Source organism: Anastrepha obliqua, chromosome 3, assembly GCF_027943255.1.
Source record: "Anastrepha obliqua isolate idAnaObli1 chromosome 3, idAnaObli1_1.0, whole genome shotgun sequence".
Lineage (NCBI taxonomy): Eukaryota > Metazoa > Arthropoda > Insecta > Diptera > Tephritidae > Anastrepha > Anastrepha obliqua.
In genome coordinates, this window is record NC_072894.1 from 43,801,802 (window position 1) to 43,873,890 (window position 72,089).

Sequence of the window (72,089 nt, forward strand, 5' to 3'; positions counted from 1 at the left end):
GCTGTTGTTGGTGTCTTGTTTTGCTGAACCGAAAACTAATCGCTTCTTACCTAAACTGTCTACAGCATACCTGGTTGATTGTTTGAACGGTATTCCTTTCGACCAAATGCAACAATTGTGGTTTCAGCATGACAGATCTACACCTAATTTTACTATTGCTGAAAGTATTAATGCCAAACATTTCCACCCAGATGGTTAGAAGGAGGCCGACCTGTATCAAGACCTCCAAGATCGGCTGATTCAAACCGTTTAGGTTTTTTTTTTATATTTGAAAGCAATCGTCTATGATAATCCTGTTAATAGCCTTGAAATGCCCTGGGTTAATCAAAAATGTCAAGAAACCCGAGCGCGTGGAGGGGGTTTCAAAGCAATTCGAATATTCTTGGAAATGGAAGGAGAGAAATTTGAATATTTTATGTAACTTTTTTTAGTTTTGCTTTGTTTGCTTGTACAAAATAAATAAGCAAATGATTGAAAACAAATACTTCAGAAAATAATAATTTTCAGTTTGCGGCCCTATATTTATTGTTAACTAACGCCTGTTGGTTTATACTATTAACTGTTTAACTTTGAATGTTTTTCTCACTCTTTTTCTATATTTTTAATGGTTTCTAGCTTTTTATTAATGTGTTTTCAAGTTATCAATCTTTTGAACTTAAATTTTCTCCTTCACACATTTTCGTTTCTGAAAACTCACTGCGTATTTAATGGGGCCGAGACCTCTGCCTCTACCAGCGGTGCAGTGGCAAACAGTCTCACTAACATTTTCAAATATATTCTGAGGTTAACATTTTTATTATATTTACGTGTTGCTATTTTGAAGAAACTGTAGAGTGTTCCATTATGACCACCTATTTTTAAATCTAAACAAATTTTGAGACTCTTTGGAAAGCGCTGGTGTTGTGATTTCAATAAAGAGTACATGTTCGGCGGAACGCTGGCGAATTCAGCGAAAACTAGGAAAGTAATCAATACATTTTGGGAAAAATAAAGCCTCTTTCCTTTGGAAAATTATGTTAAGAAAATCTATCTATTTCAATTCAATCAAAACTATTTAGTCATTTATATTAGTTCGAATACTGAGTTGAAAGGTTCACTTGGAAAGAAACCTCGAAATATTACAAATTTTGACTAAAGTAAAGTCCTCATATTCGACTGCTCTCTTGGCCTAAGCTCCGTTGAAAAATTGCCAATAAGAGACAAATCTCGTTGCTCATTGGTCTCTTGATATATAAGTAATTGTGCAAGAGTTTGACTTAGTCGTGAACTATTGTCATGATCAGGTGATCGAGCACGATAGGAGTAAGAAAAAGTATCCTGGATCAACCTCTTCGGACATTTTTCAGTCCTTTTGGTGGTCACAGGTTACATTTGATTATAACAGATCAAACCAGCACTAAACTCAGTTACTTCAATTATATATCGACAACGTAATTTTCAAGCATATAGAAGAATTAGCACTAGAAGAAGTTTGTCAAACTCCTTGCTAACGTAGAGTTCCTATCCTTGCTACTATTTGCTTTTACTACTTTTGTGCTCCTGACACTACTCTGAATTATAACGAAAAAATAAATATGTGTCAAGAGATTCAGAAACATTCGTGAAGAAAGAATAAAGCCGATATTTGATGTATTCAGTTGAGGAAAAGAGCATTTCTGAGGAAGCATTCTGTCTTGACCGAAACAAGTCTAATGAAAAGGGACCAGGTGTGGTGAATACAGTGAATCGACTAAGTCATCTAATCTACAGTTTTGTATAACTATAATCGAAAATAGATTGCGAATTGGGAGGTATTTCTCCGAGCCATTTGATACAAAACGAGGTTTCAGATAGGCTCTAGACTTTTGACTCTCTGTCGTGTGACTTCTTTAACTTTATGCTGCAAAAGATAGTACGAGCCGCAGAACTTATTCGCTCTGGCACATTTTTTTTTTAAAGTGTACAGTTTTTGTGCTATGTCGATGATATTGATACCATCGGCCCTCACAACCGCACCGTTAGTTCTGTCTTTTTCAAACTGGATAAAGAAGCAAAGCCTCCTGTCGTCAAACAAATAGTCGGCGCACTCGCGTTTCGGCACCCAAGTCAGCTGACGAATTGTTGAGTTGACAGTTGACAGTTATGATTTCGAGGTTGTAAAAGACTTCGTTTATTTAGGAACCAGCATTAACACCGATAACAATGTCAACCGTAAAATCAAAAGGAGAATCTCTATTGCCAACAAGTGCTACTTTGGACTAAGTAGGCAATTGAGCAGTAAAGTCCTCTCTCGACAAACAAAACTAACACTCTACAAGGCTCTCATCATGCCCGTTCTGACGTATGGCACAGAAGCGTGGCAACATCCGATAAGGCGACCTTAGGAGTATTTGAGAGAAGATTCTGCGGAAGATTTTTGGACCTTTGCTTGTTGGTGACGTCGGGTATTGTAGCCGATGAAACAATGAGCTATATGAGTTTACGACTACATAGACATATCGCAGCGAATAAAGATCAACCGGCTACGTTGTCTTGGTCATGTCACTTTTTATTTCCATATGGTGCGCTTTTTTAAATCGGTTAAAGTCGCGTAAGCGGTTACCGCACTAATCAAGAAAAAGAGGAATGTAAAATAAAGTACTCGTTTTAGAAATAACATTTTTGTAGAGTTCGATCAGCATTTCAGACAAACAAAATCACATATCGACTTAACAATACTTTAACTCATGGGGCACTCAGATTCCTCGTTGTTCTATTAATATTGATAATTTTATGCGCTTGTAAATTAAACCATTAAACTTAAAACCATAAAGAGATCGAGATAGATAGAGACATATGTAAACTGATTTTCTCGGAATGATGAGAGGAGTCGATTCCGCCATGCCTACGTATATTTCCGTATTTCAAAATAAATGGTGGTGCCATGCTTTTGGATAAGCGCGTGTTTCTCGATGTGTTTCTCGATAGCGACTCAATAGAACAAGCCTAAATTTGGTAAACGCATGGTTCCCCACCTCATTTAGATTCAACATTATTATTATTGAGATCGGATAACAATCAGAACCTTTTTTATATGTTAAGATTGAATTGCTGTCCGTCCGCAATCTACAAGTGCTCACATCGTAATCTGGAAGTGATATCATCACTGTGGGAATTATTTTGCATTGATTCCTTTTCTGTTTTCAATATCATACACGTATTAAGTTTTTTCTAATTATTATTTATATTACTTCGAGGAAAGCAAGAATTTTGCTTTTCTCGTTTTCTTTGAGCAGAAGAAATTTAAGATATTTGCATTTCGGCAAATTAATCCACACTGACAACTAGACCCATACCTGTACAATGGCGCATTGCCATGCAAGTACCAACAGAATGGCTCTAAACAGCTTGGTGCGCCAACTCTTGCACATCCATAATTTTTAAGATCTATACCCATTTGGCGGCCGCCGTAGCCGAATGGGTTGGTGCGTGATCACCATTCGGAATTCACTGAGAGGTCGTTGGTTCGAATCTCGGTGAAAGCAAAATTAATAAAAACATTTTTCTAATAGCGGTCGCCCCTCGGCAGGCAATGGCAAACCTCCGAGTGTATTTCTGCCATGAAAAAGCTCCTCATAAAAATATCTGCCGTTCGGAGTCGGCTTGAAACTGTAGGTCCCTCCATTTGTGGAACAACATCAAGACGCACACCACAAATAGGAGGAGGAGCTCGGCCAAACACCTAACAGAAGTGTACGCGCCAATTATTTATTTATACCCATAAAAAAACACTCTTAGCTGTTTGATCCAGCGCTTAAATGGGGAATAATATTATTAATAAATTCCATTACGAAATACTAAAGAACTACTAGAAATGTTTCACATCTATTTTCGAAAGCCTGGCTCTTTGCTGACTCAAAAGCAGCACAGCTGTTCTTTGTATTTCAAAAATAAGCCGTAAGTTTAGAAAAACGTGCTTAAACAGTTAAAGGTAACGATTACACTAACAACATTTCCCCTACATGCGATTGTGTAGCAAAGCCAGCTACACTGGCGATTCCGCAAAATTTGTTAACAACAGGGACATGAATTTAACATACACACTTTCCCATGTTTGCTGCCATGCATTATTTTGATACAAATGTAAACTAACACATATATACCATACATATAAACGTGTGTCAGTGATGCCTGTACATACAGTCCAGTTCACTTGATTAGAGGCAATCATTTTTATGGAAGAAAATGGTTTTAAAGCAACCGCATTTTATCTACATAGTAACCCAAGGTTTCCTGATAATTGAATTGAAGACTTTACTTAGTTCTAAAATAAGCATGCATCAAAATATTATTTCATCTAATGGTACATATTTCACAGAGTAAAACTACAGCAGCTGTAATACTGTGCTCGATTTATTGGTTCACTTGAATAGAGGCACCCCGTTTGCCTACATTATTTGTGAAAAGATATCATTTTTTTAAGCATTCATTGTGTTTGGTCGAAAACTTCTTAATTCTAATAAAATGAGAAAGCAAAAAGCTTGAACAAATCGATACCTGAACTCAGAGGCGCTTTTAAATCACTGAATTGCCAAAAAGATTGGTCGACGTCCAAACGTTATGGATCTTTACGTGAAGCAAGGTGCTTCCTATAGTAAGAACTACAAAGGCAGAACAGCGACAGTGATAGCTTCTACTCCAGAGGAAACCTGGTGAGTCCTTGAAACTACATCAAATTCCGCCCTTCCAAGTGCAAAAATTAAAGAAATATCAAATGTTGCAGCCAGCAAATCTACTGTTTGAAGAGCAATTCTAAAAGCGTCACATCTGAAGCATAGAAATTACAAACCCGGCTGGATACAATTACTATTTCCAATACTTAAGAAAGGAAAAAAGGTACTTGACTCAACTTCGCAACCATGAAAGTGGTGTTATGGAAACATTAGATTTGTGAAACATTTGGACCTATTAATTGGATCTTTCAACACGATCATGCACCTGTACGGACTTCAAGTGTGGTCAAAACTTGGATTGCATTCCAAAACGGTATGGATGAATTTTTGGCATGTCCGCCGTTTACTCAGATCCGAACATTATCGAAAACCTATACCGATGGCTTGTGCGTAAGGTTTATAATAATGGGTAATTGAAGTGAAGAATGCTTCAATTCGAATCATTAAAACGGCCTGATCTGAAATTTCATTAGGCTATCTGGCGAATTTGTACAAACCCATCCATCAACGTATTTACGAAGTAACTTATAAGCACATATTATCAAGCTTCAAATAATAAATGTAAAACAAAAAAAAAAAAAAAATTCCAAATTTATAACTACTTTTTTCTTATTTGGCTCGTGCCTTTATTCAAGTGAACCAATAAATCGAGCACAGTATTACAGCTGCTGAAGTTTTACCTGTAGAGAAATACCGTTAGATGAAATCATATTTTGATGCATGCTTATTTTAGAACTAAGTAAAGTCTTCACTTGAATTATCAGAAAACCTTGAATTACTAGATCAATTACAATTGCATTAATTTTTCCCCATTTTATTCAATAAAAGTTATTGCCTCTAATCAAGTGAGCCGGTCTGTACCTACGTATGTACATCTCGTACAACTGCAGTCAACGCGTGCCGGCATGCAATCAGTATGACGCACGTTTCACCACAACTTTACAATTTTCTACCCAGTGACCTGGTTATAAATTATGTTATGAGCCTGGCCACATTATTTTCCTAGACCTGACTGCTTTCGGATTTTCACGCATTTGCCATTGTTGTAGAAATATCCACAAGTGCACACGCACACACGGAAACATACAGGTTTATTGCATAGCTGCGGAATGCCGCAATGCATTGGCCACCATTTGGTTGTATTCCCTCTTTTACATGCCCTCCTTCCTTTCACGTGTACTCACTCTTTCTCATTTGGCTTTTCACAGTTTTTCTTTTATCATCTAGTATTTCACTTTTTATTTTGTCCAAGTCTCTTTTTTACTCATGCAACTAAAAGGCAAAATGAAAATAAAATTAAGAATGTGGCAAAAAGAAACAGGTGCTACCTGCAGCTAGTAAATGGGTATAGCACATAGGCTAGATACATATATGCATACACACATATATGTATGCATACAACCTACATTCATAACAATATGCCGGTGAATCTGCCATAGCGATTACATGACAACGTCAGCGCCTCTTGCAACAGGAGTAGCAGAGGAGTTCCACGTATGTGCGTTTGACTAAAAGCCACAAAGCGGTAAGAATTACGACAATAGCTACATTAACAACACCAAGCACAACAACAATAGTAACAGCATAATGCTGCTGTGAAAAAAATATTATAAGAGACATTTGAAAAGTGGCCATAATAAAGTTTGGGGAAGCAAGCGCATGCAACACAGCTCTCGGGGAATATCTTTTCCTTGATTTTTTTTTTCGCCATGTTCAGAACTGTGCAGCTGTGGAAAATGCAATACTAGTCAAGGCTTACCTGAATGACTTTACGGCTATAAGATACATAATCGTCATCAACATCATGGGCGACACTACCAAAACACCAAGAAGTAAAAAAGCGCTTGTGTGGCATGTTTATACCCATGGCATGTTCACTAAGATGGGTCACATTTTTTCTCTACATATTTTCGCTGACTGGAAAATCTTACTGGTAATTCTGAGTGGAAAAGTTCATGCAAGCATAATTTCCAGCAAACCTATTTTTAATTTTATTAAGTAGATTAGTTATAGAAAGAGTAGTAGATTAGATATAGTTTTTTGGAAATTAAAAAGAAAAAAATGATTTAGAATACCCGTATAACACATTAGTTGCCAAATTGACCCGCCCTAGTTTATACTTTGGTCATATTTAGTAATTTTTAAAGTTAATAGACAGCTTCACTTGCGTGTCGCTTTAATTTCATTTTGAAGTTATTTAGGTTAAGTATTTTGATGATACTACCTGAGAGTTTACTTAGGCTCAAGAGCCATCGCAATACCGCATGAAGAATAAGAATGCATAAATCACTTTGTTTAGCAGAAGTTCTTAAGGACTACTGATTTCTATCATAAATTGTCCAAATGATTAACGAAGTACCTACTTTTATTTGAGCTTTAATTTTTACGCAACAGGATTAAGGACGCACTTAAAAGACGCAGTTGTCCGAATACCTTGCCTTTCAGCAATTCTGTAGCTTGGTTTGAGTGATTCTTCATCTTAGTGTTTTGAGGCTCACTTAGTCTGTTTAGTCCATTGTACATATTATCAGTGAGGAGAGAGCTTTTGATCCCCTTGCCTCTGCTTAAAATATATCCATTGAGTGCGCTTTACGAAGCGCAAAATATTCTAGACACTTACAGTATCTAGTAAGTGAGAACTAAGCGCTCTAAAAGGTACTTCAATCAAAGTACAACATTGTCCATTTTCTTCTCATCTTTGCGGCGCCTTTTTATGCACTATATATAAATGATAAAGGAGAAAACGTGCTATATTGCTATATTAGTGAGCCATCCTATTTGCCAATACTCGTTGCTTTTGGAAGACAGCCTGTTTCAATACGCCCACTTATTGACAGTGGGGGACTCGTCTCATTGTCAGCAGCTCTAAATTTTTTTTAAATATTTATTTATTATCAGTGAAAAAATAAAAAAAAGTGTTCTTCTCAAAGAGCTTTAGCTACTAGGCTTTCACCTTTCATTTTAATTCCATCAGCCACAGCGCAAACTCTTAGATCTTACCATCAGCTTGCTGATTGTTTGGGCCAGCTCACCGCAATTTTACCACGATATTTGTTGGCTCTTATTCTCGTATATAAACCATTTTTGATCGTCACCCACTATCCACTTCAGAAATGAATGGACTTTCATACAGATCAGCAAAGAATAACCTAATTTTAATTTCTATGGATATCTCATTTCATAAAGTAGGTTCATTAAAACAATTTGATCATTTATAAATATTTATAGTCAGCAAAAAAAAATTGATGGTTATATACAAGGTGAAGTCCAAAATAAACAAGACTGTCGTCATAAAAATGTTTTGATGGCGCCTTCTTTTTAATGAGTTAGTGCGTTACATCCCTAGCTGACTTTAAGTGAAAACTTGGTGATTTTTGGTTCAGTGGAAGCGAAGTTATTGCGTCTAAATTGTCAGTATGTCTGTGTCATCGGTACAAAAATGAGTTTCGAGCAAAGCGTTAATATCAAATTTTGTTTTAAAATCGGTAAAACGTTCACCGACAAAGTTTATGGCGATGATTGTCTATCTTGTGCCAGCGCTCATGTGTGACTTACACGTTTCAGAGATGGTTGTGAGGACATAAATGGCAATGAAAATACGGCCCAAAATCAAAAATTACTGAAAACTCCATTGAAGTTGTTCGTAAATTTACCAAAAAAAGAACCGAAATCATCGTTGAAATTCATGGAATCGGAGTTGAATATCTCCAAAACATCGATTTATAGCATTTTAACAGATCATTTGGGTTTATGAGAGGTATTTGCACAGTTTCACTCCGCACAAGTTAACTGAGGACCACAAATTGGTCAGAATTCAACATTCGAAAGTCCTCATTAAAGAGGCGAGAAAATACGAGAACTTCCTTTACAACATTGTATTTGGTTGGTGTTTCCAACATGAACCTGAAACTAAGCGTCAAAGTGCTGAATGGAAGGCCCCAGACGAGCCACCACACAAAAAGTCGCGTTTGGAGAAGTCAAAAATCAAGTCGACGCTCGTTTTGTTTTTACGATTCCAAGGGAATACATTATACATACGTCAATACATTTTTCTATCTTGGCGTTTTGAAGCGTTTGTTGCATCGCATTCGTCAAATTTGCCTTGAATACCGCGAAGGAGGAAGCTGGCGCTTATACCATGACAATGCACTATCTCATCGATCTACTCTTGTGATTGATTTGACTAGAAATCGCATTTTAACCATCAATCACTCACCGTATTTGCCTGATATAGCTCCCTGTGACTTCTACCTATTCGATAAATTGCATTTGGCCATGAAAGGAAAACATTTTGCGTCCGTAGAGGTCATCCAAAGGGCTTGTACCGACATTCTGAAATGCATTCCAGTCACTGAAACACTCTTTTGAAAAGCTTTTAGATCGCGCAGAGTACTATTTTGAATAAACAAACTTCAAGTTACCAGAACAAAGCTTCTGTCGTTTCTATTTTAGCTCAGTGTTATTTATTTTGGACTTCACCTTCTAGATTAAAATTAAGCTTAGATTCTCAAAAAGCTTTGTCGTTTTTGCATTGGGTATAAATAGAAATCAATCGCCATATCTCAACCGTTACAGGATATCAAGGCTTCAAAGCACCCCGGGCGTATTAGCGGGAGCATTCAATATTTATCTGCTACGCCACGTGTGTTACTATGATTATGAGGGCGATAGAAAATGACTTTACAATAGCAAAGCTCCCACATATACATGAGTTTTCTGTGCCACGCGCATTTCCCCTCACTTTTTTATCGTGCTGTTATGGAATTTTCTTTTGAAAGGTATCATCACACAACAAAAGAAACTATTACGGTTGTCGCATCACAAAAGCATTTTTCCTGCATGTCTTTTCATCTCACTTTAAGGAATATTTGCTTTAAATTAAAGATAATTGAACGAAATGCAAACTCAATCAGCATAGGTATGTGGCATTTATTTATGTTTGCAAATGCGTGTATTAGGAGATGGCTTCTGTTTTAAAGAGATAATACAGACACAAATGTAGAAAAGGTTTTCCATTAAACAAATCTTCAGCCTTTGCGAACACGCAAACGAAGCGTCGTTAAATTGTTTTATTTTATTTTTATTTTAAAATTTGAAAAGCGTAACAAAAATTTTGAATGTCTTAAAATTGATATTTGGTGTTTTCGTTAACGCTTTCATCCTCAGAAGTTTTAAATTTTTGATTGGTTAACCTTACTCTGATGTCAGATACACTGGTGGAAAAAATATTAGAAACAATGCAAAATATTAGCATTTTTGTTTTCAATATTTATATTAATGTACGCATTAACGATTCAAAACTTAAGAAACCCAAAAATAACATGAATAATTTGAAGAGGTAGTATTAATTTCTAGCATACTATTTGCACAATATAAAGGGTGATTTTTTAAGAGCTATAGGAAAGTTTTTCAAAAAAAAAACACACGTAAAATTCAGAAATTCAGAAAAATGCATGAAATTTTTATTTAAATCGATAGTACAGTCCATATAATTTAATGTTTGAAGATTATTTCATGCAAATGTTGACCGCGACTGCGCTTCAAATGGTCCATCCGCTTAGTCCAATTTTGGCATACTCTTTCCAATTTTTCGGCCGGTATCTCACATATAAATGCTTTAATGTTGTCTTCCAATACGTTAGTTAAAGCAGGTCTGTCTGAATAGATATGAGCTTTAACATAGCCCCACAAAAAATAATCTAAAGGCGTTATATCGCACGATCTGGGTGGCCAACTGGCAGGTCCCGAACGTGAAATAAAATGTTCACCGAACTCGCCTCTCAACAAGTCCATTGTTACGCATGCTGTGTGGCATGTGGCACCGTCTTGCTGAAACCACATGTCATGCAAGTCAAGTTTTTGCATTTTGAGCAAAAAAAGTTGGATATTATTTCACGGTAGCGCTCACACTTCACAGTTACGTTACGATTCGCAGCATCTTTGAAGAAGTACGGTCCAATGATACCAGCCCATAAACCGCACCAAACTGTGACCTTTTCTGGATACATTGGTAGCTCTTGCAATTCTTCTGACTGATCTTCACTCCAAAATCGACAATTCTGCTTATTTACGTATCCATTGATCCAAAAATGAGCGTCGTCACTGAACACAATTTTCCGATAAAAAAGTGGATCTTCGGCCAACTTTCCAAGAGTCCATTCACCAAAAATTATGCGTTGGGGTAGGTCGTTCGGCTTCAATTCTTGCACCAGCTGTATTTTGAAAGGCTTCACACCTAAATCCTTTCGCAAAATTTTCCACGTTGTTGAGTAACAGAGGCCCAATTGCTGCGAACGGCGACGAATCGATAATTGATGGTCATCATTAACACTGGCCGATACAGCTGCGATATTTTCTTCAGTTCGCACTCTACGTAAGCGTGTTGCTGGTTTCATGTCCAATAATGTAAATTTGGTTCTAAATTTAGTCACAATAGCTCGAATTGCCGCTTCAGTGGGTCGATTAAACTGACCATAAAAGGGAAGAAGCGCGCGATAAACTTTCTTAACAGAACACGCATTTTTATAAAAAAATTCAATGACTTGCAAGCGTTGTTCATTTGTAAAACGATTCATGGTTAAATTATAGACCAAACTGAAGATGTTTGACAGTGAAACAAAACACGAAACGTGCGTTAGCTGTTTAAACCAATTGTTTAAAAAGATAATAGCTAAAAAATCACCTCTTAATAGAAACAAAGAAATAGTGCAGAATAGCCTATACTTCTTGTTACAGGAAAAAACTACCACAAAAATTTATTAACATTTGGTACTTTCATCTTTATATTTTATTACTTTCAAGCAACTTCAATGCATGGAATTGACGAGCTTAGCACAAGTTTCAGGGCTTATAGAATACCATTCTTTCTTAATACTTTCCCAAAAATCTTACTTTTTCGCGCTCTATATCCCCCAAAACTTTTTTTTAGTACAGCGTGCGACATTTTTTATATCGGTATGGAAACATTGAATAACTTTGAAAAAGAATCAACTGATTTTTATAAGTGAGGTATTTTTATTTGGTCTGGGTATTTACAATTTATTAAAACTATTTTTTGAATACCATATCAATCAAGTGGCCACCTTTATTAGCAATCACGAACTGCGATCTTTTTTCTGCGTTTGTCATCACCTTGTCAAGCATTTCGGGTTTTATAGCGTCGATTTCGCGTTGTTTCGGTGTAAAGCGATCCAAAAACATGTATAATACAAGTATGTTGAAGTCGATCGGTTGGTAAATACAAAGTTATTCAGCGTTTACATACCGACATAAAAGATGGCGCACCCTGTATTCACCATAGATGTTCTATAGGGTTAAGATCTGGTGACTGTGGAAGCCACTGCGAAACCTTAGCCCTATTCTGACTCATTAAGAACCAACAACTCCTCTCTTACAAATGGAAGTATGCCTTCAAACAAAAAAATTGGGCCCATGCCGAATGCAGAAAAGCAGCCCCATAACATTATTGATCCACCACTATGTTTCACTATTTTTTTTGGTGAATTTAGAATCGCACGCTGTGTTTTTTGGGATCCGGAAATATTTATCTTGGTTTCATTTGACCATAGGATATTTAACCGGTTAAATTTTTTTATTATTTATTTTTGAGGCAAAGTCCTCCGAATAATAACAAAGAAATTACGAGTCTTATGAAGATTTTTATAGTATTTTTTTGGTGGAATTTAGAATCGTTGTTCTATAATTAGCACTCACACCATTTGCTGGGTGTTTGGCCGAGCTCGTCCTGCTATTTGGGATGTGCGTCTTTATGTTGTTCTCCAAAAGTCAAACCTTACGGAACAGAAATGTCAACACAGTTTGCCATTATCAGCTGTCATGATCGATTTAGACAGTACTTACGCAGTTAAGAAAACACCCGATACGTAGTTTGTAGTACTCATTGTAGCAAGGTGCTGCAACCTATCAGTATGAAAAAAAGTAGAAATTATTAAAAAATAGCAAATATTTGCGATTTGTTATACCAAACATAATTTGATTTTTAGCGTTGCTTCCAGAATTTTATTGCAAATGTCACAATTTATACCGAAATTTCACTTGTATCTATATTCTGGTATGAAATGAAAGGTATTTAAATGAGTTGTAATAAAAAATATGGTGCTGTCATCTCTTTTCAGAAATTAGGAAATTTACTATAAAAATATTGTCGCAATCGCGAGATTCCGCGAGCCGACTAGCAACAATAGCGATAGAGAGGCCAAAACAATAACATAAATTAGCTTTGATGGCGACAGCAGATAGCGAGACAATTTACCGCTAAATGAGTTAGAGGAAGACGACAGCTGAATAGTAAGCTGCTCTATGAAGATACGGCTCCCAGATCTAGAAACTACGATATTTATTAGGCACATATGTATGTATAAGACGAGGTGCATGTGCATGGGGATTCAGTAGTAAGTTAAACGTATAAACGAATAAAGGAAAAGTAATAGAGCGATTCAGCCTCAAGCTGAATGTGTACATTTAGAAGTAAAGTGTTGGAAATAAAGCAAATCAAGTGTATTGCCCTTAATTTGTGTATTTTCTTCGACAATCCAGTGATCGAACTCAGAGAGTTATTGTAAGAGATTTACTTCAGTTTTAACGTTCGAAAATTTGTAACAACATATTTATGGTAAAACAATATAGGATTTTCCAATAACAGGTGTTATTGGTGAATGGATTGCGCCATCGAGAGATGGCGATGGAATTGGATGGTATTGATTTGGACAACGTTTATTTTCAACAAGACCGTGGTACGTGCCACAACGAAATCATTGATCTTTTACGGGAAAAGTTTCCCGATCGTGTTATCTCTCGAAGAGGTGATTACAATTGGTCACCGAGATCTTGTAATTTAATACCTTGTGATTTTTTTCTTTGGAACCGCGTGAAAGAGAAGGTCTACGCCAGCAGCTCAGGGTCGATTCAAGACCTCAAAGATGGAATTCGTGAGGATATCGAGGTCATGGGGCAGCCACTTTGCAATTCGGTTATGGAAAATTTTATGAAAAGGATATTGTCTCGTAAGCGTGGTCGTGGTGGTCATTTGACTGATGTTATTTTCCACTATTAACGGCACACCTTCCTCTTTATAATGAAATAAACATCCGATAATTTATATTAAAAAACAGCATTTTTCTTTGCATATCAAAATAACACCTCTGTTTGGAGGAGCTTTAACCCAATAACAAAGGGTATTTCAAAAGTGACGACCAAATGTGAGTAGATGTTAAAATTTTGCACGATAGGACAACGTGTTAAAATTTTTGAAGAAATAATCGTTGGAATGAATCGACATTTCAAAGATTGATGAACAAATCTTAAGAAACTAGTTCTGTCGAGAGTAGGGAAAGGCAGATAGACTGGCAGATCCAAAACTGGATATTCTGTTGGGAATAGTTGCTGTAGCGTGAAGTACTCAACAATTAGGCATTCATCAATCGATTGTTTCACGAGATTTTCCTGTAGAAGTGCGGGTGGTGGGCATTCAAATTATTTCGTTTTTTACATATAATTATTAAAAAACCGTCTTTTGACTCAAAATAGTGAAAAATGAAAGAATCTTCATTTTTACATGATTTATTTGAAAACAACATATAAGTGCATATTTTGAAAGACCCTTTATTTTTAAATGGCGTTGCCATCTAATTTTAAAGAAACAACTTGCATTAATAACAAAACTTAATGTAAACTGAATACATCTACTTCTTGACTTTTAGTTTTTAATGGTTAAATAAAATTTAGAGGACTTAAATCTAGGACGAACTGTCCTTAATAGTACGATTTGACTTGTACAGGTACTTTGTGAAACCTCTAAATAAATTTTTAACCGTTTGAATATCGCGGCGTGATCTCGATTGGTCAACCGGCCGAGTTTCTGGCAGTGTTTATTACCTCTACTGCAAGGGTAATAGTAACGTCTCGCAGTGATATGATAAAAATTGGTTAGCAAAAATAAAATCATAGAGTATCGAATAAAATTACTTCATACGTTGCATTGCCATTTATGTTGCAACTACTAAATTTGACAATAAATCATTAATGGAAAAATCAACTTACTAAAATGGTGTTAAACAACAAAAATGGATTACATGAAATAGACAAATAAACAATAAAGTGCGGTTATGCAGCACAAATGTCAGGCGAAATATCAACAACAAAATTAGCAGCTAAGTGATATCATATCATCAGTTATACAAACACATGTACAAGCAAATACATACATTCATACAACATATGAAACCGTAGACTGGCAACATAAATGAAAACACGACAGCGACGACCAACATACATGTGTACATACATATGTATGTGCACACGTACAACACAGATGTGGCAATGAAAATGAATGAAAAAAATACGACAAAAACATTATTTGCCACAGCTGTGGTTACAATAAAAACAATACCAAAGATAACAAGAATAATCGCAATATTAACAACAATGTAATTGCAACATGTGTAAGTATGTATATATGTGCATGCCACATTTCACTGATGACTGCATGTTGTAAGCAGCAGCAGAAAGTGGCAAGCAGCAGCAGCAAGTGGTCAACCAGCGAGTGGGTAGAGAGCAGACTAATGCTCAAGTGGATGACTGGGTGAATGGGCGAACAGGCGAACGGGTGAACGAGGTGATGCTTCACTCAAACGCTGACTAATCTGTGCGTATAATTTTAGCGACAACGACGAAAGTATACTATGTATAAATTATACACATTTACATAGATATCCGAATAAGTTTATCTATTGACATACATACACACATACACAAATGCGTGCACATTTATGTAATTGATAGATGCCATGCAGGGAAATCAAGTAGTGTGGAGTTTGTGCACTCTTGGTGGTGACTCGAGAGCCATGACTAACGCATTCGTGATGGCTAACATACAAACTAGTAAATTCGACAGCAGATTATATATATAAATAATTGGCGAGTACACCCTTTTTGGGTATTTGGCCGAGCTCGTCCTCCTATTTGTGGTGTGCGTCTTGATGTTGTTCCACAAATAGAGGGACCTACACTTTCAAGCCGACTCCGTACGGCAGATATTTTTATGAAGACCTTTTCATAGCAGAAATACACTCGGAGGTTTGCCATTGTCTGCCGAGGGGCGATCGCTGTTAGAAAAAACTTTTTCTTAATTTTGGTGTTTTCACCGAGATTCGAACCGACGTTCTTTCTGTGAATTCCGTATGGTAGTCGCGCACCAACCCATTCGGCTACGGCGGCCGCAGATTCCTAAGCCATTTTTTCGATAACTCCGAACCACGATTGAATTCGATAACCTACGATAACCTATCTATGCAAGGTGTTCTAGCTCGTACAGCTGATGTTGTTGCAATCGACTATCTGGTATTATTTAACAGGTACAAAACTCGACTTTTCGGGCAACCAATTTCGAGAGAGAACTCTGGGAACGGAATTCCAGCATAAAAATCCACTGGATTTCCTATATTTGCAAGCTGAAAAGAGGGCTAGAGAAACTACTATTAGTAGATAAACTAACGTGGAAACTTGTATTTTTTCACTTCAATATGACCAACACTTCCTGAGCAAAGTACACACAATTTACAAACTAATATGGTAAGCTGTTCTTCATGCGAATACTAACGCATGACGACTTCTGTATTAGTTATAAAACAATAAATAAATAATTGGCGTGTACACTTCGGTTAAGTATTTGGCCGAGCTCGTCCTCCCAATTGTGAGGCGCGTCCTGATGTTGTTCCACAAATGGACTGACCTACAGTTTTAAGCCGACTTCAAACGGCAAATGGCTTCTATGAGGAACTTTTTCGTGGCAAAAATACTCACGGAGGTTTTTCATTGCCTGCCGAGGGGCGACCACTATTAGAAACAACTTTTTACATCATGTTGCTGGTAGTGACGCACCAACCTATTCAGCTACGGCCAATCTGTAGCCATAGAGATGAGGAAAAGGTAGCATAAATTCAGCCTCATCGGCACTTCAGATTACGGGGGAAAAACTTCGACGAGGCTTTGGGAAGCTTAGGCGCAGATTCGCTGGTTATGCTGATGCGCCGAAAGTTCGGGCTGATTTGAGGATATATTACACAATAGATTTCATGACCAGCGAATGCACTCATTTTAAAAATTATCATGTCGATTCACGACTCTGACTACCATTTGCGAGAAGGGCAATTTTTTGTTTCTAATTTTCTGCTCTGACCGACATGATTCACAATTAGCGGAATCACATTATTGCTGAACTGGAAATATGTGTCATTAGTACAAGTTTTGCCTGCAGAGTGTGTATAAAATTTTTTTAAATGAAAAGCGCATTTTTTAAATTATTTTCTTGCTTGTGACTGCATTGTTGCTATGACAGTTTGTATATTTATTATCAGCCCAAAAATAACGAAATTATATATAGATATAAATCTGAACAACACATATAGCTACTAGCATGTGGATATATACATATGCATATTTCAATATACAAACATACATATTAGGCATCTCGAAAGCATGGCTAATTATTGCTCTTCTCATAGCAATATGTTGCTAAACACCCATACATACACCTAATTTCAATGAAAACAAAAAACAAAAATGCCTTTGTATGCTCTACCTCATTCTAACGAATCAGTTCAATAGGAAAATGGTGAAACAGAGAAAATAAAATTATGAATTTTTGCACATTTCTTTTCCAACTGAGTTGGCGTGAGATATTTAAAAATTGTGTATTTCACCTGTGGAGCAGACTCTTAATCACATAATTAAAACACATACTGATGTGTACATATATACATTTGTAGTGGTACTCATAGGCACAGACCATACACAGAGAGAATAAGTGGATCAAACGAAAGATGGAAGTATTAGGAAGGTCGTCTTATGCAGCGGGTGGTATTTTCTTTTTTCAATACCATTCCTGTCAAAATAAAACACTAGGGCTATAGCTGACACGTACCCACCTGTTCTGATAAGCTGAAAACAAAAATGTAAGCAGTGTTTTGATCGGCAGGGTTGTGGTGAAAACCAGAATTAGAATTCAAATCATCAAAATGAACAAATGCGCAAACTACCACAATCGGAGAAAGTGGGAAAACGAAGATTAAACCAATTAAGTCCAATAGAACTCACAATATAAGAAAAAAAAACGAAACAAAGAAAAAAATAATAATAATTATAACACTTAGAAAGTAACATAATGTAGCACAATCTGAATTCCAAAGAATTTCAATACTACTTTAAAATAATTACTTTTTGTATAAATTTAACAGATTGTAATTTAGAAATGGAAACAATAAAAAAAAAATTCATTAATATTATTGAATTTTTCTGCTATCGACGTTTTGTTAATGAATGTACGATTTCTGTAATTTTTAGTTTATTATTCGGGGAATCCACAAGGTTGATAGGCTTACCAATAACTAATTTGGCCAATAAATATGCTGAAAAAAAAAATGTGGGGGATTATGATTGACACGTCACGCGGTGATTCAGATACTGAAATCTGTATGATAATTTCATACGTATTCATACACTTGTCCAATCAGTCGTTGTTCAGACGGCAAAGGCAGTGTCATTATATTAATTTTTTTCGTATATCATTAGTACATTCTTAGTTTTTCCGTAAACAAACCGATTCATTATCCCGGCTACGTCAGCCCGGGTTTTCAGATTCTGTCAAACTCGCTGAGAGCCGGCTAATGATCTGATACTGTTCACTGATGATCTGTTCACTATGCTGGTGACAGTCTCATTTTCGCTTAGGCACGGTGCAGTGAGCGCTATTGGAAGTGATAAGTTAGATTAGGTGAGATAAATGCGCTTTCCTGAAAAATGAGTTAGGAAATTCTCTTTTAACAACAGTCAGGGTGATGCCGATGACTGGGCAGGAGGGCCCTGAGGCCAATTCAGTCCTCTTCCTGGCAAGTTCATTAGCAATTTCATTTCCCTCTATGTTCCTGTGTTCTGGAGGCCAGATAAGAGAACTGTTAGAAGAGAGTTGTCAAAAATTACATTTGCTTGGAAGTGCTTAATGAGTATTATTAAGACCCAATTCATACAGATCAACATTTGTTGCTTCAACTCACTACTTATGACTCTGTCAACGCCCTAGACTATAAATTAAACAATTGCAAGTAATGGAGTGGCTGTGTGTGCAGACAACGGGCAACATCAAAAGAGAACCGGAAAAGTTGAAACAACAAAACTTACCTAATATCAGAGAAGTGAATTTGACAGCATTGAATATATTGCGCTATACCGGTTTTATGACGTATAACCTTAACCGCTTGTGGAGAATTTTGCTCGATAACTTTGTTGCTGCTGGGGAGCAAAAAAGTGGCAAATCGAAGACGCCTTATAACAAAGTGTTGGCTTGAAGTGGCTCCATATTATCGCTGATTTTGATAATCCTTTTCTATGACGATGTTTTGTATTTTCTCGGCATAAGAATTGTTGTGTATTTGTTATGCGCAACAACGTAAATTTTGAGTTAATATTGTGTTTACCATAGTATAATAAGCTATATACTAAAAACAAAAAATAATTTGAATAGTTCTAAAAGTTAAGAAATAAATAAATAAGTAGTCAAAACTAAGGTTTGCGTAGTATATTCGGATAGTGACAACAATAATGGGTGGAAAACTAATAAGTATAAACCTCTACACGGGTGTCATATCCCATCGCGATAGCTTATCATACATATGACATACGTACTCTTCTACTGTCCAAGGTTCCCAAGAGATGGTGTGGAGTTAGCCGCACTCTTTGGGGGATCAATAATGAAGTTCTGAATTGAACATGAAACAGTGTTCCAGAGGAGGTCGACTCAGACGTACCGACGTCAATGGTAGACGCTTGAGTTAACGACTCAGAACCATATCATACGCAGACAGGACGGTAAAGCACATAACATTATCGCACTCTATCGAAGTTCTATTTGCTTCATAACGAAAGTTATAGAGACTATGAGCAACGTAGAACCTACATACACTATAGGTAGAGAGCCTGAGCGCAGGTTTCTTTTGTGGTTGATAGACACAATCAAGGGTCCTCCCTCAATGTAGTGCAAAAGCGGTCCCAGGGTGGAAGCTAGCGAAAGAGGGGAGGTTTTATTTTAGTGGAACCATGCCCCGCATATCATTGGTGCAACGGCATCAATCAAAATATTTCTAACATTTTTATTCCCCCATTCCCAAAAAAACAAAAGAAATAATAAATGTAATAACTCCTCAGTTGTAGTTTTAGAAAGAATTTTTGCATATTTTATATCTTCAATGGGGTTTCACTTCCAGTACTCGTATACCCAACACAAGCATACATCGCTGCGCCATTTTTGCGGTGTGGAATTTTTTTATTGATTGTGACTTTTACGTGATCCTTGGCGATTCGCACGACGTCACTACATTTATGCATTTTTTTAATATCCATTGCCTTGAAAAAATCCAATGAAAACTAGCAGCACGGCAAATAAAAAATAAATGAATAAATAAAAAATGCAAAAATTTAAGCAGCCATCGGTTTTATTCCTCCGTGTATCTACTCACCTTCGAATTTGTGAGTAGATAAAATGCAGATACATAGTTTTGTAGATATCTACTGTTACAGTACTATAACATACATATACAAATGCTTCGGTAAATGTGTGTATGTATGCATGTGTGCGTTATTTGAAGATTATTTGCTTGAAAGCTTTAATTGCAACTATGAAAAGACGCTGTCGACGCTGTATAATACAGCAGCAACAACAACAAAAATTAAGCCAACAATACCAGCAGTCGCCATGGCAGCAAAAACCAACGCCGTCACTAACAGCAGCAATGTTGACAGGCGGAGCAGCAGCAGTATCAGCATCAGATTTTCAGATGGCACGCTATGTGCTGTATCCAACATTGCCTCAGCCAGCGCTGCGGCTACTCTACGAGCACACACTCGCACACATTTTAGCCACACGTTGCGTTTACAATTTTGCTGCCTTTGCATTGGCAAAACGGTGACAGATTTTTTAGTCTTTTATTGTTTCGGAGTGGAAAACGTTTAACGGTAACAATCAGTGCGCTGAAAGCAAAACCAAACAAATTATTTGCCAACAAAAGATAACCAGCGAACGAGATAATCAACTGCTCTGGCATTCAGTTAGTTGATAACGGCAAGATACTCGTGAAATTAAACGAAAAATAAATTAAACAAAAAAGTAAACTTGTTAACAGTGTTTGTTGAATTCCAAAAAAAGCAAACGCTGGGTTTTGCTCATTTCCAAAATCTAGAAAAGGATTCAAGAAAATTTCAAAGCACTGAAAACGCAAATACTTAAGCTAAAGCCATACGATCCCAAAACTTGACCTACTAGGAGACAAGCAAAAAACTGAAATAACAAACGCAATTAAACGAGCGATCAAATAAATAATCAAATCGGGAACAAAGTTTTACTTAAACTCGTGCTTGAACTTGAGCTCAATATTTTCCAACGCAAACAATACGCGAAAAGAAATTATTGGCATACACAGCGACAACAATCACCTGCTGCTAGCTGCTGCCCTTGAAATTGCGAGCAACGAGAAAATGTACGTACACTAAAATATTTATACATACGCACAAACATATATGTATGCATGAAGCACATGTTGCTAGCAATAAAAATTATTAATAAAATAATTGAATTTTTTTTTTTGGATAGTTTCATTGAAAGTATGCCAACTGGCGCATTTTAGCAAAATAATAAATTTTATTAAATTATAAATTCAATAATTTTTGTTTTGTAGTTGCATCTTAAATTTATTATTCTGAATTGCAAATATATGATTTTTGGCAAAGTTTTTTAAGAGCTAAGTTAAAAATAAAGTCAATATAATCCCGTAGCCACCCTGAGCTTTGACAGAGATTTTCAGATGTTGAAAAGTGCCCTGCAACAAAGTACCTCTAAACGAATAGCTGAAATATTGACTAAGGAAAGAAATACAATATAAAATATTAGGTGAAGTAAAAAGACCTAAAGTATTTTTCGTTTATTTCGACAACGAAATTAAAACAGTTATAACTACTCTTATGCAAATGGTTCATATTCAATTCCTGATTAAAGGAATAAATGATCTCATGTTGGACTTTTTCCATACTTTATTAAAGGATATACTTTTGCCATTGAGTCTTTAAACAGTACAAATGTTGATAGTTGTTTGCTCTGACTTTCCATCTTGGTCGTAGTTATATTGGAGAATACATCGAATTTTCCCTTCTTCATCTTTATTTATGAACGTTGTAACACTCAACTTTTTTAACGCGTGATATCACCGTCAAACGCCTTATACAGGTCCGCCATATAACTTTTCGGAATTAAAAATGCTATAAAAAAGAAACTACTCAATATTTTTCCAAACTGTTTTTTTTATTTTAAAGTACAATCCTTCCGGTTAATAATGGAACACATCTTCATTCATATGGCTGCCTCGGCTAGCCATGCACCATCCCATACGATCGGTCCAATTTTTCAACACATTTTCGATTGTATGCGGCTGTATTTCAGCTATGACATCGCGTATGTTGGTCTTCAGTGCATCAATTGTTGCTGGTTTGTTGGCATAACACTGGTCTTTGACGGCACCCCAAAGATAATGATCCAACGGCGTCAAATCGCAGCTCCGAGGCGGCCAAACGATATCAGAACTTCGGCTGATAATGCGATCTTCGAAGACAGTGCGCAAAAGATTGATCGTAGCATTCGCTGTGTGGCAAGTAGCGCCATCTTGTATACACAACCATTTTCGTTCAGCTGAGGACTAAAACTAATTTTCTGTCAAATCAGATGACAGCTAAGTGTTACCATTCTTCAAATAATACCTAGTTCAAATCCGTAACGATAGATGGCGGGCCCTATAGTACAGGTATAACCCGATGCGATATGTAATTAGAGGCTGTCCGTTAGCAGAATTAGGAGTTCAAAGCTAAATTAAAAACTTATTACCAATGATAAAACATATATAAAAATTATTTTCCTTAAACTATTTACTGTAAATATTAACCGCTACGTCATATACCCTTATGGAATCTGGCCTCCGTACGCGGTGCCACTCTATGGGGAAGTGATGACGTTCTGCCATTAACCTCGCGAACTATATTTTCTTTTAGTGCTGAAATCGGGGGAAGTGCTGTTAAGGAAGAAATCACGCAACCATGTGTGTGTGCTGAAGGAGGGATGTTCTCTCATTATTGCCAAAAACTAATCGTTCAGCATGGGGAACTATATCTATTGCTTAAAATCAATAAGAAACTACATCCATTGCTTAAAATCAATACTTATTTGAACCATTAATTAATAAATCTAGTTCATTTTGGAATCATAAGTTACCCACTTAAAAGTTCTGCTTCTTCACTTGTATTCGACATTTTAATACCGCAATAAAATGTAAATATTTTATTCATTCGCAAAGGCTTCACAGCAAATATGAAAATAAATGAATTGACGCAAAAAAAAAAACAGTCTGGCCGTGACAGTAAAATTTAGTTTTGATTTTACCCTGACACTTGGAATTGAATACTCACAGTTCCTTACAAAATATGGAATAAGATGTTGGCGTGAATATTTTGTTACTTGTGAAAGAAAATGCATAACACCGTCAACAAAAAATTGTGTAAAATATTAAGGCGTTTTTTGAACCACTCCAAATTTGCACTTTATTATATTAAAATTGCTAGGATTAGAAAACTGCATACCCAGAATTTTTTTTTCATAATAATGACTAAAAAGTTTGAATTTTTGATGAAAATTTGTTGAATTTTTTTAAATGTTGAGCAAATTTTGATACTGTGAATTGTACAGTTTTTGTTGTATGAACTACTTTGTTTTCAATAAAAGAAATTAAATAAAAAATAAATAATTCCTCGAAACTTTGTGTATAGGTGTACAAATAAATATAACTGAAATCACTCATACGTGAATGAGACATGCATCTTTTCATAAGAATATGCGATTAGCTCGAGTACTTGTTTGACCATCAATCACATCAATAAGATTAAAATAATAACAGAAAATACAGCAAATTAAATTAAATCGTAAGAGAAAATTATGTATAAAAACAATGCTAAGAAAATCCTAAAGTTTTCTAAAACGACTAATGCGGCTGTTGAGCGATGTAGCCATTGTTGCTTATTCATCCACTAGCGGTAAATGGGAATTCACTGAAAATCTACACAAATACATGCACGCCTGTGCAGATAAGTTCATGCACACAAAAATCTTAATTTATAAATGTGTAAGTGTGCATATATGAGGGGTATGTTTGCAATTTCTCAAACTCACTTTTCCCTCTGGTCAATTAATTTTATTTACAAGCATACGTGTATACGAGTACCTGTATAAATGTATACGAGTATGTGTGCGTGCGTACCATTAGTATGTATGCATTAAATTGTTTTGCGCCGCTGATTCATTAGCTTTAAAATAGATGTCCGCGCTTTTCATTTGGCAGGTATCTCTATCCAACAAGTCTATTTAATTTTGCTTCTATTTTTTAGACTGCTTTTTATCGTAAGTTTTTCCCCAATTGCAAATGTACGAATGCAATGAATCAATGGACGAGTATGCATGACTATGTGAGATGTCACTTAGAATTGTTGTCAGCTAAGTAATTAGTGTAAAATGGCATTGAGCCATGTACCATAATCGCCAGCAAACATTTCCCTTTGCCTTGACCACTTGCCGGCAATATAATGAAAAATTTGCCGCAAACATATGCACATGTACAAATGTAGATACTTATACAATTACAATGAAATGAAGGATTAAAGGCAATGTTATTTCGACGTACACACATACATATGTAAACACATATGACAACAAATTACGAGGAACGCAGATGAGTTAAACTACCTGTCGATATGTTTTAAGGCGTGTGTCATATAATTGAAGGTTAACTAGCAACTTATTTTTATGCTGTTGGTAAAATTTTTGCATACATTCCTATTTTACAATGACGAGAAATATTACTATAATTTTTATTATTTTATTTAAATACTTTAATTAAAATTATAAATAAAATAAAGTTCTAAAAAATAAAACAAAATTAGATTAATGGGAATAAAATCAAAATTAGTTTAAAGAAAATAAAATCAAATAAATAAGAAATAAGTCAAGTAATCTCGGTCCAGATCGAACACTAAATATCGGCGCAAATTTGAGTGAAATTTAATTTGCGCTGGTTGTTAGTTTTTGGGATCAAAGTAACTTACAGGTAACGAGGGTTACAGCTTGTAACAACAGGTGGACGGTGGTCTTATTATATACTAAATTATAGCAAATGCAGAAACCGTAGGCCTCCAAGTAAACATTGCAAAAACTAAATTAATGCGATGCGAAACTAATAATATCTCTCCCCGGGTTATAAACTGATAGACTGTTGAAGTAGAAAATGTTAGCGAGTTTTGCTATTTGGGGAGCATAATTGCCAAAAATGGGGACACTGAAAGTCATGTCTCCAACCGTATAAGCGAGACCAGAGCAAGTTTTCATAAATTGAGCAAAATTTGGGCTTCACAAAGCATTAGTAGAATTTTTACTATGAGTGTAAGCACGGCTTTCTTATATAGTTGTAAAACCTGGAAAGCCAATAACAGAATCCGCCAGGGTATGCAAAACCTTAGTAAACAAATGATTTCGACGAATTTTTTGGCACAAAGTTATACCGAATGACAACCTACTAGCATTTACAATGTCAGAACCTGTTAATCTCGAGATTAAACGCCGGAGATGGCCTTGAATTGGGCACACTTTGCGAAAGGAAAATGATAACATCGCTAAAATGGCACTCGAACGGAATCTCCAAAATTCACAAAGGAGAGAACGACCCAGAAATACATGGATAAAAACGGTGCGTGCTGAATGTCAACAAACATTATATCCGGGGGATTGCACAAAATCGTAATATATGGAATGAGTTAGTCTCCGCTCTATGTTCCGACTAGAATCGACATTAAATTGTAACGTTACATAATTTTTGTTTTTTTTGTATTCAATTTATTCTCAAGGAAAAAAATTAGAAACTAAAAATACTAAAACTACAAATATTAAAAAAATTCTCAAATTTATTTAGCGTAATTACTCTTTCAATTTTATTTTTTCTCTTAAGTAAAAGAAAAGTAATTAAAAAAAAAAGTATTTTTGAAAATATTAACCAAAAATACTGTCGGCCGCCGTAGCCGAATACAGGGTTTGAATAAAAAGTAATGATCCTTATTTTTTTTTAGCAGTTTTATTAAACCTTTTGGCTTATGCAACTAATACTCTTCAAAATAGGACCCTTGAGCGTCAATACACCGCTGGTAGCAGTACTTCCACTGAAGGAAACATTTTTTAAACTCATCCGCCGGAATCGCGTTCAATTTGGCTGTCACAGTTTTTTGCATCGCCTCGATGGAGTCGAAACGCCTCCCCTCCAGCTTTCTTTTCAGGCGCGGGAAGAAGAAGAAGTCCGGAGGGGACAAGTCTGGGCTGTAGGGAGGGTGGGGAAGCACCGGAATCCCCATCTTGGCCAATGCAGAGGTCTTCGTATGTTTGCGTCTTCGAAGGCCTTCCAGATGGCTGTTCGTCTTCAACGTCCTCCCGGCCTTGCTTGAACGACTTGTGCCACCGTTTTACCTGGGCACTGGACAGAGATTGGACCCCGTAAGCCTCCTTGAGTAGCCCAATGGTTTCGGTACTCGTTTTGTTTAGCTTTACGCAAAATTTGATCGAGTAATGTTGCTCCAACGATCGCTGCATTTTCGCCACTGCAAAATCCTAACACAATTTTAAAACAACTTTCACGCGCGGAGCGATGTTGACTGCGTAGCTGTTGCCAGCGAGCTGGGACCGGTTTCTAGTGGAAGTGGATTCGGTTGATCGCTTTGCAGACACTCCGCGCGGGAAGGCTCAGTTGGTGCGTGACTACCAGTCGAGAGTACGTAAGTTCGAATCTCTGTGGATGAAACACCAAAATGATAGAAAAAGTTTTTTTCTAATAGCGTTCGTCCCTCGGCAGGCAATGGCAAACCTCCGACATTTCTTCAAAGCACCACTGGCGCAATAGCAGTTGATATAGGTATTTCTAAAAACTTCAATACCTTCATAAATTTTGCATTTAAAATATCAAACGACCTCCATGGAGCTATAAATGACCGACATGGCACACGCCACAAAAGGAAGAAGCAGCTTGTTATTATTCATATTTTCGAAACAAACACAGGTAATGTGGCAAAACCGGATTTTTAGAGAACCAGCTATGTTGAAATATAACCAACTGCAGAATCATACCGAATTACGCAAACAAGCCATGTATGAATTTACAAATTGTCAAGGGCAGGGTGAAGATTTTAAGTGCGTACGTGACAGTTACTAGAAAATTAAAAAATATATTAAAAAAGTGCTTGTCTCAAGCTAAAAGGTAGTGGCTTAGAAAGAAGTGTGCAAAATATGCAAAACCAGAAATGTAAATATGGTCGAAGAACCCCAAAAATACATGCATACATACATACCATATGTCGGAAATGTGGCACAGTCGCTTAGAATAAAGCCTGCAGGAATTGTGAACAATTAAGCAAGGGCTATGCAAAACGTATTTGTACGTGAACTGTAAAGACATTCAAAGGACCAAAAATCTCAACATTCCTATTTCTTCACTAGTACTTCCTAGATGCAAACGATAATGTCATTACGTTGTAACCAAGGCCACTAGAAGAAATGATAGAAAGACAAAAACACATAACGATCAAGAATGCAGTATATGTACACTCTATATTAAAAAAAACACTTTTGGAAAATTTTTGTAACTGATATGCTAGAAATAAGTAATGCAGTTATTGTGCAAACTTTCTTACACTCTTTGTGGCGTCGAGATCCTCTTCCAACTTGAGGTGTGTGATTTAAAGTTTTTCCACAGTTTTAAGGCAACTCCGAACGCCAGATGGTTCTTTTTAAGATTTTTCAAGGCAAAAATTCAATTGAAGGTTTGCATTACCGGTCGAGCGGCAAGCGCTATTAAAAAAAACGTTCTCTATCATTTGATGTTTCATGCCCGGAGTTTCGAACCTACGCCCATCCATATGATAGTAACGCATCAACCCATTCGACTACGATGTCCTCATCCGATAATTTAGATTTTGAAAACCTGAATTTCAATAATTTGGCAGCTTCTCACTTTTACACGATTATTAAACGTCCCATCGTTCAAGAGCTGTGCGGGGATTTGTGACAAAAACGCTAATTATTTCGTTGCACCATTCAATTCATTTATCTGATTTGACACTCTGCGGCTATTGCCTAAGTATCACTGAAACCACAGCGACAAATAGGGAAATTGTTTGGCCCGTTCTAAATTATACAGCATCAAATTAGTCGCCTGAATAAAATAGAGATACGCAGTGGACTAAGCTCCAGAATCGCCAAAATACTGGAATCAGAATGAGTATGGGATGTCTTCTAATGACTGCATTCAACATCCACACAGTAAGGCATCTCTGATCCCAGTTAAGGAGCATAATACTATGGTCAGCAAACAGTTCCTGCTGGACTGCTACCGTCAGGAGTCATCTCTATGACTTGATTGATGTTATCCGTGACTACAGCTGATAGGCACTGGGTCTTCCAGTAAGCAGACAGGCCATAAACGACATATTGCGGAGTCCCTCACCATTTTTACTAACTCCCCCTCTCTGAATATCCTTATCGGAGTCCACTTAACGCATATTGTAGGCGAAGAGCCTCTTGATACCCGCGTTACTTTGGCACAATTACGTTGCCAATACAGAGTAAATTTTTATCTATCCATAGTCGACCAAGGCATACTCAAAGTATTTGTATCGGACTTATGAAATATGTGATATCGCATGCACGATACTAACCACCTATTCACGCACCCCCTTAAATCTACTCATACAACACCTCTTTCTCTCTGGACCCACACGGTCGAAACAACATGTTTCTTGGGCTTACCCTTAGGTGAGTTTAACGACAACAACTGCCTTAACAGGGATTTATAAACTGCCACAACACCCTTGTTCACAAATTTGTGCGATTCTAAAAGTATTTACTATAAGATTTACACTGGTTGTTTCCATTTGCTGAAAAGTTTGGTTTTTTTTAATAGAGAATGATAAAAGCACGATTTAGTGAAAAATTGAAGTATACACTTTGTCAGTAGGTAAACGAAGTGGACGACTAGCGAAATAACAATACTCGAATGTTGAGTACGTTGTTACATATATACGGCAACATCCTCAAATCCGCGCGTAATGGCGAGAACAGATGACAACAACGAACAAGAGCATGCTGAGGTTCCACATAACGCATTTAGGACGATGTGAATTACGTTCGTATAATGGCGAATCGCTGCTAAGCTGCTAGCTAGAACACCTTTAGTGCTGCAATTCGCGCGCTGATGTCGCACGTGCTACGCATACACAACTAAGTACGTCTACAAAGCAGGAGACTGAAAGAGTTGTTACGTGTGCTTCAGATTGCTGTGATGACTGGCACACAATTCCAAATGCCTTGGAACTTATAAAGCACATACGTATGTACATTAGGGTGTCCCGTCAATGTATGAAATTTTTTATTTTTCAAGATATCCAAACGCAAGAGTTGTCAAAATTTGCGTAATTTTACACAGATTACGAATATCATAAGAAAATTTGAATTACATATTATCTTGAGGGCTCTACAGAACGTTAAAGTTTATTAAATCTTACATTTTTACAAGAATGAACCATATGCCGAAAATAAAACAAAAGTTAAATTCATAAGCTGGTTTATTATGCAAAGTAGTGAACTACAGAACAATAAAATAAAATAAACGAAGTAAAGCGGTCAATTAATAAAAGCATCTTAATATTTAAAAAGATTTTTGTGCCCAAAATTTGGCATTTCCGCTCGAGATTGTAGCCTGGTTCTAATGAAACCTTCTCTAGAGCTTGCGGCAGTTACACGTTGTGAGGCCTCTGTTACCAGTTTTACACACCTTTCCACTGATTGTGTATGACAAGGAAAGTCATCGATTTCCAAGATCTTATCTTTTGCCATGTTTTTTAGCTCCTCGTCTGAAATGTGACGAAGAACAGGGGGTGTTGTAGTTAGGCATTCGTCCCATAGAATCATTTCAGTGTAATCTCGGGCCGAGAAGTTAAGTTTTGGTGGCCTGAATATTCTGAGTTTTGTTGAAGATTCATTTTCTCTAGCTGTTTTATTTTCTGTAATGCCAGCTCCCGAATGTGATCCCTCTCATCAAATAATATACTGACAAGTAGGTTTTCTGGGTGCGCATAAAAGGCGTTTCTTTCGATAACAGGATCCACAACAGATTTCAAATTTTCTGGCAGAAATCGAGAGTACTGAGTCAATTGGTAAGTATGCTTCGCGCCATCCTTAAAAGAACTTTGTTGCTTGATAAGGAACCACATCGGGGCGTATGCTTTAACAACATAATTGTCAAGCAGTTTCAAATTTTCTGTTGGATGAAGAGTATTTATATAAAGTCTGAGTATACGATTAGCAGTAGTAAGCCATCTCGAGTGCGCCATTTTTCCAGGTTGACGGTTTGCCAGCTCAGGAGCACAGAAACCAGTTGATACAGCATTACTCATCTGATAAAGGTATTTTTGATCTGTACTAAGATCATCGATCACATTTCTTGGCAAGTCAGGCAAATTACCAGCCACCGCACAGAAAGACACGGGGGTTTTAGTTTCACAGCCAACTAATTGTTTTCCGATAGGTCCAGAATATTCTTTAGGCCCAGAAGTGGGACCATCTAAAGTAGAAAATAGATGACGAAGCGGTAATTCGTTAGCATGAAGTAAACAAACACACCATTGGAGTGGCCGTTTTAAATATTGCTCTAAATTTTGAATCACGCCACCCTTCCAACCGGTATTAGTTGCAGTTCCGTCACATCCCACGCAAATCAGGTCATCTAACTTCCAACGTTGTCCTTCTAATAAAGTTGTGATCGAAATCTGAATTTCCTTCCCAGTCCCACGATTCGGCGTTGTGTGACCTAAATAAATTGATCCAGGTTCAGCCAAAACTGAGACGTGTTCTTCTAAAACTTCTTTGCGACGGTAGCGATTCCCTATTTTCTCATTTATCAGAGTCTTGTCCTTACGTCCATCAAAGTAAATGCTTTTTATAACGGTGCTTCCAATATCTTTTGAGGCTTCGGTCCGGGCTTTAGATACCGCTCTGTGGATCTTGTTTTTATCAATAACCAGAGTTAACTCTTTGGTAGAAACCAAGCCAACGTCTGCCAAAACCGCCGAAGTTACAGCCGCAGCAGATCGCAACGATAAGCCGTATCTGTCACAGACCTTAGCCACGGTAGGCAACGGCAGTGTGTTTCGATTTGCCGTTGAAGTTGATGGCGCCTCTACTGAGGGCATGCTGGTCGATGATCCCTCTAATATCGGATTTATTTCCAGACAAGATTCACTCATCGCATCTTCATAACAGGCTGAGTCCGAATAGGTTTCTTGAGTAGAACAGAACTTTTTTGTTGCCCTTGTTGATTCTTCTATTTGTCTCTGCTGTCGTTTCATTAATCTAGTCGTTTCCTTCTTATCAATTCCGCCAATAGCCATTTTCCTGTCATTTCTCTGATCCAACATAAAATTTCTTTCATTGATGGGAACTTTTTTAGGTTTTAAACATGAACAAAATTTGAAAGAAGTGCATTTACAAGCAGCAACGTCGAAGAGTTTTTCTGATAACACTGAGAAACATTTCAGTTTATTTTCATAGCTATCACTTCTTTTGTTTTTGGGGTATCTTTTTAAATGGAGATATTTTTCGAAATGTTGTTTTTGTAATTGAATAATTCGTTCTTTTGTTACGATTGGAATCGAAGCTTTGGTCCAAATATCGCATATTTTTTCAGAAACAATCGCAAATGTATCTGAATTTGATGGATCTTTTCCATTGTACTTCAATTTTAGATCGTGTTTTACGAATAAAATATATTTAATGACGTCCTTTATGGTTGGTAGCTGTCGATCGCCAAGTTCTTCGTAAGGTCCCAATATAGCACAAGTAGTTTCACTACGCCTCAAACTCATTATTTAATCCACTTTTAAAAATAAAAGAATCGCAACTGCACTTTAACGACACAAGAAACTGAGTGGCTTTGAAGAAAACACTCCCTAGTTAAGGTAAGAAACACTTCGAATTATGTTGAAAATTCAGGGTATTTGCAGGTTGAAACCTAGCAAAGATTTAGTGATTGGGAACTTGTCAATGCATGCGAATTAAAATATTATGTTTACATTATACTTGAATGTAATAAAAAAGTTAATATTTTTGTATATTATATTCAATTCAGTTCAGCGAAATTAATATAAAAAATGCGAAAAATTACAAAAAAAGGTAAAATATTCTAAAGTTTGAAGATCGGTAGAGACCTGAAGATATAATTTCATTTTTATTTAAAAATTATTTTTGGAATCTACAATTAATTACACAAATTTTAAGAGGTCTTGCGTTTAGAAAAACTAAAAAAAAAATATTTCGGGACATCCTAATGTACATATTGTGCAGCGATTTGGTGTCATTTAAGTCAAGTGAAGCAATCAAAGTTTGTACAAATAGACATATACGCGTTTTGCGATGCATACATAGTCTAGCTTAATTTTACACGTTATTCTGTGTTTTTGCACGTAGGTATTTATATATTATTTGTATATATTTTCTCTTTTCGATATACGTTGTTAGTGATTTTGATATTACTTTAAAGACACTCGAATTGTTCATTCCTTTACACATATCTTTGTATTTAGGCTAAATAATTTAGCCACGTTTTTAAGGTCTGGCGATTTCGAAATAACTGCTTAACTTAGTCTCTTCGCAATCTTTGGTTCTTGTCACGTTTGGGTTAGTTTTTAAATCCTTCGAAAAATGAATTACCCTCAATAGTAAGTGAAAAGAAAAAACAAAATAAGCAGGAACAAAAGGAAAATTCACAGATGGGATGAGGATTCACTACTCCTCAGCAAACTTCTCAAATTTTTTAAAGAATCTTAGCAGTTTGCCGTGGAAAAGAGAATGTAGCTCATCTATTTTCAGTGAAACTCGATTCTCTGTTTTCGATTTCTTGCTCGTGACGTTATTTCGTTAAGCGTATGCATGGCTTTCTTGCCTAATCTCACTCTCATGCCTAAAGTTCATAAGGAATATTATTCCATTGATACCTAAAAAGTTCGTTAGCATTACAATTTTAAAGAAACAAAACTTTCATTTTTAAAGAAGCAAAACTGCAATGTTCGTATTTCGAAGTGAATCAATGCTGATGGAGTAATGCGTGCGTACTTTGTAAGTATGGTAGGTATCATACGAGCGTGCATGGAATTAATATTGAGGTTTAATAGCTTTTTTTATGAACTTTCAATATTCGTTGCACATAAAGAGATGTTATTAACTTTAAACTTTTTATACCCTTGCGCACAAGCACAAGAGAGTATTACAATTTTGTTCATACATTTTGTTGTATTTAAAAGTAGAACCATATACTAAGTTGTTCAAAAAGTTTTGCGGTTCGATAATAAAACACAATTTTATGGCTTAAAATACACTTTGTTATTCAATATAGCTTCTACGAACATCAATACACGCAAGTGAGAATCTGAAAGGACTGCAAAATATGTTTCCACAGCTGTTATAACCTCATAATTTAATGAAAATCGCTTTTCACACATGAATTTTAATAGATCTGAAAAGAAATGGAAGTCAATAAGGACCAAATCTAGTCAATACGGTGGATGCTACATGGATTCATGGATTTTAAACAGTATCAGTGTTTTTCTAATGAAAAAGATTTTTTTTTCTTTTGTACACTGGGTCCTTTTTCACGAGCTTTGTTCTTCAGTTGGTCTAAAAGGCTACAATAATATTAAGAAGATATTCCTTTACTAATTTTCAAGTAATTCACAAACAAAATTCCTTTCGCATCCCAAAAAACTGATTCTAACACGCACTCTCTTGGGCGACTTCTAGACACGAACTCCTTTCGGAGCCGAGGAACCAGGTTCACAGCTCAATTTAGCCTCTTGTTTTAATTTAGAATCATGGTGATAGGCCAAAGTCTCATCCATAGTGATGAATCGATGCACAAAATCCACTTTAACTTTTCAAAAATACTCTAAATGTTGCTGAGAAAGTCGCATTTGAAAGTAATTTAGTTCCATTAATACCAAATGCGGCACCCATTGTGCATACAGCTTTCTGCTTTCTGAAACCCAATACTTCAGTCACTACTAAATCTGTTTCAATCACTCGTCAATCTTCCAATACGATATCCTCTATTTTTCTACGATATCTTATGTTGTTGCTGGTTTTGGACATATTTGACGTGGATCGCCTTCAAGGCTTATACGACCACGTTTAAATTCAGCAACCCACCTGTCTACTGTACTAATTTACATTTTCAACATTCGTTCATAATTATCCCTTACTTTTAAGCCTTCCAAAAATAAAAATTCTATCAGTGCACGATACTTGATTTTTTCCACTGTAGAAAACACTGTGACACGTCGATACTAAATAGCACGTAAGCAAAAAATTAGATGGCAAATTAAAATTAAGCTTTCCTTACGTTCATTGAAGAGTGTATCAATTTGACAAAAACAAAAATAGGCCAGTAGCAATGATTTCTCGTATCGAATCGCAAAACTTATTGAACATCCTAGTATATGTATGGTTCAGAAATGAATATTCAGAATGAAGTTGCCCGACCATTTCATGCGTAAAATAATTCGTGCCAAAATTTTTATATTTCAATGAAAATGTATATATTTGTTTATTTAATTATTTGGCATTAATTGAAATTAATAATGTGCGAAATTAGTCAATAACCAAGGCCAAAAGGCGTGGTGATGCGCCCACTTTTGGGTAAATGCGTGTATCTTGATAACGATTGAATAAGACTTACCCAAACCTCGTGCTCGTATTTTCCCCCCTTCACTTAAATTTGACTTAAATAATATTGAGATCGGATAAAAACCAAGCCTCCCTTAAATATTTATTTAGACTAAATTTCCGTTCAGCCATCTTCTGCTACAAGTTACACGTTTCATTGTCATGAGTTTGTTTGATTTCAAAAATGAACACCCAGCCCAAATAAAATTTTACTGCAATAAGCGCGGCTATATAAATTTCGTTCCGAACCGAATTTACTTACTTACTTTAATTTAAAAGCTCTAAACGCTGAATGAAAAGTTACTAATGATTTACAATAAAAAGTTATCATAAAATTGATTGTTTATATAAAAGTGCAATGACTGTTGGAGTGCGCAAGCATTTTATAACTTTCGAGTCTTCACTGGAATGCTTGCCTCTAAATACGGCATCAAAAAGTCGTTCAACATGGCGCAAAAGCGTTCGGGATTCACTGTTACATTGGCGCCAGTGTCGTCTTTGAAGACGATGGATGGATGTAATGATGAGATGAACGTCAATGAATACTGAAAAAATTATGTATTTAGTTTATTTTATACACAAAGTGTTTTATCCAGCTTTGAAGCGCAATTCAATAGAAGTAACTATATAGCGCGATTGTGATTATTGAAAATATTCTGTACTTATATAATATTTGTGAATAGCATATTTGCGTTTTCGTTCTTTATGACCTCAAGATTTATATGCTTGATGTGCTGTCTTTTTTATGCCACTATACTTGCAACATTATAGATGCACATTAGGCCGGGTCGATTTGTGGGGAAGCAAAAAAATCGCCCATTGCTCTGTGAAAATCATATTCTAGGGATCAAAATGAGAACTTTACCTCTAAAACGAATTCTGATGTCCCCCAATTTGGATCGAACTTTTTAGTTTCTTTTCTATAACTCACTTAAATTAATTTTTTCATTTACATATGTTCTGACTAAATAAATTTTTTAAGAGAAAAAATAAATATTATTATAAATAAATAATAAATATTATTATAAATAAATAAAAATAAAGAAAAAACATAGCCATTTAGCTGATTTTTTCATGTATAGGCCAAAAATGGTGATATTTTTAAATTGGGGGACATCAGAATTCGTTTTAGAGATATGGTTCCTTCGGCAAAGTTTCTTATTTTGATCCCTAGAATACGATTTTCACAGAGCAATAAGCGATTTTTAAATCAACCCGCCCTAATGCACATACTCAGTCAAAAAAGTATCGAGACTTAGTCAGTAAAGAAAATGATGAATTAAAATTCAGTATGTCACTTCATACCGAAATGCCAGCAACTAATACAGTAAACAAAACATTTTTCAAGCGTATCTACGAAATCAGCTTCAGGTTTCGCCTTGAATTCTCTTTAATGTCTTCTATCAACTGAAAAGTAATGCCTCAAATTGGTAATTTGTATTTTGGGATGAACAAACAGCAGGCAGAAGGTGAATTTGGTAGTTGTGAATCGAAATTTTAGAGAATTGTACAAGAACAATGAATACAGTTTTAAGAAAGCGCATGATGGTGGTGCAAATCGCAAGAGGTTTTTTCCAAAAATCCATTCTTTTTCTAAAAATTTGCTTTCCCAAACGACGCTATACGGACAGATTAGATTTGTAATTTCATATTTGTATTCTTTATTTGCTGGCTATTCTTTGTTTTGTATTTTAGAAATCCCTTTGAACGAGCTGTTTAAATGATCAATTTCTGGTATTCACCTAGTGCATATTAATATTTTTGAAATTTTCATTTTAATATTTTTTTAATATTAAAAATGTTTACAAGTTTTTAAAAAATCTAATTATATGTATCATCCCCTGTTATACCTGTGCAATGTTTGAGCTCATTGCCTGAGAATTAACACTCGTGTGTCTTTTTCGAACTAAAATAACTTTCAATTAAAAAAAAATCATTTTATAGCTAACGAATATAAAATCGTTTTACAAATTATAATGTAATATTTCTTTTTATGACGTTTAGAGTTGACACCTCTAAGAAATCGCCATAGCCATAAGAGCACTTTATCATTTAGATCCTCAAAAAATTCTGAATGGGTGTGGAACTCTCAGTCTTTCCGCATATAGCCCGATAATGAAGTGGCATGCTAGCAACCTCATGGCTATAGTAAATTTTTCTGCTCACGTGAAGGTACCAAAAACTATTAAAATTGCTGAAAAAGAGGAGCCTTAGTATATACGCCCAAAAAAATTAACCCTCAAATGACCATTCATCCGACTTTATTTGCTACATGGATGTGATTGGTCCAATTTTGTATTTAATATACAAATCAAGGAAGCTATCTAGCGTGAACATTTGCTCCCACATATTGCAAGAAACCCACTTACTGCTTACCGCTTAGTACTTAGAGCGTCCACACCACAGACATGCTCAGATTGAGATTCGAGTATTCATTTTTAATACATTACCTTCCGTTTGCCTCTTTATCTTTGGCTTAGTGGCATTTTCGATGCCGCTGGCGCCCTGTGTCATTTAACATGCGGCAGCAAAGTAATAAATTTATAAGGCATGCCAGCGTAACAGTTTAAAGGAAAAGGGGTTAGAGGTTAACACAAGCAAACAATATTAAAAAATTGTTAGGCTCAAGCACCAACAAAATTTGCAGAAAAATAAAGAACAAAAGCCGGAACGAAAGCAGGCCTGACAAAAACTCAACCTTTATACTCTATATATTCGCATCGCTTCAGTTGCGCCGCAGGGACAATACACCATATGGATTTAGCCTGTTGTATCTACAAAGAACAATAGCAGCAGTTGTCAGCAGCAATAGCAACAACACATTGTGCAAATTTATTGCTGGCGTGGTATTATTTTTTCGCCTTTATCCACTTCACAAAAATTCCTTTTGCCAATGTTTCTTTTTTATTTGCATATTTCTCAGCTTGATTTTTTTTTTAGTTTTTGTTTTGTAAAACCTTTGTCTCTTGCCACATGTCACATGCAAACGGAGTCCTGCATCTATACATATATATTTACATATGCGCATATGTGTGTATAAACATTATCCATCATGCCATCTGTCAGTACACGTTATGCAACATTAGCTGAGCAATCACTTTGTTGTTTCTCTGTGTATTTAATTTATTTATTTGAGCACTCATTTTTTCGGTTTTTTTTTCATTTTCGAAAATATACCAGTATGTGGTTACCTCTTTTCATACTACATAATATTTATGGCATTTATTTTCATTACATTTCTTCTATTTGCCATTAAGTTATTTGCTTCGCGGCTTTGCTCAAATCCAGTCTGCTGCTGCTATGTCAAATAGGTCGTGTGCTCACTCATCAAATCCATAAAATAAATAGTATATGAATATGTGTATAAGCGTGTGTGCGCTATATACAATAGTAAAAAACCTAACAAAAAATATTTTTAAACTACTGCACAGTGGATTTGAAATCGCATAGCTTTGCTGCGCATAACAATTCCAAATTGATCCTTTGACATCTGCAAAGTATGTGCATGTGTACTTGCTCAACGAACCGAACTGGGTTTGTGAGCCATTTGGAATATTTTAATGCCTGCCAAGCTATGGTATTTAAGCTTTTGAGTGGCCACAATCCATGAATATTGATTAGTTTTTAATGAATTCAGCTTCTCTAAAAAGAAGCCACTATAATGAGCCACATATTTTGCATTCGTTGCTAAGAGCACTTGGGGCACGGATCGCTCCCCAACTCATTTAGCAATACACTCTCATAAATTGTTTCATTCCTAAAATGAACAGCCAGCAAAATTGAATTTTACTAAAATGTAAAAATGAATTTTACCCACATGTACGGTGCGGACCGAATTTAGCGCTTCCTTACGTGTTCAAATTAGTTATGAAATCAACAATTTGATTAAATTCACTTTGTATAAGGAGCATTGAACTAGAACCTTAGAGAACTTTTTGCTATAATTTATTGTTATCTGATTCGTCTAGCATCCATGTAACTTTGATCTATTCGATCCTTCGACATGAACGATGAACAGAAGTTTAGATATGCATGTAAGTATTTTCATTTGTATTTGTATTAAGGGGGAAGTCTACTGTGACAAGGGAAAAAACAGGCTTATTTTCCGGATTTTATTTCTAACAAAATATTGCTCGTACATAAAATCTATTTAAACTCTTATCTTTATTATATATTTAAGTTTTTGAAAAAAAAATTTTAAGTCAAAATATTCAAAATGGCCGCTGTGGCACTTCTGCAAGCGCAGGTCCGCTTTTCTTAGGTGCCTAAACGGTGTACATGAAATCTTACGTTTCGGTGATCTAAAACAAAAACACAAAATATTGTTATCATATAAATAGTATTGAATCTCGTCTGACGTAGGATTATGTCGATAAAAAATTTTGGCGTTGAAAAAAAAATTCTTGAAATTTTTTTCTTTTTTTTTGCCTAAAATTGATGTTACTATTGTTTATAACAATTTAACAAATAACGATATCAAAAAAATCCTATGTCAGACGAGAGACACTATTACAGAGAATATATAATTAAATTTTTAAGCTGATTCATTTATCAGAACTCGAGATATCGTGTACACCGTATAGAAAAGCGGACCTGCGCTTGCAGAAGTGCCATAGCGGCCATTTTGAATATTTTGACTTAAAATTTTTTTTTCAAAAACTTAAATATATAATAAAGATAAGAGTTTAAATAGATTTTATGTACGAGCAATATTTTGTTAGAAATAAAATCCGGAAAATAAGCCTGTTTTTCCCCTTGTCACAGTAGACTTCCCCCTTAAGTAGATATAATAAAAATATGCAGCCGTATGGGTTGGTGCATGGCTACCATTCGGAAGTGTACAGGCTCGAATCTCTGAAATAGCAAATGATCGGAAAAGGTTTTTTTTATAACGGTTACTTCTAGGCACACAATGGCAAAACTTCGAGTGTATTTCTGCTATTAAAACGCTCCTAATAAAAAATATCTGCCTTTCGGAGTCGGCTTAAAACTGTAACTTTTTCCTGAGAGAATATTAAGACGCACACAACAAATGGGAGGAGAAGCTCGGCTAAACACCTAATAAAGGGTGTAAGCCCCAATTAATAATAAATACTCATACACCATATTTGAAAAAAAATCCTACGAGTATATAAAAAAACAAATTTTGGCACTTTTGTTGTTTTTAAAATTTTAGGATTTTTTTTAAATACTTTTGCAAGGATATTTTTTGGGATGAAAATTAAAAAAAATAAATAAACACATAATATCGTTTTAGCCCTTTACTGCATCAGTATATAAAGCGTTGAAAAAATGATTCATGTTGGAAATACCTGTATTTAATTATCAATAAGACATATAGGTACATATTAAACGAAAAATAATTAGAAAGTTTTATATTTTCGTTTTTTTTACGGAACCATATATAAAATCTAGTTGTAAAGTATAGAAAACAGTCGAAAAGTGGCAAAATTAGTATCCGACGAGAAGGATGAGTATATCGACTATGTGCATCAAAATATATAAAGGGTTTTCCAATAACAGGTATTCTTTAGATTAGATTAGAGATGATTAACGATTTTTTATGGCCGGAATTGGATGGTATTGATCTGGACAATGTTTATTTTCAACAAGACGGCGCTACGTGTCACACAAGTAACGAAACCATTTATCTTTTACGGGAAAACTTTCCGGACCGTGTTATCTCTCGAAGAGGTAATCACAATTGGCCACCGAGAACTTGTGATTTAACACCTTGTGACTTTTTTCTTTGAGCCCACGTGAAAGAGAAGTTCTACGCCAACAGCTCAGGGTCGACTCAAGGCCTCAAAGATGGAATTTATGAGGCTACCGAGGACATAAATCAGCCACTTTGCAATTCGGTTATGGAAAATTTCATGAAAGGATATTGTCCTCTAAGCGTGGTCGTGGTGGTCATTTGCCTGATGTTATTTTCCACTATTAATGGCATACCTTCCTGTTTATAATGAAAGAAACATCCGATCATTTATATTAAAAAATAGTATTTTTCTTTGAATATCAAAATAACACCTCTTTATTTAGCCAAGCCGTTTGATTCCCAACAAGGTTTCAGACAAGGTGACTCGCTGTCATGTGACTTCTTTAACCTGATGTTAGTGAGGATCGTACGAGCCTTAATCGCTCAGGCACAATACTTTATAAGGGCCTAGAAATGTTGGCGTATGCCGATTATGTTGATATCATCGGTCTTAATGACCGCGCTTTTGGTTCTGCCTTTTTCGAAGTGGATAAAGAAACAAAGCGAATGAGTCTGGTTGTGAATGAGGATAAAACGAAGTACCACCTGCCATCAAACAAATAGTCAACCCAAAATTGCGTGAGCGTTTATCACGCCAATCAAGAAGAAGAAGAAATATATATTTGATTATTATTTTATATTAATTAATTTTGAAATCAAATTTAATGAAAACCGCAGTACCGTATAAAGACTCATGTTTGGTAAAGGGATACGAGCAATTGCAGTATGCAACATGTACTTTTATTGCACTTCGCACATGCAGACTTGGTCACTCCACGCCTTACTTTTATGAAATCGTCCGTTAAACTCATTTTGCTATACTGAAAAAGCAAAAGCGCAAAAACACAAAACTCTTTATCACTAATTCGAGAAGAAAATGTTGATCAAAAGTAGGCTTAAAGTTATGTAAATGTTCATTATTAGCCGACTCGACTAACACGAGCTTCATAACTGCATAGTAAAAATAGTATTATATCTGCAATTTTATTTTTCATACAATAAAACAACATCGGCAACTGAGATTAGACGATATTTGAAAGCGAGCGGCAAAGTGAGAGAAAAACTGTGCCAACTATGTCAACTATGCTAGTCAAATCGGCGCAAAATTAATCACACTATCAGAAGGTTCATAATTTATGCAAACTGCGTCGTACATCAATGTGAACTAGAGAGCTGCAGTATACAAAACAAAAAGTAATGGAGCGCGGAAAGATTAAAAAGAGATATCCATCACTTAAAATCATTTATTTGTATTTAAGAAAGTGCATTATTAAATTTGCGCCCCCTGTTAGTTATATTCTATAAATGCCATGGTATCGACGAAGAGCCAGCTCAAGAGATAACGTGACTGATATATCTCGAATATCTTTCGGGTAAGCAAGATTAGAGTTTCATCATCCTGATTTCTTAGGATAAATGTTGAAAGTCATTTGGGATAGTATACCTTCACTAGCACGCACTGTCATAATTATGGTAAAGAGTAAAATTAAAAAAAGAAGCATAATAATTCATGATTGCCTAGTGAAACGCTCCGTAATGAATATGAAGTTCCACAAGCCGAGAATTTTTCCACTACAATACCCTCCATCGAATTAATCAAGTGGGAACGAGTACGACTTGCGAAACTATAGCAACTGGGAAAATGACGATGCGCTAATCCCACTTCAACATACTCTCCGGCTGGTGCACACACAGCCTTTGCTAGTAAGTTTATTGAATTATTCGCAAAGGTCCTCCATATATAAGTACTTTTGTACTTTTACTTTGAACTTCTTTGCTATGTAAAACAAGTATTCCTTGAAATTTAGCTTAGAGTCTTACATTATTCTCAAGTATTTCTGAAGTGGTTGAGTAATGTTCTGACAATCCTCGACATTGCCGCATATACCTTCTCTGATTTTCGCTGTTATTACGAATAAGCCTTATGCCTTGCACCCAGCTGGTTTTAAAGCCATAGTGGTTTAAAGCCAATGGCGTACCCGGCTGATAGACTCACAAGGTACATATTTAATAATCTTCTTCTTAATTAGAATGACAGTTCTGGGTGGACCACTGCTTCCGTTTTAATAGTACTTAGTGCTTTAATAGTTAGTACGCAGTTTATATATCACATTTGCTACATTGTCGCCGTTTATTTTTAAAATTCGTTAAAGGGGTTAATTAGTGCTATGGGCGGCTGAACATTTTTGCATAAAAAGCTGCATTACCCTTTAAGTATTTAAACTGTAAACATCACCATGTTTGAGTCATTGCTAACGAAATTAAAGCACTGCAACATCGTACAGTTGTTTGTGAAAAATCTGAACCTTCGACTGCTATGAGTAAGAAGGTTGAGAGTCGTTGAAAAGAAGAGTATGTGCAATGGGCAGGATATAGCAGAAATGCCGGTCCGGTTAACTGTCACTTTTTTAAAAATGCAAAACAAATTTACTTATTGAATGTTTTCGAAAAAATAATACAATGGACGCTGAATACTATACTATGGAAAGAAGTATGCAAATTGGTTGTAGAAGAAAAGGAGGCAAGCTCGGCAAAGAGATTTCTGATTAGAGAGACGTGCGGGGGCAAAAATTTGAGTACTCAGAACACCTTCTGTGCGTTTATCCGGCATATTAAAAACGCGTTTAAAATGCCTGAGAACCCCATTGTTTGAGAGTTTGGAGGACGTCTCAAAAGTGGATCTCGCAGCTCTGCTTAGATTCGCCAAAAGCGAATCCTACATGATGTCTACTTTCAGAATTCATAGAGGTCGGTCTTCGTCTGGTATTGCTAGGGACCAAAAGGTCTATGCGTGGTTTAATGCCAACCAGACTAGCCTAACGTAAGGAAGCAGTCATTACCCGGCATTTTGCAGTCAAAACTGAAATTACTTGATAACTGGACTAAAAGTTCTGTTTAAATATTGAAATTATGTTTATGTTGCACTTGAAAACGACTATATTTAAAAGCCAATTTTTTCGCAATTAAAACTTTCAATTTCAAACATTTCATTTTCGATGCTAAATTATTTTTTTAATTTTAACTTGTAAATTTTAGACGTTCCGCATATTTTGAATTTACCGATCTCATGTTAGCAAAAATTAATATATATATGTAAATTAAATTAATTAAGTTTTCTATTCAAAGTAGTTGTTGTTTAATAAAGCTTGCCAAATATTCAGGAGCACAAAAACACTAAGCTTAGCTATACTAACTTTTTTCACAAACAAAACAAGAAAGAAAGAATGAAAAAAATACCAGTCTAACGGTTAGACGCGATAGAAGTGAAACCTTCCGTAAAACAAACTGAGAGAGAATGAGACGAAAGCAGCATTAGGGGCGGGATAATTATAGGTTCATTATAATATTGCTATAAAGTGCATTTTATTTTCTTCATTTTATTATTATTCATCCTCAATGTTTTCAATTTCAACAAATGATACGAGTGGCTTATGATAGCTAAAATATGATACAAATGCTTTGGTTTCGATGTTGTCAACATATCTTTGAAATACCGCGTCAAATGTTGTTTTTGATCGTGTTGTCGATTCAGTGCGATTGTTACACATTTTTAAATTGAATGTTGTATTGAAAAAGTCAATTGAAGGAACCGCTGTGTCCAATGCAAAATTTACGTTAAAATCGCCACTTAAAATCATTGGAACTTTATCGTAATCTTTTCTAAGTATCCGCGATACTTCTGGTGTATACTTTATTAAATTTTCGTGAATGAATTCCTTGATGCTATTTATTGATTTTTTTTTCTGTCGATATTCACGACACTTCTCTGCATTATTTTTCGGCATAATTGCGGTAAATATTTAAAAATGAAAATATTTACGAATATAAAAATACACACGCGGTTGCTATTATGAGCGTCCCCAGCAAAACCTGCGTGACCGAAACTCTAACACAATTACATTTTTTTGAATGTTACAAACACATATGCACGCATGACCGAAACTCTAACACAATTACACATATGCACTCGTATTTGTTTGAAAATCGACTTTTTTTTTGTTCTCCGCCACCTTTGGAAAATGTGTAAACAGTAAGCAAACTTTATTCAAATATTTTCCCTCATTTTTGCATCAGTAAAATTAAACAAACGCCGTAGCCGAATGGGTTGGTGCGTGACTACTATTCAGAATTCACAGAGAGAACGTCAGTTCGAATCTCGGTGAAAACACCAAAATTAAGGAAAACTATTTTTCTAATAGCGCTCACCCCTCAGCAGGCAATGGCAAAACACCGAGTGTATTTCTGCCATGAAAAAAAGCTCCTCATAAACATATCATAAAATAAAATAAAATAACTGTATAAAAAAAATTTTTTTCTTGTGATTCGAACCAAGGATTTTGGATCGGAAGCTCACATTGCTAGTCGCTCGGCTACCGCGCCATGCTGTCGGCGCTGGCCTAAAAGTTATTTAGTTCGTCGCTACGTTTATATCAACATATAATATAACGCTTCGTAGCCAAGAGGGTGGCTTTTTTCGTTTCACTTTTTCTCAAATCACTCCCAACGATTCTAAAGAAGTTTTCACTTCAAAAAACAAGTGCGGAAGTTCGTACCGAAATATATACCCGCGTACATTTTAGTGAAATTTAATTTTGGGTGGCTGTTAATTTCAAGAATCAAACCAACTCATCGCACAGAAAATGAGATTGTTGCTTTAAGGCCAGAGGGATAAACGAAGACTTAGCCTTAACACATAAAAAATGGGCATGTTTTCTGACCGATCTAAATATTACACAACCACGAAGTTTGAGCGAATCTTTAACAAAACTCAGTAGTTTGCCACCATTTATATGTAACATAAATATGAAAGTATTTGCTTTAAATCACCAGAATGAGAAGAGTAAATGTAGTTACTGATCGACTTTGCCCATTTTCAATACCAAACTACATGGCAAAAAGTGTGATGGGTGTATAAAAATGCGTCCATGTCGAAGATACAATTTTTACATGCTCGCCGTGATAATACCACACATACATGCATACATAAACTCATCAAAGGCTATAAAAGCACCAATGGGGAACATGAGAAATTAATAGATTTAAACGAGTACCTGCGACAACAACGGCGGAATAAGTCGAAAAATAAAAACTACACAAAAAGTTTGAACGGACATCACCATGGTAAAAGAAAAGTACTGCACTATTGCACTCGTACAGTTCCTCAAAGTATTGCTCGCGTGTGTACGGTCACGGTCTTGCAACAAATTTGCCACTATTAGTAAGGAAAAGGTGTTTTTAAGAACCTGAGAACTTAAAATGATAATATCACACAGAAATATTATTCGAATGAATTTCATTTGATTATAATCTGGTAGATAATTTCATTGCACTTATTTTTTGAATATGACATCGTGCATATGTCAGCAGCGGTTACGGGTTACTTGGTCTATTCAATCAGTCCTATTTCTAACTACTTTTTTCCATAAATCTCTCAATATGGCGTCAATTGTGGCTTAAGTAATGGCTTCTAATGCTTTAAGTCTTTTAGCTCCATAAAAACTAATCCGGTGGCTTTAAGTCGCTCGAGCGAAGGGGCCAATGAACAGGAGCAATTCTGGAAAGAAAGTTGTCTCCAAATTGAGTTTGCAATATATCAACTGTAAAGCGCGCTGCATGGCAAGCAGAAGTGTTATATGAACTTCGCGGAACAATCACCGATATATACAATATGGCGAGAAATTAATCACCCTGTCGGAAGATTTATAATTTATCTATATGGTGTCGTACGCAATTGCTATATTTGACACTTGTGTTCTAGACAGCTGCAGTAATCCAAAAGACAAACAATGGAGTGAGTAAAGGTCATCACTCAAAAACATGTTTTTATTTAGGAAAGGTTATTCGAAAACAAGATTGGATGACTAATTTTGCGCCATCTTGTACCAGGTGGCGCAAAAGTAACCTTGCAATGTTTTTTGGCTGTAATTAAAAAAAAAATGAAAAACTTTGATTCTTCTTATGGATTATTTTTATTTGGTCTTTTAGTTTTTTTTTTGCATCAAGTCGAGAATATGATGTCATGTAAATGGCCGCCGCCACAGTTGATTGCCATTTGAGCCCTTTTTATGGCATTTTCCATCACTTTGGCCAAAACTTCCGGCAATAGGTCCTCACATTCTTGACGGATATTGTCTTTAAGAGCTGCAAGAGTCTGAGGCTTGTTGACATAAACCCGCACAAAAAGACCGGTCAAATCCTGCGATCTTGCTGGCCAGTGCAAATCGCCAAAACGGGAGATTAGACGCTCGGGAAATGCATCCTTCAGCATATCGGTTGTGGCACGTGCAGTGTGTGCCGTTGCAGCGTCCTGTTGGAACCACATGTTTTCCAATCCCAATTCATCAAGTTGCGGCAAAAAGAACTCTTTGAGCATTGCTCTGTTTCGCTCACCATTCACAGTAACCGTTTGGCCCGCGACGTCTTCGTAGAAAAAAGGTCCGATGACTCCTCCAGCGAAAACAGCACACCATACATTGACTTTGAGCGGCTGTAATGGCTCTTCTTGGGTTACACGCGGATTTTCAGTGCCCCAGAAGCGTAAATTTTGCTTATTTACGTACCCGCTAAGATGGAAATGGGCCTCATCACTCATGATTATTTTTGATGAAAAATCATCTTCCTCTTGGCGGTGATTAAAGATGGCTTGAGCGTATGTTAGACGCGATTGGCGGTCAGCAGCTAACAGCTGATGCACCGTCTGGACTTTGTACGGAAACATCTTCAAATCTTGTACCAAAATTCGCTGTAAAGACCGTCAATTGATACCCATTTGCGCGCCACGTCGTCTGGTCGATGTCGACGGCGCTTCCATGACATCCTCGGCTACAGCAGCAATATTCTCTGCAGAACGGCTACTCCGGGCGAGCGGCTAAACGTCGCAGTGTTTCACCAGTAGGCGTTGGACGGCGAAGAAATCTTCGACGAAATTCACTTTGTGCCAAAGTCACCGACCGATTATTGATCAAATAAATAGTCAGCAATATTCCGCGTTCTGGAGCAGTGTAGCGTAACATTGTTTATTAACGTGTATTTCGCATGTGTTTACTACACAAATATCAAAACAGAACTGACATTAGGGGCCAATCGCAAAATTTATAGCATTTTTTGATAGGAGGATTACTTTAGCGCCACCTGTATTTTAACTACATATTACGTGACTTCGGTTCACATCCGGGTACAATCAGGCTTACACTTTGGATTCAACAGCGGATTCAACAGCGAAGTGTTATTATTATAATAAGGGGACTTAACACTGCAACGTGAAAGCTAAGAAAGAAAATATTCGATACATTCTTCAGCAACACTGCGACCAAAATGAAAAGTAGGAGCAGGCGTAGCAGAGCCAAAAAAATATTCTTTTTGTGAAATGCAACAGAAAAGCAGTGTTTCTGCCGACGTGCTTCCGGTATTGAGACAAGATGAGGCAAAATCTGTCTGATAGACCAATCTTGAAAAATATCCCGGCGGCCAATTCAGATCACCTCTTCGAGAGATAACACGGTCCGGAAACTTTTCCCGTAAAAGATCAATGGTTTCCTTGCTTGTGTGGCACATAGCGCCATCTTGTTGAAATTAAACGTTGCCCAGATCAATACCAACGAATTCCGGCATTAAAAAAAATCGTTAATCATCTCTCGATAGCGATAGATAACACCTGTTATTGGAAAACGCTTTATTTTATTACTAAATTTTATTTTATTTTACATCATATTTTATGGGGAACTTTGTAAAAATATTGTTTTTTTTTATTCTTAAAAGCTTTAATAGTAAAATTTAAATAGAATTTAGCTACAATTTATGATTCTACACATGCTTACAAATATTTCTGCCTCGATGAATATTTTGAGTAACTGTACATACGTACATGCAAAAAGTGCCTTCAAGCGCCATTGAATGTGTTGAATTTCACTAAAAGCTTAGCGTGGAAATTTTTGCATTTTTTGCTTCAAATACCACGCTTCGGTATATAGACAGTGATTTTTTGCTGGGCTGGATGATGCAGCATTTGTTTGTTTCTTTTGTCGTACACACGCACACCACTGAACCAGTATTCTCACATTTTGTCGACACGAAATCTCATTGATTTTGACGCTTCAGCCCTCGTGCTTGCGGGTACGGGGATAGATGAGCGTCGTGATTTTAATTAATTTTTTCTTTGATGCTTTGCTTTGATTTACTCCTACAATATTTATGTATATGTACACACTTTTTTGTGCTCCGTCAAAGCATATTAATAAGTTTTGTCTTTCGACTACAGCTTTGAAGCTTGCTTGGGAAGACAACAAAAAGATAACGGTTTTTTGTTAGTTACAAAAAACTATTGCAACTTTCTCAGCATCTAATGAAGGCGTTGCATTTTTCGTCAAAACCAAAGTTCGCTATTTCTTCTTTGTGTGCATTGGTCGGTGACATTGGAGCAGCAAAAACGTTGATTGCCTGTTGTTTGGTTTGGAAAAACATTTGAAAGTATAGTGATAGACAAGAGAATAAACGTTAATTTTTTTTTTAGAATATCGTATTGACCAAAGAAATAACTAGTTTAAAAACACATTAAAGCTTTTGTTAGTTTGTATAGTTTATGCGAGTACACTCAACGGTTCTTTTTATATTCGCTTTGAATGTGCTGCTGAACTTCTTCGTATTTCAAAATATATTTTTAAAAAAGGTAAGCTAGTGCTGGATTCGGTACTTTAAACTTTGAACTTTATATGGGTGGAAATGAAGTTTTACCATTTAAAGGGTGAGCTCGATTTTTAACCAATCTCAATAATAAGCATTTCATCAAAAGAAACGCCCAGGTGTCAGTAGTGAATAATTCCTAGACGATACCTTTTTTATGTGATTTGAGATATTTGTCAAATAGGCAGGTATATAATTTTGAATGATGGAACAGCGCGTTAAAATTATTGAGGCTTATTATGAAAATGAACGATCTTGAAGAGAAACATATCGCAAAATTCGTACTTTTTTTGGTTGAAATAATCATCCGAATTATAATTCAAAGCTGGATGAGAAAAGCTTAAGAAACTGGTTTTGTAGAGGATTGAAAAAGTACTGGCAGACCAAAAACTGAACGTTCTGTTGAGAATATTGCTGCTGTATCGCAAAGCGTTGCTGAACAATTCCTCAACATCGATAAATCGATGTTCTCAACAATTTGGCATTCATGACTCGTAAGGAGGGGTGGGTTTTACTTGTAAACTTCGTCATGGCGGATATTTAAATGACGTGATGTTCCAATGTAATTGTTAAGAGCCACATTTTGAACAAAAGTAGTGAACTCATTAAGGAAGGAAGGAATTTATAAGTACTAAATGTTGACAAGTTTCATTTTAAAATAACATCTGGGTACGTCTTTTGAGAAACCCCTTATTTTCAATTTCTAACTACTTGTGCTGAACTAGTTCCATATTATTACACTACAATTCTTGCATGTGACCCATTTTTAATCGCTAGTTAGAATTCACTTCAAACAGCGAAGAATAATAGACATAAATAGCATTCAAAAATTTCCTTTGCGTCAATTTGTGTGGAACTTACATACATCGGGTCACAAGTAAGTTGGTGGTAGTAGAGGGAATTCTAAGACTAACACAGCCGCAGCTCTCGAATTTGGTAGTTATACTTACCGGATCGCTTCAAGTCCTTTGCTCTGATACTGTCTAGACGAAGAGATGGAATCCACTCAGCGCCTTCTCCTCAGCTGTTCTACTCTCATCAGGCAGAGATTTAGACATCTGGACTCTCACTTTTTTGTTACACCTGCCGTTATTGCGGGTTTGAATATCGCACATCTGGTGAAGTTACTGCTAACCTTGAAGCGGCTAATACGAACGTAATAAGCCACTGTTGGTCGCCATCCAAAGTCTAGGGTCTACTACAACGTTTCTTGGAGCATACTTTAATATCATTTTTACTTCGCCCTATATGTAATATAGCGGCCTCGGTAGTCTGGCGTAAGTGCACTAGCCTGTCATCTCAGAGGTTGTAGGTTCGAATCTCACGTAAAGCACGGACCTCGCACTTTTCCAAACTTACCTACTTTCCAGGTTTCAATAAAAAAATAATTTCATTCCTCAACACAACAATCTTATCCTTCCAATCCTTACTCCCGCACAAAATTCAGCGCATTACTTACATTGTGGCTGCTAAACCAAGCAAAAAAACAAAGAAAAATTACACAGTTACACATTGCATCAGTGGCGCCAGGAAGAGGTAATATCGCATGCACACTAAACTTAGCGAAGACCTCAACCATCTGTGTGATCCTTCTGGCAGAAAAATGTGACACACAGATGGCGCTTCAAGCAGTAAGAAAGTGTAGTTACTAAGCAACGACAGGTGGGCATTCCTACTACTTAGGACTGGTAGCGGCAGACTAATCACCTACCCTGTCAGAAAGCAAATAGATTAACGAAATCAACACAAGACTGAGTCTTGCCGAGGCCCTATGCTTTCGAATGGAGGGAACAAGGAAAAAAAGAATATATAATATCATCTGAACATGTCATGCCCTTTAGCCCATTAGCAAAGATAATGGAAAATGCAAAAGGAGCACTTTTATGCCACTAAATTGGCTGACTTTTATACCCGCATTTCTTTATTTCTTTATATTTGCATTCATGCAGGTAAAATCGTATTATTTGGTTTGATATTATCAAGTATTATTTTTTTTTGCATTCCAAATTTTTTTTTATATTGTAATTTTCTGTAGCTCTAGGGCGCAACGAAAATAAATACGTAAATCAATATTTCATACAGACATTTAAAGTTAAATACAAACTATTTGCTTTTCAGTGGAACTTCATTCGCTGCAGAGGAAATTCTGACGAAAATGTTTTTATAGCACTTTAAAAGCAAAAATATGAATGCAATTTACTATACGAGTGTACATATTTATTTATGCACTTATGTACTAAAGAAAATATGTTTGCAAGAAGAAGCATAGCTGCCATCCTTGCGAAGAAACTGAAATTTTAGTAATAAATAATTTCAACTGGCGCATTTCTATGCTATTTCTTCGCTACCCTCAAATCTCCACTCAACGCAGAGTTTTTAAGTTAGCAGCTAATTGGCATCACGGTATATTTTGAACACGGCATCCTTACGAGATGCAATCAATATTAAATACCTTTAGAAAATTATTATCTACACAAAGAAATGTTCACCAAAACAGACATCGAAGAGGTGCTACACAAATACACTGCCAGTCGTAAAAATCGCACTACATAAAAATATTTGTTTTATTTGGCAATACATACGATTATTATTTTTGCAAGCACATTGCAGTTTTATTCGAAAAAATACCTGAGTTAAGGTACATTTTAGTAGTTTTTAACAAGCATTCAAATAAACAAAAAAAAACCTCATACTTAAAACTTTGTTAAAATTAAAATAAAATAACCCTTTTCTGATATATTTCCAGCGCTTAAAGTACGCTTTCGGCCCCCGCAGCCGTGACTACCATTCGGGAATGATTATGCTCAAATATCCGTGTATGTAAGGCCAAAGTGATGGAAAGAGTTTTTTCTCTAGGCAATGGCAAATCTCATAAAAAATATCTGCAGTTCGGAGTCGCCTTAAATTTTTTGGTCCCTCCATTGGTGAAACAACACTAAGGTGCACGCCCCAAATAGAAGAACGAGCTCGGCCAAACACTTAACAGAAGTGTAAGCGCCAGCTATTTATTATTATTTTTTTAAGCACGCTGTCTGGTTAAGCAATTCAATCGCAAAAACCTTGCCTGTATCGCGTGTACTTCTGCTTTTGCTACATCCCCTAAGTTTTAAAACTTCGGAAGGTTATTAATCTACAGGAACTTTGGTAATTAAATTCGATATTTTTTCATATATGACCCTGTTGAGGAAATTTATTACTACTTTCTGGCTTAGTTTTAACCACTCTCGACCTCATTATGTGTCAAAAGTAGCATATTAAATTCAAATCTGCCAAATTACCAAGTCATTCCATCCAACGAAGGCAGTAGAAAAACTGCAATTTCTGCATCTGTAAAAAAGAAATACGCCTATTAAATTTTTAGCAGGTTCTTCAGCACATGCTTAGCGAATCAATCGTTTCCTTCGTTTATAATTTTCTTTATTAATATTTTATCATGTAAAAGAAATTCATTCAGCGTCTTTTTCCAAAAACAAAAAAAATGTACTTTGCTTCTATTTTCAGGTAGAGAAAAAATTTGGTATTAAACCGGTATTGTCGCATAATATAAACGCAGAATATATGTTGTTTTATGATAATGCTTTTGCTTCTAGTCACTACACGGAATAACTTTTTTGTTTTGGAAGCAATCAGTTATTCCCATTCACAATTATTTTGGAGTAAAGTTTCCATAAGTGCATATGCATTCAGCGCTGTAAGCATATTCTATGAAAGGACTAACAACTTTTATTGATCAAAGGAGGCACTTTGTTGTTACAAATGAGTCAGAAGCTGATTTAATTTTGTTTTGTGCTTAAATGGTCCAGACGCCTTTAAAATTGAAAAATTGGAATCTAGAATTCATAAGCGACAATTACATAGGTAGAATGGAATGTGTTTTTTTCTTTTGTTTTGTTTGTTAAGTATTTTATTTTGATTAAATTTTCGTTAAATAAAAATACGCACAACTTATATCAAAAGCAAAACTACATAGTGTTCATTTGGATGCAATTGGTTAAAAAAAGGTTGTTTCACAAATTAATTTCAATTTAATGTGGAATGCAGTCCGGTAATTTTTTTTTGAGAATATATTAAGTGTTTATTTTGTTTTAGAGCAAATATAAAAAACTGCATACATTAGGTACATAACGGGTAAAACATAATACCAAAATTTTTGTCTTAGCTTAGAGAATGTCATAACAGAAATGATATAAATGATCTTTGGCACGTGTATTAAAGTTGAGGAAGATTATAATGAATAAAAAACTAATTTCATTCAAATATTCACGTGTTCTTCTTTCTGCTTTCTTACTTTATAACAAAACTTTATTAATGAGAATCAGCCGCCAGTGTACCTTCTTACATGCTGAATCTTAAACATAATTTACCTACAGAATTTCAACGGATGGCCAATTCAATGAGTTTGTTCTCCACTAAAAAAAAAAAATTTTAATGTTACGTATACGCCATGGCCTGCGACCGCTGTAGCCGAATATGTTGCTGCGAGACTGCCATTCGGTAATGCCCAAGTTCGAAACAAAGGGCATGAAAAATTAACACCGGTTACTACTCGAAAGGCAAGCCCTCAAGGGTATTTCTGCCATAAAACAGATACGCATAAAAAATCTTCTGCCGTTCGGAGTCGGCAAAAAACTGTAGGTCCCTCCATCTGTGAAAAAACATCAAAACGCACACCTCACACAAGAAGGGCACATCGAGAACATGGTTTAATCGCCAAATACATGTATCTATATTTATATATCTACTTTATTCACGCCACGACTTACCACTTTGATGCCAAATTGGCAGCAAAGAAAACTTCTTTCAAAATTCTCTGAAGCATCCAAACTAATGCCGTAGCTATCACGTAGAAATATTTTCTAAAGGGTGAGAGCAAAATAAGAAGTTAATTAAAATGATTGCACTAGAAACGCGATTTTCATAGTTGTAGTTGAACAAGATAAAGAGGCGAACGAAGCCAGCAAATTACCAATTTCATTTGACGACAATGTCGTTGACGACAAGCAAAGCAAAAATTTACAATTACAACACTGCTAAAGACGATGATGAGATTTACTCTACCAACAACAACAACAACTCTAATGTACAAATGTATGAGAACGCCAAATACTTACCCGGCGTATGGCCGTTGCTACGTGTACAATTAACGCCGCATGTTGACAAGATAATTTGGCACACCTCAGCAACAGAAACTCGCGCGCCAAACTATTATTGTTAGTGAGTGTGATTGCATTGGTTGTGGGCAATAACTCACGCTATTGCATTGCGGCAGGAGTGGGCTGCTCAGTGAGCTAACTAGCTGCTGGTTGCCAAGAGGCGGGTACGGTGGCTATTCAGGGAAATATTAAGTTAATAATAATATTTACCACTAATTGCATTTTCGCACAAATGTTTGACGCATTTAAAATGGTTATGCAAATGGAAGCCAAAGTTTCCAAGTAGCTCAACCGGCAACTAACTGTGGTAATTGTAAGTAGTTCCATTGTTATTTTCTTATTTGTGGGCCCATAGCTAATGGCAATAATTATGCAATTAAGTGAAATTATTAGAATTGCCCACAAAGCGACTAAGTGACGTCAATCAAGTACGCGAGCATAGGCTTAAGTTATTAATAAAATGAGTGTGCATGCGCTTGTATGGTTGCGGAAAATGAATTGGGCAAAAAGCAATTGCATTTGGAGGAATATCTCGTAGGTTGTCTGACAATTAAAAGTTGGAAATTTTTGTACAGGAGTTTATTGGCAACTTTTGCAAGCCACGAATTGGCTATTAAAGGCAAGCCAGGCGAATGTTAAAAGTTTTGCCAATTGATTAAACAGTATTTAAATACATAATTGTGCAAGTTGAAATATTGGCATGAGAATTAGCATTAAATACCTTAAAATTTGAATACGGTAGTCCTACTAGGCACAAAACGAGGCGGATTTGACGGTACGGGTTCACGGGTTTGAAAATCGAAGGACGCATTTAAGATACATTTTTTGAACACGTTCAATTCTATTCAGACTCATTAGCCGGTCTCTATACAAAAGCTGTATATTCAAGATATGATCAAATAAATGATGTTAAGGAAGCTTAAAAGTATACGCGTCAGAGAATTAAAGGCATTACACCACACAAGGCCTAGTATGGTGCAGGACTTCGCTGTTACCGAAATTACTCCAAGGTCTTTAATTTTCCTACCTTGCTTAAAGTCATAATTTGGCAAACTGTAACAAAATATTAGAAAACGTCTTCTTCTTTTCCTTCTCGATTGGCACGAAAACCGCTTACGCGATTTTGGCTAAGTTTAACAAAGCGCGCCAATCGTTTCTTTCTCATGTTAACCGGCGCCAATTAGACACACCAAGGAAAGCTAAGTACTTCTCCATCTGATCTTTCCAACGCATCGAATACTTTCAGAGCTGAAGCGTTTGTATCCATTTGGACGATATGACCCAGCCAACGTAACCGTTGGATTTTTATTCGATGTGCTATGTCTATGTCATCGTAAAACTCAAACAGCTCATCGTGCCATCGCACCAATCTTCCACAAAATCTTTCTCACAAACACTCCAAGCAACGCTTCTTCGAATATTGACATCGTCCACGCTTCTGCGCCATACGTTAGGACGGGCATGATGAGAGTCTTGTAGAGTGTTAGTTTTGTTCGTCGAGAGAGCACTTTACTGCTCAGTTGCCTACTTAGTCCAAAGTGGCACTTGTTGGCAAGAGAGATTCTACGTTGGATTTCGAGGCTGACATTGTTATCGGTGTTAATGCTGGTTCCTAAATGAACGAAGTAATTTGCAACCCCGAAATCATAACTGGCAAGAGTGTCGTGGCTGCCGATATGCTTGATTGGGCAATCTTTATTATTTTTTCGTAGTACCATTCATGACATTTATTTTTTAAAGATAATCCCTTTCAACTGTTAATTACAATTGCGACGTAATTCGGTCATCCGTAAACACCAATTTTAAATGACTCGCTTGAGGATTTCGATCGGTCAGTCGGTATCTCGTGAATAACTTTAGTAATGTTGGTTTTCAATGACTCACTGTTTTATCCACAAAACATTCAGACTTTTGATGCTCTCACAAATAAAAGTCCCAAAGTGTGATATCACACAATCTTGGTGGCCAATCCACTAGCTCGAGGCAAGAGATAAATTGTTCAACGAAACGACGATCCAAACCAAATGTTGTAGAGACCACAGCTTAAATTTCCAAATTCCAGTTCAAAAAGCTGTTTATCCCGACGCAATAGCGTTCGCCATTCAGTGTAGTATTGGTACTAGCCTTGTCTTTCAAGAAATATGGGCCGATGATTATTCCAGCTGCATCGGCTTCACCAAATAGGTATTTTCAGTGGATTTAATAGCTGCTCTTGAGTTGTTTCGAGTTGCTCTTCAGCGCAAATACGGCAATCTAGCTTATCGACGTAGCTATTAAGCCAAATATGGGCCTCATCGCTTGGCCTGAGCGCTCGATAAACACTTTTCGCAGAGCCTCAATTTTCGTAATACAATTAAGTGTACGATTTGTGAACGTTGACGAAGCGTAAGTCTTTTCATGATGAAATTCCAATGAATACCAAAAAAAAATGTGTATTTAGTTGACGGTACTCACGCGTCAGCTGTCAAAAAACCTTATTGGAAAAAGTACCTCCAATCTGATCATCCTTTTCTTACTCTCTTTTGAATACGTAAAACGCATATTGTTTATAAAGTGGAATGTTTCATAAACGGTGTTCAAATAAGATGGATCTAAAAGTTGAATAGCAACTGGCAGTATTATTGGCAATACAAGAATTATCCGAATTAATATGAAATAATTGATCATTAAGACTAAGCAAAACTATGTACGCCAAGATTTATTGATATAGGTATACTATGATGCTTGTATTTAGGATTAAAACCTACTACAAAAATGTTCCACTAAATCTTTTGTCAGAGCACATAAGTTTTATTTGAAACCATCTTATACATAACATTTTTGGAAAATTGATTACATTTTGGGCCAAAATATTAAGACTTTAACTCCTCATGAGAAAAAATCCTCCTCTCTATTATAATACTGTCTTCGGCAAAGTTGGTCTGAGATTCCAATTTATTGCATGCATTTATTTATTTATTTTTTTAAATCACATTTAATGATAAATTATTATATTGCACAATTAAGGCAACTAGCAGCAAATGCTATCGGCCTGTCCACTTTCACAATTATTTGGGTTTGTTCGTGTTGAGTGGCATTTTTGTAGAATTCTTGGAATTATTGTATGTACAATTTATTACATCCTAAAATGTGTATGTAAGTTTTTATATAATTGCATAGCATTTCATTTGTTTTCCACTGTAATTTGCAATATTTTATTAATTTTGGCAAACGGAGTTGTTGAGCTTGAAGATGTATTCGTAAGTATATACAAGTATGTATGAATATAAATGCATATTTGCGATATAATCATAGCATCTTCATTTCTCATAGTTGCTCTTTCATTTTATTTTTATTGTCACTTGAATTGATTTGCTGTGGTCCTGCCAGCAATTATATTTCCATCTGTGAATGCAAAATGGAATGCAACTGCAATAAGCAAATGCACAATATTTTACAATAAGAAATGCAGAAAATTTAATTACCACTTTCAACATTTACATTTACAAGTACTGTCCAACTTACGGCTATATATAGTAGACCATGGACAAGCGGTTATTTCGGAATGCTGGTAAGTTGCCAATTAAAATACTCGAATGTCAAAGTGGTTCACATTTCAGTTATTTACTTATTTTTAGTGTTTGTCATTATGTATGAGTTTTTGTTAACTTTTAGAAATATTATTCAAATTCCAAAGTATTCACACTGGACGATTTTAGATATATGTAAGTATTGTCAAAATGTGGCAAATGAAGATGGTTTTAGATAACTGCTTCCCTAGAAAATATTTGGAATGTTTATATGTAATTGCTAATATTTTTAATATGTACTGATGGATACAGGATAACCCAATTGAATGTTTAGCCAAATTTAAATTGTTATGACTCGGCCGCCGTAGCCGAATGCGTTGGTGCGTGACTACCATTCACAATTAAGAGAGAACGTATTTTCGAATCACGGTGAAAGACCAAAATGAAGAAATATTTTTCTAATAGCGGTCACCCTCGGCAGGCAATGGCAGACCTCCAAGTGTATCTCTGCCATGAAAAAGCTCGTCATAAAAAAATATCTGCCTTTCGGATTCGGATTGAAACTGTAGGTCTCTCTGTTTGTGGAACAAAGCTTTTGAAATCTATCATATAGTGGGTCGCTAGGACGTCTTGTGTCTACTACAGTTACTTGCATCTTGCAGATTCCAAGAAAGAACAGCCTTGTAGACATTGTCAGCATCTTAACGCAGTGTGTAACCTATCCAACCAAACCGTCTGCGTGCGATGGTTGGCTTGGATAGAATTCATTCATATAGAAATGATGTATATGCAACTACCAGAGCCTTAAGATTTTTTGCAGGCGAAAACTGACAAAAGTTTGCAGTTTCTGGATGAGCACAAGTGTTGGCGGCCAGAACCCGAAACCATATAGCAGCACAGCTTTTACATTGAAACTGAAAATCCGAAGCTTGGTTTTGACCGATAAGGATTTTGAGGACCATATATAATAGCGCTTCACTATATCTAAACAAAAAGGCAAACAAGAATACGCATTAAAAAAACAAAAAACCACGTAGCTTTAGCGATTTCATAAAAATGTCCAATTGTGCTTATTTTTTGTAGGAAAAAATAACCAGAACAACAAAAAAAACGAAAATAGTTAAAATCAAAATTTCTTCTTATATTCAAAGAAGTCACGTTGCATAATTTCGGCTAAATTTGATAAAAAGAGTTCTCATGCAAAAGTAATGCAGCGTAAACATATTTACGCTCCCATGCAATGGTAACACAACAACACAACGTAAGCGTAATAGCTTCGCATGAAGCTTTTGGTTTGTCCACATGCTTTTGCAAGCGATTGGGAATTGTTTGTGTGTATAGGGTAGGACATGTAATTTTTGCTTTTTGAATCGGCTATAAAAAAAAACCAATTAATATTTTTTCAAATTTTTTTCATTTATGAATGAAAAATAATATCGTTCAAATGACTGCCACGACTGGCTTTACAGTAGGCCATTCGATCAACCCAATTTTTAAGCACATTTTCGATTGTTTGGGCTCCAATTTCATGAATGGAAACTTCAATTTCGTGTTTTCAAGCATCAATCAAAATAGTCCAACGGGCTTAAATCACAGCTCCGAGGCGGCCAATTGATTTCGGAATTCAAAAACGGTAGCCAAAAGTTCGAGTGTAACTTTGGCAGTGTGACAAGTTGCACTGTCCTGTTGAAACCAAATGTCGTCCATGTCATCCTCTTTATTTTTGGAAACAACTCGTTGAGCATGTCACGGTAGCGCTCGCCATTTACTGCAACCGCGGAAAAAGAAGAAGACTTACCACTTTGGAAATAGGTTTCCAATATTTCCCAATTTTGTTCAAGCGTATAGCGTCCCATTTCTTAAATTTCGAACCTTTAAGTAAATTATGAACACATTTGACCTGTCATATGTGTTACCATTCTCAAAAAAATAGATTGTTCAAAAAGCAAACGCTATATGGCCTACCCTGTATGAAATTATGAGCATATATTGTGTTAACTTGTATACTGCTTCGAGGCAAAAAGTGGAAGCTTCTTGGTGTATTTTATTGTATTCTTTTAGCGCCTTTAGTTCACCTGTAGATTGATGCGTATGTCGTCCTTCGGAACAAACCAAGGGGCTTTAACGATATTTCGGAGCACCTTATTTTGAAAGCATTGTATCATCTCAACATTATTTTTCACTCTGCATCACCACATTTGAACGTCATAAGAGAATGCTGGTTTAAGTACCTGATTGTAAATTAAGAGCTTGTTTTTGACACTCCGCTTTAGGGTTTCTGCCGATAAGCCAATTGAGTTCCTTGTATTGGATATTAAGCTCAGCTGTTTTTAATTTGCTCCTTCCATTTCAGCTTGGCGTCCAGCGTCATGCCCAAGTACTTTGCGCTGCAAGCTTGTGGAACGCTAAAAATATATGGACGGGCTGAAAGATACTTTTTTAATACTAAAATTTACGTTTACTGATTTTATTTTATTCATTCATTCATTAATACATTGCCTTACTCTTATTTTTTCAATCGATGTTTGTAGGTTTTCAGTTGATAAACGATTATTTTCACCAACGCAGAGAATGAAAGTGTTATCCGCAAATGATGCAAATTTTACTGAGTTCAGCAACGGGAATATCTGAAGTGTATAACAGGTATATAAAAGGTCCCAGTATGCTGCCTTGAAGACGCCTGCATTCATTTTCTTTATGTTTGACCGTGCCTGTCCATGCTTTATTCAAAAATACCAACCATTTATATAGGCCTCTAGTAGATCTGTAAACTGCATCGGAAGTATTGCTTTAAGTTTTTAGATTAGTCCCTCGTACCAGACTTTTTCGAACGAATGTGCAAGCATATGCACACGCACGTTTTTTCAGAGCTTCTTCTATTATATGGACTAGCATATACACATGGTTTATCGTAGAATGAATTTCTCTAAAAACCCAAATTGGTGAGTAGGTGAGTGGCTTCCTTGAGTACGATAATTTATATTAAGCGGGGGGCAAATAGCTTCTCAAAAAATTTTCCCAATAATGGAAGTTACGAGATTTAGCGATAAGATACTGCATCATTTGCATTTTTTCCTGGTTTGGGAAGCATTATAATTTTCGAGAATTTCCATTGCAACGATACAAATAAGTATTTTAAACGAATTCATGCATATACTGCAAATGCTACTCTTTATTTACTTTTTGGTCGAGTAAAGAGAATTTCGCCTGTACCAAAACACTAGCATTGGATAATAACTGGCATCACTAACAATTAGACTAAAAAAGTAATTCTTTAACGATAACAAGCCATTGTGGCACAAGCTGTTCTTCAGCTCGTCTCATCCCTAAAAAATCGTTCTTAAGAATCTGCTAATAGCCGCACAAGATAGCTGTTGGTTTCCTGATGACATTTTTTTTTTTCTTTTTTTTTGTGATTTGTTGTCAGACAGAAAGGTGGATGGACGATCGGGACGAGGCCTGTAAGTATGCAACAATTTAACATTACCAACGAAATTGCGTTCCATTTGTTCCAAATTGCTTATAACGTAAATTATTATTATATAATAACTAGCAAACCCGGCCCCCTTCGCTGGGCACACTAAAATAGAATAGATATGGTTTAGAACAGAAAATATATGGTTTTCATATTATTTATTTCATCAATAGGTATGAAAATTACCCCGTATTAAAGCACTTATCAACAGCTTTCGTTTGATACCCATATTGTACATACACAACCAAAGGTTATCCGGGTCCACGTTTTGACCTATATCTCGAGACCCCAGTCACGGAGCGGCATGAAAAATACTTTATTCAAGCGCTTTGTTTTTGAGTAAATATAAAATATAAATTGAAAATCAGGAAAAAGGAAGATTGTTTTTAAATTTCAAATCAACGCATATGAATAAACAATCGCCTTTTTTCCTGATCATCCATGCATTTTTCGTTTCAATTTATATGTTTTATTAAGCATTGGAGCTTCTTTAACCATTATCCATTTATATTTTTCAAAAAAAAAAAAAAAAACGAAAAAAAATGTTTTTACCACGAACACATAATTTCATTCGGATTTCACATTAAATTCTCAAATTGCGTAAGAAATTATTCACTGTTCCAAAATCCACTCCAAAAAAATTCACAAACAATTTTTACATGTTGCACTTACGTTTTTTCCTTATGGCATCCAAATCAGAAAGAAATATTGACACATTGTAACTCACACTGTCAATTTGACAGTTCAGTTCCGCCCCAAGCGTTAAAAAAGTAAGCGACATTATGGCTGGCTCAAAAGAACGCTGTACCCGTTGCCACTGCTCCGAATTACAACCTAACTTTACGAAACCCATTTTCAATACTTACTTAACAATGTGTGTAAGTTTGGTTTAATTCGGTGCAAAGACACGGCGGGTCCAGGTTTTGGCATATATTTCGAGACCCAGTCATCAATAGGTATGCAAATTACCCCGTATTAAAGCACTTATCAACAGCTTTCGTTTGATACCCATATTGTACATACACAACCAAAGGTTATCCGGGTCCACGTTTTGACCTATATCTCGAGACCCCAGTCACGGAGCGGCATGAAAAATACTCTGTACTAAAGCATTCACCAACAGCTTCAATTTGATATCCATATTGTACAAACACATTCTAGGGTCCACGTTTTGGTCTCTATCTCGAGACCCTAGTCACGGAGCGGATAGAAATACTCTGAACTAAAGCATTCACCAACAGCTTCCATTTGATACCCATATTGTACATACACATCCGAAGGTTACCCGGGTCCACGTTTTGACCTATATCTCGAGCCCTATCCACCAATAGGTATCCAAACTATACGGAAACCATCTTCAATACCTCCTTAACAATGTGTGTAAGTTTGGTTTAATTCGGTGCAAAGACACGGCGGGTCCACGTTTTGGCATATATTTCCAGACCCTAGTCATCAATAGGTATGAAAATTACCCCGTATTAAAGCACTTATCAACAGCTTTCATTTGATACCCATATTGTACATACACAACCAAAGGTTACCCGGGTCCACGTTTTGACCTATATCTCGAGACCCCAGTCACGGAGCGGCATGAAAAATACTCTGTACTAAAGCATTCACCAACAGCTTCAATTTGGTACCCATATTGTACATACACATCCGAAGGTTACCCGGGTCCACGTTTTGACCTATATCTCGAGCCCTATCCTCCAATATGTATCCAAACTATACGGAAACCATCTTCAATACCTTCTTAACAATGTGTGTAAGTTTGGTTTAATTCGGTGCAGACACGGCCGGTTAGCGAACACGCACAAAAAGTTGACTTTATTTTATATATAAGATTTTTTTCAGTTTGTGTCCTAAAAATCCAAATATCTTACGGAGCCCTATTTTTTTCCAAAATAAAATGTAATCCATGTTACTCGTGGATAATGTAGTTTTCGAATGGTGAAAGAATTTTTAAAATCGGTCCAGTAGTTTTTGAGCCTATTCGTTACAAACAAACAAACAAACAAACAAACAAAGTTTTCCTCTTTATAATATTAGTATAGATTATGAAATATTAAATCAAACGCATGCACTGTGTACTTATTGAAGCTAGGATTTTGAGGAAGCTCTACTCCTCCGAACAAGAGTCATTACAAGAGTGCACTAATAAGGCCCACGAGCTGTAATGTTAGATTTTTCAACGCTCGTTATGTTTTGTCAGAACCACACACATTCAAATATACTCTTTAGTTGGTCAAATTCAACCTAGCAAAATGGTCAGAATAGGATTATACCACAAAATACATAACATATTAGCAAAGCTATTACGCATAGCTTACACAAATAACCGAAAGATGTATCAATGAACCATGATTTGACAAGTTCACAATTCGTTTAAATATGAAATTTCAACAGAAATACCTAAAATAAGAGTTTACAGATTTAAACATCACCATTATTAGTAAGTAGATATTCGCTTTTCGGTAATAGCTCAGGAATTAAAAATACTAGAATGCACAAATTGCTTTGTTCAACAACTTGCTAAAAATTTGGAGCTCTATTGGAGCACCTTATAGAGAATTTGGTTAACTCATTCACCATATGAATGTACTTTCTAGATATATTTTTATATCTTTATATGCAACAAAGCATCCTCTTAAAAACATTTATCTTTCCCAGTTATACCATAAAATAAGTTGGAGAAAATCAGTAATAAGAGAAAAAATAAAACAAATAGAGTCATTAGCTACGAACTCCCTTCACAGCACACAAAAAAGTCTTTTGTCAGCCGAACGAAACAAAAATAGCAAAAAGCTATCTTTCAGTACATGTCAATTATTTTCCAATAAATAACCACCTACATAATTTGGCAGCAATGATGGATAATCTCAACAGCTCACTAAATTAGGCACACCCTGCACTAACTCTAAAAAAACGTAAAAAACCAAAGTAGAAAAGTTAAAAAGGCAGAAGAAAAACGAAACATACAAACTAGGAGGACAATTTGATAGCCAAAGGGGAAAGTCATAAGTATAAGAGAGAAAAAACCATACAAAGAGCGCAAAAAATACGTGAGAAATCAATAAGGCGGAGCTGCTTAGAATTTACTTCACAAGTAGTAAGTCATTAACGAATTTCTTTCAAAGATAAGGAATAAGGCTAATTAAATTGTTTGTAATAAATTGTTAGAAATATACAAAGAAACACAAGTATTGCTTCCAATGAATAATGCTATCTTAAGCTCAGTGATGCTGCCGGTGAAGAACTTTTAGTTTAGATTAGCCGATGCCTTACGATAAACTTTTTTTATTTTTGATTTTCTTTTCGTAGAACAAACCGCTTTATTTGATAGTGTCAAAAAAAGAAAAACAGAAGACAAGAGGAAGAAAGAGTAAGAGAATTTTACAATAATAATAGACCAGTGCTGCCAAATTCTTTAATCTATGTGGAAAATAAAAAGTATTGCCAAATCTGCGGTCGATAGTGCCGCCCTCTGATTGTTAGGCATGTTTGGTTCCTAAAGCGCCACACACTCATCGCCCAAGCAGCTATTAAGTGCAGTCTCGACACTCTAGATGCTGAACGATATTAAACGCAACTAGCATAAATAGTTGGTATTATAAAACTTGGTTTAATGTTTAAGGTGTGATCGGCCCTATTCTTAAATGATTTGTGTGTTAATGCCTGTATTAGTTCTCCGCTGATTCATTAAATCTGAACATCCTTCCGGAGCTGCTTAGCTAGCATTTCATTTCTATAGCGCCTGCTCTATAATACTTATAACTTTTGGAGATATTCAGTATTCGAAGCATCAGCTGAAAAGTGAACAATGAGAAGATCATTAGTTTTGTTAATTGGATGGAAGACCATTTCCTTATTAGTTGCTATTGGATTCGTTACTCGCTAGTTCCTATTGATAGTTTAATTCGTTTCTTGCTATGTTTGTTCTTTCTAGCTGAGACCACAAAAAATATTGAATCAGTTGTCTATAGCGATATCCAGTGACAGTACCAATTCTTTCATTTTCATCTTCCAAGAAAAACGGGCCAATTAGGAGGAGGAACTCGTTCGAACACCAAATAAAGTATAATCGCCAATTATATTAGTTCGGAGAAGGAGAAATCCATTATTTTCTCGGTAGATGGCTGTAGTGATCGATGTCTCTTAAAGTTGACAAAGTGACATACATAAATTCTTTTGCTGTTTTTTTTTCATTTTTGCGAGTTACAAGGTGTTTACAATGGAAGTCAGCAAAGAAAAAATTCGGTACATTTGACAGTCTTTCTTTGATAAAGGCGAAAATGCAAGCCAGCCCACTGAAATTATGAATGGAGATTATGGTGCTGATACTGCAACAGCTAATTACGTGCAATTTCGCTTCCTTCGTCGACTCCGTTCAGGCATTTTTGATCTACAAGAAAATGTCGATAGAATCGAATAGAATTAATTGAAGTTGACCGATATGTTGGTAGTTGTAGCATCGGCCAGGATCTAAAGATCGGTCATAAAAGAGTTGTATTATATTATATATTCGAGTGGTAATTCGCTCCGCCGCTCTATATGAAGTAGGCAGTAGGCCTTTGACCTCAATTAAATTGGATAAGTCTTAGAGAAGATATCAACCCACCTTTTCATTCACCTGGTAAATTTATTCAATTACACGTCTTCACCTTTGGCAAAGTGTCATTTGGTTCGCGTTCTTAAAGGCGCACTGATCTTGTTGCTTCCTACACTTAGTTATACGCTCCGTAGTTGCCAAAAAGTAGTGCACCCAAAGAACAACCCTGTAACAACTCTGACGTCTTGGGCTTCCTTATCCTTTCATGTAACAGTTTTACCAAATCGAGACAGGCCTAGAATGATACCTTGGCCGAAAAATTGCTTAACTATCCCTTACCCGCCATTTTGTTGACATTTCTGTCTCTAACCAAACATCTGAATGAGCGTCAAAAGCTTCTTAACTTAATTTTAATAAAACATTATATTTTTTCAACTAAGTACCAACTAGCCCTCTGTCACCAATCAAATTAAAAATTCACTAATTGAATTACAAAGTGGAGACACTTAAAGAATTTCGAAGTATACGTAGATGCACGCGTTCAATTGCGATTTTTCTGCAAATTTATTAAAGTATACACCTAAGTGCTACTTGATACTACAAAATCAAACTAATGGAGTCGACTCAACCACAGGTAATGATGTTCAAGTATTAAAAATTCAAATAAGTATAATGACAGCAATCAAATATCAATTGAAAAATTGTATAGACTTTTTAAGAATGTGTGGCACTTCACTTTTCTGACAAGACTAAAACAAATTTAAAAAGTTTGGTTGCTGCCAACACATTTCCACTTTTGTCAAGACATGAATAAAAGAATTGTGGAAAAAAGAAGAAATAAAATAAGAAAAAACTAGAACGACTTGGTCAGCAAATATTATAAAACCACCTACATACATTCTTCTCAAGGCGCAGTACGGAGAAACCTCTTGATAGTGATGATGACAAGTAATAATATAAAGGATGCACGGACACAATTATTGTGAAAATATTTGCCAGAAGAGGCAATATTCATGACGGCTAAGTTGATTTGACGTTGGAAGTAAATTCAAGTATGATTGTTTTTGCTTTTAGTTTTGTAGTTAATGACAATGGGATGATAAGGATGCTGTCACAGCTACCATCTGCTGAGTGGCGTTGAAGTCATGGCAAATGTGCTTTTCTCATTTTTAGTTCTTGCTTTATTTGCTTACTTCATTTACATTTTGAGGGCAAAAATTAATGTCGTTGAGAAAAATAATAATTATAAAATAGCAAAAAGAGAGAATAGAATGCGAACAGTAAAGAGGGATTCCTTGGCTTGGTGCATGGACAAATTTTAGAATTTCTACATTTACCTGATAATTTTATAGAGTTCGTGGTGCTAAGTAAGTATGTCAAAAAGCTTTGTAAAGTGTTTTAATATATTTTGCAACATATTTGATTTGGCGCTTTTTTCAAGAATTCTTAACTCATAACTTTCGGGTCGCAGAAAACAAATTTGTAAATAAAAAACAATTCGATTTATTTTTTAACAATTTGTTTAAGCACACCTAATGTTTTATTTTGTTTTTTATGAAGAGTGGGATGTTAACCATAGAAAAAAATTGTAGTTAAAAATTATGGAAAAAATTTTGAATATAAATTTAAAAAAAATATTACTTATAAATTATAAATTAAATTAAATTTAAAAAAATTGGTTAAAAAAAATTGTTTAAGCAATAATGCTTTGTTTTCTTTTTATTAACGAAGATAGCGATGGATTTTTGTTTCATTTCTGTTTAACCAAAGATTCAACTTAAACGATCGTGTAACTATTTAAATAAAAAAATGTATTTTAATTTTGTCAATGCATGTTTTTTACATGAATCACACAAAAAAAATGTTAAGACTTTTCTGAACGAGGTAGGATTTTTTTGTCCATTTTTTCTGCGTGTAAATTTTTTTCCCATAAAAGGTAGTCCTCGGTAGCTCCCACAAAAAATGTCTCATAAATATTTTGATAGAACTTTCTAATACTTAAATATCCGATCCACTTTCTTATACTATTTAAAAAAACTTTTGGAGTTTTCTTAAAAAGAGAGTCAAACTGATTCGTAAAAATGGAGCCACGGACGCTAAAATGTTCCATTCACCTCAGTAAATCTCACAAAATTCGTTTACAGAATATTTCCACCGTTATTTTTTATCAAAAACCGACTTACAAAATTTGTATACCTATTGTAAAAATTTCTGTTACCACAATTTCGAAATTTTGAGCGAGTGTTAAAACAAAAACTTTGATCGCCAAAAATGCTCTTGAACAGCATACAAACCTTTCAGTATTTAGTGCATCTTGCAGGAAGCAACTAGTAATTTTTTTAAATTCTTAGCACGCAGTTTACTTATCATCATCAATATGCATAGCACTACAGCTCGGTGTGGGCCTTAGCTTAATCCACAACTTTTCTTCATGTATCTCGATTCATAACCATACTACGGTTGTTGGTCGCTCCTAAGCTTCTTAAATCATACTCAACTTCGTCTTACCATCTTTTTCGCGGTCGTCTTATTCGCTCTTCACCAAACATGCGTGCATCCAAACTTTGCGAGATATTCTTTGATCTGGCATTCTGTAAACGTGTCCTAGCCATCTAAAGCGCTGCGATTTACCAAACCGCACTACGTTTTCGCCTTGTAAGAACTCCTCTGGCTCGTTATTATATCTGTTGCGATAGAGATCAATTTCTTATCTTCTTTTCTTATATTCTTATTTGTGTACATAATTGCATCTGCTTTCAGTGTTCACGTTTCACCTACATATTTTGATTTTCCTTCTACTACTCTATAAATTTCTTTTAACAGTTTAACGTGGGCAAAATATGCTCTATTTGCAGTATGCACACGGTCTTGGATAGCAATAGAATGAGTCGTAGTTCTACTGAGTCGCAGATTGGAATACTTCTTTTAGAACATTCATATTTCTCGCGAGGATGACCAGGTCATCAACAAGCTACATATTTGGCAAGTTGTGTTGACTATACAGTAGTATCTGTTGGATCAGCATCTTTGATTGCATAGTCTATGAGCGGATTGAACACAAGCAGTTCACTCATAGTTCCTTTACATTTAATTGCAAATAAGCATGCAAATGCAATCCAATTTAAGTGTGTATTAAAATAGTGTCCATACATAAATTTATTTTCTAAAATAACTAGCCTCCTATGTCAGCCTCTTCAAAATTAGACCCTAAGCAAATTCATCTACTGTCCTCCTGTCATCGCAAAAGTTTTTTGATCTTAACTCCTTCATCATATATCAACGAGGCTCTAAGGCTAACAAGGGAATAGCCCATTCAGTGTGGACTAAGTATTGGCATGCTTTTTTGTATCCCAGACAAAAAAATCTTCTTTTGCACCCTTTAGTAGAAATTATGTAACCCGCTTGAGTAGTAAAGCTTAGTAGCAGAAAGGGCTACATACGATTTTTTGTCTCTTCAGCATTCAAAAAAATAAGCAATTAAAGCTAAATCACTCAGCAAAAACATACTAACTTCCCGTTCTCCGCTCTACAACTCGTCCTCACCCTCGCTAAGCTTGACATTCATACATTACTATTCAACTTTAAGCCTTAAATCAAAAATTTGTATCACATTTTTCTAAAAAATTGTGTAAAGTTTTTCATCTAAACATCAGCATTTCCGAGTTTAGTGTATCCATTCCACAATGAAGTAATAAATAATTCTCGAAAAAAATGCACATTTTTATTTAATATTTAGTCTGAAAATTAAAGCTATCGGCAAATATTTGCCAGCAATTATTTCTGAAAAAGTGCAATCTAGTATATACTTTACTTAATAATATTGAATGCGTGTACGAACGAACTATATGTTCCTTATTTTTTCTATTCATACATTGGCGAAGTTAGCACAGTGGAGAGTTTTTCATAATCCCTTTTTCGCTAATTCGTACCCAGTACGAAATTCAACAGTTTCGTTCTAGTGCACTCTTTAACCCTTTCTCAATAGCAGAGAAGCGATAGTAAATTCGACCAATTATATCTGAAAAGAAAAAATTTTGACCTATCAGTGGCTGCCTTCGCTGTAGCTACAGTCCATAGAGTGAAACATTAACTTACGATTCAGAATGCGCTACATTTGATTCTTTAAACAGGCATATAATTATTTAGCCTTACTTTTATATGGATTTCTGCATTTATCCTTTTTTTCAATTTCGGATGGATCGAAATTGTACTACATAGCCTGAACCATCATTCGCTGATGCTGATTTTATCAAAATAATTTAGCGACTATTTTAACCTAATTTCTGTACAATGAAAGGAGAAACACTTTTCAAGTGCTACTCACCACAGTTCAATAAACTATATGGCGCTATCAAAGCAGCAAAATAATTCAATACATACAGATTAGAGATTGATGCACTATACTTAAATAATAGGGGGGTTCTATTTAAAAAAAAATTTCAATTCTTTTAACGCTTACGAATGTCAAAATGATTACCGCATTCTTTATGCAATTGGAAATGTAAAGGTATACGGTTGAAATATTTATAAAAATCAAGCAACAAAATGATATTTTTTTCATACAAATATTCGTTCTGTGTTGCCATTACGCAGCTGCATTGAGTTTTGCGTTACCTAAGTGTATCTTCAGTGATACTAATTTCTCTCCAGTTTGGCGTACTTAGTTTGGTCAGAACCAAACAAAATATGCTAGCTCATGGAAATTCAATCTTAACATATAAAAGTAGGTACGGTTTTTATCCGATATAAATGATTATCCGAAAATAATGAGATGGAGAATAATGTGTGTACAAAGCTTGAACGGCTATTATTAAGAGGAACCGGTGGTCTAGAAATTTCAAAAATCGATTTTTTGTTTTTTCGATATTTCGAAAATATAGTATCTTGAAAATATACTGTGAAATTTGTATGCGGAAATTAGCAATATTACAGCTCCTACAGCCCATTAACTAAGTAGAGAATCCTCTAAAGTTTTAATATGTCATTCACAATATTTGGCGTTTTTTTACTGCGTTTACTGACCGATTGCGCTCTTTTTCCGCAGCTACCTGCCTTAGATAAAGATATTATATTCATTTTTGCTCGATCTATTGTGCACTTAGACGCAAGAGCAGATTGGCGAACAGACATAGATGAATAGACTCCTCTCATATTTTATGCTCTTACAGGAGTACGAGTATATTGGGGGTTTTAAGAGCTTGAAAACTTAAAATGAAAACACAAAACAGAAATATTGTTGGAATGAAATTTTTTATTACTATCTACCAGATAGATGATTCTATGACATTTATTTTGTAAATATTGCATTCGGCATGTGTCCGCCGTGGATACCTGTTACATAATTCATTCGATCCGTCCAATTTTTGACCACTTTTTCCAATACATCTGGACGTATGGCGCCAGCGGTGGCTTGAATACTGCAATAAATCGATTGCTAAGCGCTCAGTATGATAAGTTGCGCCATCCTGTTGGAATCAAATGTTGTCAATGTTAAGCTGATTAATGTTTGGAAACAAAACTTCAATCACCATGGCTCGATAGCGCGATGCCATTCGGGATAACGGCAGCTCCTTTCTCATTTCAAAAGAAATAAGGGCTGATGGGTACCAGTGCTTTATGAACTTCACGAACAGTTTGTTTTTCTTGTTTTTGAAAGTAAATGTCCACAATTTGGAAGCGTTGTTCTGACGTTAAACGATTTATGATGACTTTCCAAACCTTCCCAAACAGAAATGTCAACACAGTTTGCCATTCTTAGCCGTCAAACCATAGTTCCCATGCAGCTAAAAAACACCCGATACAGTAATAGTGAGAATAAAATTCTAGCACCCTTGAGCAAAAGTGCAAGTTTTGTGCAAATAGTGCACAAGTTTTGTTTATGAAAACGTGAAATTAGTACACCCCTAATCCTTGTGCATTTGTGTATGAATGTGCCCACTTGCGAACGGTTATCTGAATTTTAATTCTTTACTTGCTTGTTGCATGGTAATCGAAAATTTTCTACACATACACATACATTCCTCTAGTACATTTGTATGTGTGGGTATTTGCTCCAACTCTAACACTGCATAGGATGCTTAGTTGGTGTTGAATTTTGTTTTTGTAGCTAATGGCGTTGCACACATGTACGTACTTACGCTGCTTCACTGCTCTTAGCAAATCTGCACAAAAAAAAAAGAATCCTTTTAAACACGAAAATGATTATCGATCAATGCTTTTATGCGTATCTTCGCGCCACATACAAATCGCTGATGCGGATGCATTGCTGCACGTCATACAGCTACTGCTGAAATATGCTGAAGCTAGAACGAAGTAAGTGTATGAGGTGTACACTTGGCCACGATAATATGCCATCAATCTATGCCAACAACAC